Source organism: Zosterops lateralis (genome assembly GCF_965231275.1).
Source record: "Zosterops lateralis genome assembly, chromosome: 14".
Taxonomy (NCBI): domain Eukaryota; kingdom Metazoa; phylum Chordata; class Aves; order Passeriformes; family Zosteropidae; genus Zosterops; species Zosterops lateralis.
In genome coordinates, this window is record NC_139774.1 from 8,595,157 (window position 1) to 8,667,245 (window position 72,089).

At 42.8% G+C, this 72,089-nt stretch overlaps 2 protein-coding genes across 3 annotated transcripts; both read right to left on the bottom strand.

Moving 5' to 3' along the window:
- Positions 1-26,155: 26,155 nt before the first annotated feature.
- On the bottom strand, positions 26,156-32,313 carry LOC310914912 (keratinocyte-associated transmembrane protein 2; the record flags this gene model as incomplete). The annotated part of the gene is made up of 3 exons (XM_083871423.1): positions 26,156-27,760; positions 28,814-29,400; positions 32,211-32,313. 3 exons carry the CDS (start codon positions 32,311-32,313, stop codon positions 27,629-27,631), a joined length of 822 nt encoding a protein of 273 aa, XP_083727549.1. The 3' UTR covers positions 26,156-27,628.
- A 1,354-nt stretch (positions 32,314-33,667) lies between these two features.
- On the bottom strand, positions 33,668-50,229 carry VDAC1 (voltage dependent anion channel 1). 2 transcript variants are annotated; one of them, XM_083871608.1, is made up of 9 exons: positions 50,083-50,229; positions 42,555-42,624; positions 41,948-41,997; positions 41,590-41,742; positions 41,447-41,499; positions 39,046-39,273; positions 35,938-36,088; positions 35,437-35,494; positions 33,668-34,607 (listed from the first exon to the last, which is right to left on the bottom strand). In XM_083871608.1, exons 1-9 carry the CDS (start codon positions 50,089-50,091, stop codon positions 34,516-34,518), a joined length of 864 nt encoding a protein of 287 aa, XP_083727734.1. In that variant the 5' UTR covers positions 50,092-50,229; the 3' UTR covers positions 33,668-34,515. The 2 variants fall into 2 exon arrangements, with proteins under 2 accessions (XP_083727734.1, XP_083727735.1); XM_083871609.1 differs by lacking the exon at positions 50,083-50,229 and adding an exon at positions 48,970-49,054.
- Positions 50,230-72,089: the final 21,860 nt, after the last annotated feature.

Sequence of the window (72,089 nt, forward strand, 5' to 3'; positions counted from 1 at the left end):
GACCACAACAGGAGCTTGGCTCCTGGTTCTGTCCATTTCTAAGAACAGGGGCTCCTGCCTTTGACTTCTCCAGCCTTTGCTTCCCACCTCTTCCTTGGCCTCAGATATTTATTTTTTGGTAGGAATCTCTTTTTGCTTTCAGTGACGTTCTTATGCTCGGGACTTCTCTGATTTTAACAATCTTCAAATTATGTCCTTAAAATAAACCTGACAATCAGCAATATATAAATTATCATTTCCTTCTCCACATGCTTCAACTATTATCTTAATCAAGCAATCATGTCACTTCACTTATAGCCCCCAATTACCCAAGTTTGTATTATATCATCCATATCTGATGGCACACCAAGCCATCTGCAAATCCTCAGGGCTAATGCAGTCCTGAGCCCTTAAAGATTTTCCCATTTTTTTAATGCTGCAAGAACTGAATTCTATGTAGAGCAATGACTATTAGATGACACCCAGGTGATGAGAGGACTTTCTTTACACATCCACCACTTTATCTGACCTGTTAAACAAGACCTAACAGAAGGAAGGCATCACTGCTAAATACAAGTGGTTCAGGGTACCCTTGGTGCTCACTCCTCACACGGGGCACCAATTGACAATGAACTCAAATGACTGACACCAAAGACAGTGTCAAACATCAGCCCTTTGTTATTCTACAGTAAAACATTCATATCTTCTCTTCGTGAATTCTCATAGGCAGCACCACATAACACTGGCGATGACGATGACAATGACTCCTCCTCCTCCTCCTCCTCCTCCATAGCTCATCAGGGGCAAGGTTGCCTGCAGCACCATGTCTATTCTCCTACAATCCATTCTCCCACAGGGTACCACCTAATCTTGAAAAGGAAACTCTAGATTCAAATGTCCTTGCTGGGATTACTTGCACAAGTGAAGGTGGCAACAATCACGTGTGTTTGGAGACATTTTAAAAGGTAAATTTCTCTATGGAGTGGCCATACACTTGCCTGGGACACGATCCTCCAGCTCCTCAGTCCCCCTGCTCTCCATGGTCCTCATCTTATCAAATTGCCCATGGAATGGGAATGCATTTTCCTGGGACATGGTGCTCAGCTCCTCCACCTGAGCTCTCCAGTTCTCTGAGCACCAGGAACAGAACACTTGATCAATGAAACAGATTCCTGATTCTGCAATCACAGCTGACCACTCAGACCTGTAGCTTTCCCACAATCTCTGCACAGGGAGAGAATTTCTAGCATGGAAGCACATCCTATTTGTATGCTTGGAGCCAGCCCACCTTCTCACCCAGCACCAGCCTCCCTCCATGCATTATTAATGAGCAATATCAGTCTCCAGTTTTCTGTCAGCTAATTTGTTCTCACAGCCATGATTCCAAATATCATACAAGTAATTCATCAAGTTATTTTAACTGTAGTTAGATAAGCCTGTTAGCCATCATAAATTTAAATAAATTATCCTTTTCTCACACGTGGAGGTGCAAGAGGCAGAGCACCCTGGCAGGTGAGATATACCCCTCTGCATTTTTGGTGACATGTAACCAAAAATGACTGGGTAACTCAAATCTGTGTGGAAATGTGCCTCTAAAGAGTCCCTCTCTGCTCTGCAGCAGGAACAGAGGAGCCAGCCCTAGCCACTAGCCCTGGGTCACCATGAGCACTTCAGATGGGAGGTCTCAACCATGAGATCTCAGTGTCACAAATTTCCAAAGTTAAATGATAAACACCCCCCAAAATGGAGATTCTTTGCTTTGTCCTACCCGTCAGGAGTTCTTGGTTTTCACTCAGACACCTTATTTCATTTACTGAAGCCAAACACCCTCTTCCCTCACTTGCTCCACTCCTTTGAAAGAGTGATTTTACAGCAACTCAAGATTTCAGGTATACATCATCCCTTAGGCTTTGCATTGCAGGATCCCACTCAGTGCTTTGAAAATCTTTCTTTCTCCCCTATCTTTGAGAAACAAGGTGTAGCAATGTCAGAACCCTGGGGCTATAAAAGAAGAGGTACAGGCAGTATCTGTCACCATCACCACCTGCTTTGATCATGGGGACTCACTTTGCTCTAGGGAAGAGGAACAGCTCCATGTGACCCCAAATTCCTCTGAGGCTTAGCTTCCCCCAGAAACCAACAGAAGAGGATGTGACACTGCAAAAAACCCAGTGTGAGTAGCTGTTATAAGCACTGATTTTCATACACATAACCTTGGTGGGGACTGACATTTCACAGATGTCAGTTATAACTCCTGATTTTGAACACACTACTGAGAAGCACCCTGTGCTGCCACATGGTCGTGTGAGGGGTTGTCACAACAAGTTAGCAACTGATTTTTGCAGAAAAGCCACAAAGGTGTTGTATTTATAGCAGGATGATGGTAAACAACTACACATAATATAAAGGGAATCTAATTTTAGTAGGTGGAGAAATGAAATTACACCAGTCTTAGTTTAAATTGCTGGGATGAGGGTTTTTTCAAAGGATTTTAGATTAAGGTGCAGAAAATCAACAGAATTGGCTGAGGTTTATAATTAAAATCAGGATTTTATATTGTATAACATTACAAAGAATATCAGACTTTGCGGTTTCTGGGATTAAGACATCCACTGTCTGTTAGGAGTGAGGATCAGGTGTTGAGAGGTAGAGGCAGATTATCTAACACCTGCTTATGATGAGACTCTTCCAGCATTTGATATCCACCACCATGAAGGAGAGTCAACATGGCCTGGAGTCACTCAGGCAATTTTTAACATCCTTGCTTCTGCAAGGATGCTGCTACCTATGTGGGAAAGGTGTTTCATTTCTTAATATCACAGATCTAAACAAACAGTTTTAAATTAAATTCATACAAGTACAGAATGAGCTTACTTCCAAATATTGCTTAGGAAGCATAGGGAATAAAAAGGTCCTTTTCAATATAATTGTCCAATCTATTAAAAAAAAAAAAAATCTCTTTGAAAGGGAATTAGCCTGTGGGTTTGAATTATTCTCATTTCTGAAGCAAACAGAATGTTGGCTTCCTAGTATCTGTGGGCTACACAGACAGATTCAGTAACCTGAAATATTGTGGACCTCTTTCTTCCCATTCATCACATAATAGGCTGCAGATATGCAGCCACATCAATCGTGGCAGTGATGTTCTCTAGCACGTTTTCAGGAGGACAGTGAGGGACCTCCTTCTCAGGGTCATGCTGTTGTCTTGGCTGCAGCTCCAAATGCCAAAGCAGGAGAGAACAGTCCTGGTGTTGGGTGATCTCAGACAGAGCCACCACCACACTTAATCTGGGTTGGAAAAACATCTACATCTCCTTAAAAATGGGAAATGATCAGGGAGGGACTCAGCCACAATCACCCTGCAGACAGAGCAGCACAAGGGATTAGAAAGCACAGGTGCTTTCTAATCCTTTCTGGTAACTCTCATTTTCCCAGACCATTATTTCTGTCAGTCTTCAGTCTTTTTCCTGTGCCTCTTTCTTGTCACCTTCCAGGTCCTGCTTTTGCCATTCCCTTCTCACTCAGGTCTGGCCTTCCCTAAATTTTCCTGCTTAATCTCCTGTCCTTTCTCATCCATAACTTTCTGTCTCTTCTGTTCCATCTGCCCCAGGAGAGCTGAGAAATTTTTGACCTTGTCCTCCATTTTTGCTCCCCTTTTATCCTTCCACCTGTACCAATCTCTAATCACAGCCCTGTTTAATATTGCTTCCCCCTCCTTAGGTACTGGATCCAGAGCTTTCCTTTCATTCCCAAGTGCTGGAGGCATCTGGAGGTGCTAGGAACTCTGTCAGCAAAACCCATAGCACCCTAAGGAGAGAAATGGGGGTGAGAAGTCCAGAACAGGGTGCCTGTGTCCTCACATAGCAATTAGCAGGTGGAAACAGGAACTGAGGTGTTACCCTCACCCTGGCACAGACTCGCTGCACAGCAAGAGCCCCCCAGATGTAAAATTGATCTCAGACCTCACCACACTATCACAAGACTCAGTTAATAAATATTAGTGAAACACAGAGATCCCTGGATGAAAACTGGAGTGGAGTTGTAGACTGCCACGTTTCATTAATTTCTTATTATCTTATAAGGGCTCCACTGGAGCCCAAAGGACTGCATGAATAGTGCATGAATCTGAAAAGTTTTGCTGTCATCCTCACCTTCAGCTCGAAAATATGGGAACCCAGACCTGAAGGATGCCTTGGCTGAGAATAGAAAACATGCTCAGGAGCTGATCCTGGCTGTTGGCAGGGCGCTGGGCTCTCAAATCTTTTGAAGTTCAGCATGATGTAAGTAAAGCACATTAATTAAGTTGGAGTGACCATGCTGGAGTGACACAGGAAAGTGTTGGACTATGCAGATAAATCAGGAATGGTCATGGACAAGACAGAAGGCAGCAGAAGAGGAAGAATGGTGGTTTTGAAGATCACAGGATCACAGAATCATTCAGGTTGGAAAAGACTGTCAAGAGGACATTCCAGTAGTCAGCAGAGCAGCCTCACCCAGCACCTCCAGTCACCCCAGCTCCCATAAAAGTTTCTTCTATCTTCTCACTGAGCAAGACAAGGTCCCAGCTACCATAGGAGAACACTATGGTTGGGATTTGCCTCTTCTAGGAAATCTGCTCTGGCTCCAGATCAGATGAGATCTGGTGGGAAAACAGCACTGCCACAATTGGCAGTGCATCATACTGAGCAAATAAGTCATCTCTTGTTGAGTTACTACAGAGGCTTCCCAACTACTCCTCTAATCAGCACAAGGTAACTCGCATTCATTTATAAGCACTTCACTGTGTTATTTTGAAGGAAAATTATCTGTCTCTCATCTCAGCAGTCTGAAAGTTGATTTGGCTGAAACATAGGAACATCGCTCATCAGGAGAGATAGCAGCAACCAAGTTCTGAAAACAGCATTTTAAATCATCACTGGCATTTATTTTCTACACATAATAGTACTGGTATACGTTAATCTGCTTAAAACCACAGTGCTACTGCAACACATGGAGAGTTTGGAGACAGCCAATAACTCTCACTTTCCCACCAAATCCAGCATAGTTCTGGTACCCCAATCCACACCTACCCATGTTCTGTACTCTGTGTGATTAGAGCTGGAGCTCAGCTACCTGGAGAGTCCTGGGTTCAAGCTGACCCATGCAGGAATGCTGGGCAATGTGAAAAACACCAAGCTACAGATCCTGGCTTTGGCTGTTCTTGGCACTGTGTATTTTCCTGTAGTTTTAAATCTTACTTTATTTCTAAATACAATCTGATTCTTACTCCTCTCTGTCCTCTGTCAGTGATCTCAGAATCATGGGAACATAGAATCATAGAATGATTTAGGTTGGAAGGGACCTCTAAGAGCATCTCATTTCAACCCCCTGCCATGGGCAGGGACAGCTTCCACTAGACCAAGTCACTTCAAGCCCCATCCAGCCTGGGCTTCAACACTTCCAGGGATGGGGCAGCCACAGCTCCTCTGTGCAGCCTGAGTTAGCACCTTCAGGCACAGTGAAGATCTTCCTAAAACACAGTCTAACCCTGCCCTCCATTAGTTCAAAGCCATTCCTTTCCCTTGCAGTTGCTGGGCTGCACAGCCCACAGCTCAGCTCTAGCTGCTTCCTGCTAAAGCACACAATGAGAAATGAAGAAAAATACCAGCAGCACAGACTCAGGGTCTGAGGGTATTTTTGAGGTGCTGATGGCCCTGGGTGGCACATGGTGGCACTGACATCTCAGTTTGGGGCTTGGAGCAGGATCTGGGCACAAGGGTACAGCTGGAGGAGCAGGAGGTGTTGCCTCCTCGACAGACATCAATATAGCCCTCTTTGTGTGCAATGTGCTAATTCCAGGCAGAAATGTGTGTGTATCCTGCTACACAAAGCCCTTTCAGATGTTAATGACTCGAGCATTACAAGGCTGGTCTTGGTTAAAAGTCTTTTGATATTGCCTTCCCTTATTTTACTGCCTGCTACTGCTCAGCACTGGGTTTTGTTTTGGCTCCTTTTCTCAGGACAAAGCTTTTGCACTTTAATAAATACAGAGGCTCCTCAGACTGCTGCAGTCCATGAAACACAGACGTTGATGAACTTCATATTAGTGACAAGGATAAACCTTTCATTTCTGTACAAACCAGGGGATCTTACAACCCTAAAAGATCTGCTGGGTGTCAGCACAGCAGGGCCAACAGCACACAGCAGAGCTACTCTTCTTCCAGCTGGCAGAGAGCACTAAACCCAAAAGAAAGCACCCCCTGATGGCATTCACCATGCCAGGCAGAGCCCTGAGCCCACCCCAGTGACTCTGCAGTGACTTTGGCAGTTGGCACAGTTTGCTTTCCCAGCTGACATTGAAATAACTTTGCAGCAAGCAACCCACAGACGCCCCGTGCTCCATTTACCTCCCCTGAAACAGAAAGACTGTGCAAAGCACTTTTCTCCATCCAAACATATCATGGAGATGCAGTAAGCATCTTTGCTTCCTAATTGAAATCATACATCACTTACTTAAGTGATACTAAATCAGACGCAAACATCACTGGCAATTCAAGCATTAATAACCAGTTCCCTGCTCCAAAGACAACAGGTCCTCTGCCAACACAACCCTCACGGCTTCCCACAGAGCCAGCCCCTACTCTGCTCCTGCCAACCTGTCCCCACACTGCTGCTATGCACATTGATCCCACAGATGAGTCTTTCCCTCAGAGGTCATGCATTTTAATTTTAGGTGCCAGGAAAAGGCAGCAGCTGAGCTGTGCCTCCTGTGGGATCAGGGCAATGGGGCAATGACACATCCCTGATTACTTTTCCCAAGGGCTGGGGGCTGCAAGACATTCTCCTGTCAGTCCCAGGGTGGAGCAGGCTGAGGCCACCCCAACCACTCATTTGGTAGAAGCAAACCACAGCCTGCCCCAAAAACCTCTCACATGAGGGACAGAGGCATCCCAACTCCCTGCCCTGTGCAAATCCCAGTCCCACAAGTCACTGAATCACAGAATGGTTTGGGCTGGCACTTTAAAGCTTATCTAGGTCCAACCACACTGCCACGGGAAGAGACACTTTCCATTAGACCAGGTCGCATCACTGTAGGGCAACTTCGCCTTGTGGGAGGTATCCAAGAGATTTTTATCGAGGCTGTTCTGACCCACAGCTTTTAGAAACTGACATTATTTATTTATTTATTTATTTATTTATTTTAATATAATGAATTTTACTTTTTGTGAGAAGAGGGAATAAGTTCTAATTCACTTTTTAACGTGTGGCGTTTGTGCACCTCATGGATCTCTCCTTAATGATTCTCCCTCAATTCTGCTTTTGACAGATCATATTGTATCATAGAGAACTCATAGAATATAGATCATACAGAATATAAACCATATGAAATCACAGAATGGTTTGGATTGGAAGGGACCTTAGAGATCACCCAGTTCCAACCCGCCTGCCATGGACAGAGGTGCCACCCACTTCATCAAATTTCTCAGGCTCCCATCCAAAGCTCCATAGCTTTAAACATGAAGGAAAGATCATCTCACTCCCACAAGAAGATTTTTCATTGCTTTCTCCTTTAATCTGGCTTTTTGTACACCAGCAAAAAAAGAGACCCCTACACATGGTTATGAACACGGATGAGTTATTGTGCAGCTAGCAATTAATTTAATAAACTTTTCAAAGAGGTGCAGTCCACTGCCCAGTCAGCCTCCTTTGACTGAAGCTGCTGGAAGAGCTGCCAGTGGGAAATGGAGAGCTGACACTGAGCTCTCTCTCCCTCTCTCTCTCTCTGCTAACAGAGATGCCTATTTAGTTTACCTGCCTTGTGTCATTCTCCTCAGCTCAAGCCTCATATCAATAATAATAATAATAGCTATTATGAATAATCTCTGTCAATTATCTAATTTACAAGACTATTCAAATCGTCTTTGAGCTGAAATGTAATTTGCTTGTTACTGAGCTCTCTCGACTGTCTTGCCCCTGTGCCAGAGTAAAACTACTCTCCACTTCATCTGTGCTGCAGAAACAAAGCAGTTTTCCCCTAACTTTGATTTTCATTTCCCATTCAGCTATTAGAAGAAACCCATTCATCACAGCTATAGGTTTTCCCTCTGAAAACCTTCAGCATTTAAAAGCTTTTGACTGAAATATAACATATTAATGGAAGCCATGATTGCACAGCCCTCTGCTGACCTTCCATAGGCTGAAATTGCTTATTTTGCTAAATTTATTTGCTACCCATTTATCAATCTAAATCTAAGGTGGTTTTAAAGGTCATAAACCAAACAGCTACTGAAATATGATTAAGGAATATGGAAATAAATTACAAACTCACAATGTTATCCCTTCCTGTGCCTTAGTGGCAGAGGCTTGGATGAAGCATGGAAACTTTTTTAACATCTTTTGTATTTAGGGATTCATCTGCCTCCAGAGAGTTGCTCGAGCTCTGTTAATTCATAATGTAGTGCTTTGTGCCTACTGAAAGGAGGATTAGAGGGGGCAAGCTCTGGGTCAGAAGCAGACTAAGAAATGGCTTTAACTCTCCTTAGAGGGAAAAGTCTCTCCTTGATGACCAGACACACTGTGCTGAGAACTTCCTTCCTGTTGAAGGAGTAGGGCAGTTGTTACCACGTGCAGCTCCCAGACTGCCTCCAAAATAATTAATGGAGCATTAAACTGCCTTAACACTGCAGAATTAGCATGAAACGTGCTGAAGGTTATAGAAAAAAGAGCAAATGTTTTCTGTCTGGAGGACAGAGTTAAAGGGGAATCTTCATGAAGCTTTGAGGCATGTGGAGCAAAGTTGGTTATGGTAAAATAGCCAAAACAATTCAGTGGTGAGCACCAGGGTGGAGGAGTTGTGCACAACTGAAGCTGGGGAGAAGAAGCGTGATCAAATTGCCCTGCATGAGCTGCCAGAGCAGCACTGGGGAGCATTAAGTGCTGTCTAAGTGCTTAGACACCACTTTTTTGGGAGTAATTAGACATGACCACAACAGCAGTGATCTCACACCCTTGTCCAGCTGCCATCCAGTTGCTGTCCCTTGGGTGTTCCACAGAGCAGTGCCCTGGTCCTGTCCTGCCATCAGGTAGAATTTATTGAGAATCTGTGGATATCCCATCCCTGGAGGTGTTCCAGGCTCTGGATGGGTGTTGGACCAACCTGGTCTATGGAAGGTGTCCCTGCCCATGGAGGAGGTCACAACTGGATGATCCTAAGGTTCCTTCCAACCCACACCATTCTGTGATTCTTCAGGGCGAGTTAGATGAAAAAAGCCTTTGTTCTCCCTCCAAGGTGTATTAAAAGTAACTGGTAAATCATATAGGTTTAAAAGCAAACTGCCTGCTCAGAATTAGGCATTAATTCCTGCATGTCACAGAAACAATTTTAACTTCATTACCAGAAACTTCAGTGAAATGAGAGTTCAGCCACTGGTGAGTCTTAATTCTTGTTGAACCTCTAATTGCTTTGCCCAGCAGACATGGGTAAGCAGACACAAATGTCTACACCCCTACAAAAATCAAACACCACCTCCAGAAACACAACACCATTTTTGCTCAATATCACTTGATTTCCCAGGGAGAATATTTCCATGTAGCAAGAAAGAACTTTTTGGGGTTTTTCAAGAAGATCTACAAAGACAGATCTCCAGTGCTCTCTGGCAGGAGTATTGCAGGTAGCACTAGCAAATTATGCAGCCTGAGGTGCAAAATATGCACAGCATTGTTCCTGAGCCGTGATCACTTTTAGCAGTTGGTTTTGGTGCCTTTTCCCTCTGGTCTAAATTGATTAATGAATTATTAATGAAAGAGACGTGCATAGCAGACAGACAGTGTTTCATAAAGACCTCTTTAGAGAACTGTGGGATGAAGACAAAAATAAGCAAGGCAGTAAAAAGGCAAGATGAAAGCAAGCAGCAGGCTTGTGAGTGTATAAGTAACAATAAACCTAACAGAAAAACAGGAAGGCAAATCACTGCCTGGCACAGCCCCTGCAAGGGGCTGCTTAAATGGATTGCTGAAAAAAATTAGATGTACCAACCCACTACAGCAGCCAGAAATACAGCCTTTCATCAGACCAGTAATATTAAGATGTACACACAGCAAAGCTTTCTGATTGCTTTATTTCTGGATTGACTCCAAGGTAAAGAATTCAAAGATAAAATAGAGGGTATGAAAGATGTCTTAGAGCAGTTAAGAAAAATAACAGGGCTTGTGACTTGGAAAATCCACCTCTTCTCCTATTGATCTTGAAAAGCAGTTCTGCAAGAGCCAGTGCAGGTCTTGCTTGCATGTAAAAGCCTGAGCTTTGGGGAAGATTTCTGCTCACCTGCAGCACCCCTGTGAGAGGATCCCTCTCCTCTACTGATTCCCCACTGCTCAGTAAGGACTTGAGGTAATACTTTCCTTTCTTTTCTTCCTTTCCTGCCTTTCCTTGGTCTGAATCTCTGAAAAGATTCAGCTGGCTGTTTGTTTTCACTAAATTTGCAGGAATATCATCACTTCAAAGCCTCTGCTATCAGGAAATAGGGTTAAAATGTGTTAATAGGTCCAAAAGTGGCAAGAAGAAATTATACACCCCCACACAAGCATGGACACTGTGAGGCTGATACCACAAGCGTTGTTTCCTTAGGAAACCAAGTTAAGAAACTGAATTGGTTCTTTCTGTGGCCTGGATCACTTCTGTCACTTTTAGCCAGTTTTTAATTCTGCACTCTGCAGATCCAAACTATGTAGAGTCTATTCTGGGCATAAGGAACTGGAAAGGGGCCAGATGTCAGAAAATTGATTGCACTGACACAGATCCAGAGGAATGCTTCTGTGGATCGGACCCAACTCTCATAAGATATTTTTGCAATTTCTCCAAGTCCAATTAGCAACTGATGTGTAATGCATTGAGAAAGCTTGTGGTTAAAGAGTGTATTCCTATTAACACACTTATTACCTGCAGAGTTTGACATGCTGTCAGCTTAAAATGAATCATAAAAAACTACATTTTAAACAAGGGTCAAGAAAAGGAACGAATAGGCATAAACAGAATTTTACAGCTATCCATAATAGAGTTGCAGCAATAAAAAATGAGTTAGAAAGAATAGGTAGGCATTCTGAATTATACAACCACAAAATTATGTCTTGATTGACTCTTAGCTTTAATGCTTGCATTGGCTGGCACAGTTGGATCACAGAATTTCATTTGAATATATTAACATTTATTAAAAAAATGATCAATTTTGAAGTTATGAAATGACTTTCTAATTTACTACACTGCCATTTACTGCTAGGGAGCTGACCATTTTTCCAGACAGACACCCTGGGAGTTCATTCTGGACTGTTATTCATATGAAGAAAATTAGTTGTTTAAGTTTTAGACTAATGCTGCTGGAGGGTGGCTGGGGGAGATGGTGCAAGTTGGGCAGCAACATCACACTGGCTGTTAAGGACAGCTTGGTTTCTTAACAGCAGGTCTATAATGAAAAGAGATTACTCCACTGTGAAAGTTGCATATCAGAGAGAAACTATTGCCCAGAGAAGCTGTGGATGTCTCATCCCTAGAAGTGTTCAAGGCCAGGTTGGATAGGGCTTAGAGCAACCTGGTCTAGTGGAAGGTGTCCCTGCCCATGGCAGGGGGTTGGAATGAGATGAGCTTTAAGGTCCCTTCCAACCCAAATCATTCTGTGACTATGAAATCAGAATGGAACAATTTTAAGTTTTGAGACGCGCAGCCAGTGAGTCAGTGAGCTGGACTCACATCCAAGGCACTGTTGGATAAACTGTAAATCTCATAGCCCATAATGGTCCAGGAAAAATGGTCCCCATCCCCTGTGAGGCTGATGGACCTGAATTAATCATCACCACCACAAGCACATGGAGACCCAGCGCTCCCCTCCACCACAAGCACTTTGGGGATAACTTCCCTCCAGCACCAGAAGAACGTCAGGTTTGAAGAAGCTGCACCTAAAGCCCAGCCCAAGCCAGCAGTGCCCAACAGCACTGGCTAACTTGGTCCTTCTCCACCCAAAGCCTGCACACAGGCAGGTAGCTGGTCTGCAGAGAAGCAGCCCTCAAATGTGGGTTTGGGGCTCAGCTCAATGAATGACGGTTGTAAGTCAAGATCCACACAGTCTTTTTTATATTATTATTTTTTAAGACTGGAGTTACAGGAATTCATTAGGCTCCTGATTAAAGTGTGTTTATTTGATAATGCACCTTCTTCCAGGTGAAGTAATAGCCATATCAATTAAACATACAACTTCAGAAAATACATTCCAAGGCAAAAGGTTTTCCAGGCTGCCAGCAATTTGATTGCCAAGATCTCAGTAGGACTTGAAATAATCAATTATTGACATTGCAATCCAGTGCCTACAAGGAAGCTGTTCACTTTGCTGGAGATCTGGCAGCAGGAGAAAGCACTCAACAGCTCTGTAAAACATCTGGGCAGGGAGCTCAGCCCACAGCACCTCGATTCCAACAGCTGCTGTCCTGGGAGGCTCGACCCTGCTGGGTGGGAGGAACAGGGCAGCTATAAGGGAGATCCTCCAAACCATGTGTTTTCAGTTTAATAACAACTAGCAACTTGCAACACATTTGGCTCCCAATCATATGTATCCCAGTTGTCTCGTGGAACATTTTGTGTAAGTTTGGAGACTCAGCTTTAGTGTACGTTACTACTAATTGCCTCACTCCTCAGCTGTGCAACAACAAACCACCCTGAAACACAGTTCTATATTAGCACCAGACGGAGATTAACTAATTAGAAAAAAAATTAATTTTCTTGATATAACATTATATATATATATATATATATATATATTAGCTAATTAAAACACAAAAGCCATGTCCAAGAATGACAACCTTTTTCTTTGTTTTTTTTTTTCCCTGGGTATTCCCCAGTCACACATTTTCTTTTCCTGTCATGTCTCAGGCATAATAAATCACTAAAACTGGATATGTGTCCAATTAAGTAATGAGATATTATTTCGTCTCATCTTCAGAGATCAAAAAGAAAACTTATCTGTTACATTTTCCTGTTAAAAACAGCAGTTCACTGCTCACAAAATGGGACATGAAGCCATTTCTGCACCTGTTGGTTTAACCAACAAACTCAAGCAATGGTCTTGAAAGCTTTTACCTGGGAAGGACCCATGGTTTGCCTAACAATAAATCCACAGCTCAATAACTCAGAGGTAGGAAGTGGGAAGGAAAAGGAGGAAGGGTGATAGTGTGGTCCAGTGAAGGAGGCAGCAATCCTGTCCTGGGGGAGGGCAGGACGGTTCAGTGAGGGATGAAGGCATCCCTCCAAACGTGGGAGCAAAAGGAGCAAGGAAAAGCTAAGGAGTTATGCTCTAACCTAAAGGGGATTACTCCACAGTGAGTGAGAATATGACTGGATAGGACCATTAATAAGCATCAGTGAGTCTGAAACTGTCGGACCGCAAAGGCTGAAATCCGTGAGCGACTGTTCCCGTACTCTGAGAGCATTTGGGATTAGGCATGGCCTCTTCATGCATCCTCTCACATTGTTGAGCTGTGAATCCAATTTCACAGACCACACTGACTCTTTGAAAGGAACTTGTCCATATTTTCTTTACATCAGCCTCTGCACTGATCCATTTGCAACAGCTGTCATTTTGTCTCCCAGATTTATGAGGTTCAGAAATTAGAGCTCAGGAAACAAACTAATCCAAATCAAATGGACCTAAAATATCTTCCCAAATAGAAGATTAGTATCTTTTTCCACCATGGAAATCACTAGCGCACATCCATAAGGCCTGAATATCATTCTTCCTTCACAGGAATATAATCAAAAAGTTCTCCTGGCTGGCAGCAAACTCACCTCTTTGCTGTATTTGATAATACCTGTTCTTTATGCACAGACAGGAGCAGGGTAAAGAATGGTATTATCTCATTACTGACACCGATCACAGTTCAGGCACTAAATCCTGCCTAAGAGAATATGCCTCCAAATATTCATAACTTCTCTTTGCATGAGGAGAAACTATGATTAATCAGCAGCATAGAGAGCCACTGCCCTGTGACACTCCAGAGAAGACCAGAGCATCCCCTTCTGGTTTCATGACTGAGACCAAAATTTTCAAGAATTTCATTATGATCTTGTTAATATTATGAGATCACAGGAAGTATATAGAAACAGGCAGAATATTATTATTGTCATTATTACTATTATTATTACTATTATTGTTGTTGTTGTTGTTACTACTACTTCTATTATTATTATTTATTCAATGTACACACAAAAAATCAGCTCTCTTACACCCCAGGGCCTTCCCTTTGGTTTCCTAATCTCATCATGAGTACACACTTGAGTCCTGTTCTTCCAGGAAGAGCACCAAACCAGTAAAACATACTGCACCTGTGAACTGAACCAGCAGCCAACACAGCAGCCTCTGTGGGACACATATTCCTGAGATCCCTAATGTTTGAAAATCTGCTGGTTGGGGGGTTTATTTCCCCTAAGATTTAATTCTCCATTGCTCTGTAATGCTGCGCATCCATTTACATGCATGTCAAACACATGCAAGACAGAAGTGAGGACTCACTACTGCAGCAGCAAAGCCCCAAGACGAATTCAATCCTTTAAAAGTTCCCTTGAGTGCTCACTAATATTCAAGTATCTGTCTAGCACCTGGGTTTTGTTAAGTTTTCTGGTAGCGTGGCTTTTGAAACTCTATTACTACGTGCTGGGGTATGATTAAAATGCTTGGCTTTCCATGGTAACATTACCCATCTATAATCTTGTTTCTTAGTGAGATCTGAGCCAACCATACCAGTAATTTCCTTTAATAATAACTCTTCAGTAATAACTCTGCCCTTTAAACACAAAATCTGAGGCAACACATGATTGACAGATATCATGGCTTTCAGCTAATTAAGCATTCTGAATACTCAGTCATGGGAGGTTTTTCTAATGGAAATAATTTTAGCTCCCTGTGGCAGCTCTGCCGTTACCAAAACCTCTGGCACAGCCCAGGGGCGATGCTGCTGAGCAGTGGAGCTGCTCTCCCTCTCTACAGGAGGGGCTCACTAGGCTCCCTCCACCTAACTGGAGGTAAATGGAACTCCACCCTCAATTGCACAAAGCACTTAAGCATGCTGGGTTAATTAGTTACAGCAAGGATGATCTTCTAGGCAAGCAATGTGCTATTCCTTGTAAATGATGCTGCCACTGAAGTGTTAATTCCCTTTGAGGATTAAGCTGCCAGGGTATAAATCAGATGCTGCAACCGCCCCAAAGTACCAATTGCTGTGCAAAGATCATAGTCAAAAGCAGACCAAAGTGCTGAATACTTTGCACAGCCTGGAGAGGCTTGAAACACTTGTGAGATGCATCACAGGGATGGGTTAAGAGCAGTCTAGCTTTGGGGTTTTTTACAGTGTAACAGCATGTTCAGTTCATCACAGATCTGAGTGGAGTTTGGGCCTTTGGACAGCACTGTAATAAAATTATTTGTAGTAAATTCTAGAACAGCAAAGGCAAGGCACATGGCCACTTTGCAGGTGTCAGAAAGGATGAGCTCTGCTGGAGTTTGTGACAGCTTCAGCCCCACTGCTGTGACTGCTGCTCTTCCACCACAAATGCCTTTGTGCACCTTCCCACATACCTGGGTATTTGAAAGCCCACCTCCAGCAGAGATGATTTGTTATGATAAATCTCAACCAAATCAAGCATTTTGCAAACAGCAGTTGGAAAGTGTCCATGTTTTTATTGCCTGCACATTCTACATATCCCATTGCTACTGTTCAGTAATAAATGTATTCATAGCTCATACCAGCTTCCTACCTCACATTAAGAGAGTGTTGCAGCTGGAAAAGACACCTGGGTGGACTGGAAAACACATACCTAATTTAACAGCCTCTCTCCCTCTGTAATACAGAACAAGTCAGGTGCTGTTCACAGCTTTGCTGCAAAGCATCTCATCTAGAGCCTCCAGGACAGCTGTAACCTGGAGTAGCCTAGGGCTCTGCAAATCCTTGGGCTGAGCTTTGAACAACAGGCTCCCTGGAAAGAGAAGTGAGCAAAAGGGAAAAACAAAAACAAATAAAAGCAAACAAAAAAAAAGAAAAGGACAAAAGCTACATTTTGGGGGGAAAAAAGGCTTTACAACCTCTGCAAAACTAAAACTGCTCACTTGGCAATCGAGCCTTAGGAAAGTTTTGGCTGCTCTGCACAGAAGGAAGTATTTACATCCTTTAGTCACAGAATGCAGGTGGTGCTATTCTGGAGATTACAAACAGATTGTAGGCATCTTGCAGTTTTATTGCTGTGTTATTGCAAGGAGATGTAGGTACATGACAGCCTACCTGAGCCCAGCTGGGGCACAGCAATCAGAAACAACCCCTGAAGGTGGCAGCAGCAGCAGCAGCACTGCCAGGATGGAGCTGTGGTCCAGCCCCTGACCCTCCCGGGGATCACACCAGGCTATGGCACGTGTAGGGTTCAGATCCTGCTGCTTAATGAGAACGTGTGGATCAGCTGCACAGGCAAGGAAAGGCTCATCTTGCAGCTTGGCATCAAATAAAATACATGTAGCATCACGCTGTTAACGAACACACATCACTGACAGGGCTGCTGCATAATTTATCACCACAAAACCCATCTTTCTCCAGAGTTTTCATAGTTCTCATATCTTTATTTATAAAGTGGTGATCTGTCTAAAAAAAAGGGAAAGGCAAAATTTCAAATGTAAGCCCTAAAATGTGGTGAAATAGTGAGAAGTCTAAGTGGAGAGGAAGGGATTCAGCTGCAAAATTCTGCAACTTTCACATGCCAAGTGTTCCTGAAATTCTGCATTTGGGGCAGTTACGCTCTGCACATGAAGTCTAAACCACGGCCTGAGCTTCAGCAATGCAGAAGAAGATGAGGAGGCTCTGCTAGAAGCAACAGGCTTTTGGTGTTTTCAAAAGCAGAAAGTATTTGAGGGTTTGGGTTTTTCTTTCCTTTTTTTTTAAGAGGATTGATGGTAATAGGAGATGCATTATGTAAATAATTTCTGTAGTAAAGACCTTTATCCAACCAGCAATTTCCAGAACCAATTGCTGGTATAAAAATCTGTAAATGCCCCACTTAGGAAGGAGAAAGAATTGTGACATTCAAATATTCTCACCTGAAGCAAAAAGAAAATCTTTAGCAGACCAGAAATGCAACAAGCAGATTATGTCCCTGGAGATGGAAGAAAATATTTGGAAAAGCTTTTAAGTATCTCAAGAGCAAAGGGCTATTTGAAAACCAACATGTCAGTCAGACATTTTGACATGAACATGCTGGTTCCATCAGCCCCTCTATAGTAAATATTTCAGGATAATCTGCCCTGGAATAGAAAACTGGCTGCTTGGTTTGAATGCCCCGATCTCTGCTGGGTTTCTCACTGCAAGCTAAGGCTCAGCAAGACCAAGCTGGTAGAGCTGTGCATTCCTGGGACTGGGGAGGACATAACCAGGCTGGGGGGGTTGATGGCAGTGTGGGGAGGTTTGCTGATACAGCAGAGAAACCCTCAGACCCAAAAACTTGTTGAGTGTTTTTGCAAGATCTACCTGCCCATCTCCAGCCTTGAACACTGATGTAGCTCCACATTCCCAAGAAGACTTCCCTAATTTGAAGGGAATGCAGGCAATCCCTTCCCTCAAACAGCAGGGCGTTTTGAGACATGCTTTGCAGCAAATGCCATTCATAGAGGAAAAAGAACTGTTTACTTTTAGAGAAGTGGCATCTTTTCCTCCTTTCACAGTTGGGTATTCCATCCATACCCCAACAGGGCATCCTTCCTCAAGCCAAGGCATCAGCAGAGAGAGAGGAAGAAATCACATTCCCCTTGCTCTCAACCCAGGGCCAAGCAGCCACACCTGCCCATGATTTTTTGCATTTGCTTTTCTTTACTTTCCTCACCCAGAATGTTGCCCCTCTGCTCCTCACCCTCTGAGGAGCCTCCTGCAGAAAGTGCTGACATTAATCTCAGAAGCAATTCAGACAGAGGGGGGAAGAGCTCTGTAAACCCAAACAGGGCTGAGACCATCTGGCAAAAAGAAGCAAACCTGTTAAGAGACCACTTTGTCCTTCCTGCAACTTCAGCACAAGCTGTCAGAGGCGTTTCAACAGGAGCAGCTTTCCTTTACAGCGCTGCACACAGTGCTCAGTTCAGTTTAGGCTTTTTTTCCCTTCAATATTGTTTTGCTTATTGTACCAAAGCTGGGGGATCGCTTTTGAAGTAAGTGTAATCCAGCCTGAGTAACAGCATCAGAGCCTGGACCATCATCTCTAAAGCCTCAGCCTGCAATTACCTAAGCATCTGTTTGCAATTCATTGTAGGGAGGGAATTAAACAGCACTCAAAACAACAGGGAACTGGACAGAAATACATAGAAAATTTTTATCATTATCTCAGCTGATGCTGTTTCCACCTCTGGATCATGTTTTATGTTCTAGGACTGGCAAGTTACAGAGGAATAAAGCAGAAAGTTAACCTGAAGGCTTGGTGGATGCTGCCATGATAGTTTTCTTTTTCTTTTGGTGATTCTAATTAACATTTGTTAGGAAATCTATCACCTTAATCTTGGGTAAAGAGGCATGCTAATGGCTGTACCAATTTTAATACTGCTTTGACTTTTATATTTAATTTTATTTTTTTGCATGGAGGAATAGTATGAAGGACTGCCTTCAGAGGCACATCAGAGTCCTCTGAACATCAGCAGAACTCTGCTCTGAGTGCTCCCTGGTGGGAGTGACAGTCAATTTTAACAGAAGTTAATTGCTGCTGTAAACATGAAAATGAATCAGCAGTGCAGGATTGACTTGAGTTGCTCTGGGGCTGGGGTTTCTGAGGACAGGGATGGGAGACCCTCTCCTGCTCTCAGCTGTTGGGCACAGAATAACTCATCTGTGCATCTTCCACAGCCCTCAGAAGGGTTCTCCTCATCCTTGGTGGCTCGAGAGCAATTGGAGGGACCCTTGTGGAGCATGTCAAGACTTCAAGAAGGACGATGACAAACAGATACTGCAGACGATGCACAATTCCCAGAGCTGGAGCCTTTTTCAGCACTGGGCACTTTTCCTTTAGTACTGGAGAAGGAAGGAGACCTCTACTGGAGATCACCCAGATACAGCAGCTGCTGTAGAGCCGAGAATTTTTATGTTTCTCTCAAATGAAGAAATTCCTTCCCTGAGTTTCTAAGACATCTTTGCCCAACATTGCAGCTCCACAAGCATTAGCAATTCCCATATGATGACTACATGTGTGTAATTGGAAGGAGAAATGGCTAAGCAAGTAATTAGGCAGGCAAACTATTTACAGACATAAAATAAGCACTTTTCAGACATTGAGTTCAACAAGAGCTAGGTGTTAGCAGTGTGCATGTATTTAATCTATTAACTGGTGTTTTGGTGATGTATTGCTAAGTCTGCATTTACTCAAGCACATAGCAATCATTTGTATATTGCTCTGGAAAAGGTTAGGTGCTGTCAGGTAAAATTCATCATATTAAAATCCTATAAATAGCACCTTTTTTTTTTTCTTTCTAATAATTTCTGCTCCCGTGCAGTAACATTTAGGGAGATTGGTGTCCTTGTTTTCCAACGTTTTCCTCTTGCACAATAATAGAAATATATGTTAGATTGAGGAAACAGATTTATTTTTCCCTGAGTTAGAGGAGAACTGTGTGATTTCAAAGCTGGAGGATATTTTTCTGAGCCCCCCAGGAGTAGAGACAGTTTTTATTTTTATAAATTTGTTACAGCTAAGATGGATTAATATATAAGAGCTTCTGATGTTAGATATACATTTTTCAGGACAAAACTGAAAAATAAAGGCCTGGGAATGCAGTGTAAGAAGAAGATAGAGTCATTTAGATTGGAAAAGACAGTGTAAGATCATCGAGGTCATTACTCCAAGGTAAAAAACTCTGTTTCTTGAAGATTTTTTTAATTAAATAAACTGAGGGCTTTTAAAAAGTAAGTAAACACCCCAAAAGACCCTTCCACATCTCAGTTGCTCTATGGGCTCATGCTGTCTGTCTCACAAGTGTTAGTTGTGCCCAAAGGAATTTATCCTAACACTCATTCTTGAATTTATTTTGCACTTTTCCAGCCCTTTGCTGCCTGCCAGGTGCCTTCCATGGCGCAGCCACACTCCCCCCTGCTGGCTGCTCCAAGGGCTGGCCAGCATCAGGGAAAGCTGCGAAAAATAAATTATCTTAATATCTAAAGTGATTATTATTTTTCTTCTGGGTATTACTTCAAGAAAAGTTGTCCTCAGCAATGATGGTTTCACGGCCCCAGCAAGGTAAGATTGCTTGCCAGATAAAATACCTTCCTCTGCCTCACCACTGAGTTCTTTTTGCAATACAACTTTTATTTAATAGTTTAAATGCCTGCTTGCCCAGGCCCAGGCAGGAGCAGGCAGCACTCCAGGCAAGTGCCAGAGAGGTCAGAAGGACTCTTTTGTTCTTACAGCCACTACCCACCAGCAGCAAAATACATCTTGTTTGTGCTGTGATACCAAAATATTCATACTGAAATGAGAAAGGATGAGCATAGGGTTTTTCTGGGGTTGGAAGCTAAAGAAACTGCCCAGTTTGCTGTCCTGGTCATCTCTAACAAGCTCTTCCTGCAGATCAGTGCCATGCAAACCAAGGATGATTCTAAAGAACATCCTTCTCACAAACCACTCAGCCACAGCAGAGGACTTCAGATGACACCTCCCTCCCCAGTCCCTGAACTGCTCCCTGTGAGTGCCCCTGGATAAACTGCCCATCTTATGTTAAACTAAAATAAAAATTTCACAAAAGAAAGTTGCCCCTCAAACTGCCCTAACATTACTAAGATATCGTGTGTCACAGAGCCCTTTTGTCAGTTTGTGCTACACCCCAGCCCAAACCCTCTGTACCCAGGATGAAAGACACGTTTCCTTGTCTAGGGATCACCTATTCCAATGCAGAGAATCTTTCCCAGGAATGATACTGAAAATGTGACATTGCAGCTCAGAAGATTTTGGCCTAATTTCTGCATGATGCCATTATGCCCTTTGCTCCAACCTTCTTTTCCTCCCCAAACAATGGGGAATAAAATTCTCCTTTTCTGAACATCTGGCACTCCAGCTGTTAGGATTCACTGTCAGCATGCATTAGAAATTAAAACCTATTCCAGATTAACTGGTAGAATTTGTCAGCTAATACCAAAAGCACAATTTTAGATGTTGAAAAACCTTTGCACCTTTATAAAAGATAATCAGCTGTTCCTTGCCCCAGTGACTGCAATTCAAGAAGGTTCACCCTGTCACGATTTGGCATTTTAACTCTTAACAATAAGCATGAGTTAACCTGAAAAGATACACCTAAAGTGAGTCATTAGGGCTTGTTGCAATGAAAAAACTATGCTAAGTGGGTACTTTTGAAGGTTTAATTCAATGTTCCAAACTCGTAGAGGGGGAACAGTTATATGGAGAGCATAAACATTTTCCCCAAGGACAAAAAGAACTTCCATCAGTCCTCACAAGGCACCGTGTGACACAGCAAGATGGTGCTTGAGGTGCAACAAAAATATACAATGTAATCCTATTGCCTTGCAGAGCCATCTGATAATGAGGGTCAGCTTTATGATCAACAAACACAAGGATCCCCCATTTCATGTAATCTGACTTTTAAATATTTCAGTAGCCTGGGTACACCTGTGAAACTCAACTGCAGTTCTTAATCTCATCTGCTTCCTTAAATACCAACATTTCAACATTGTTTACAGAATAGTACAAAATGAATAAATGTGGTTTCACTTAATCTTTAATAAAACCTCAATGAGTGCATCTAAATAAGGATAATACAACCTACATATTTTATTTTTAATCAAGATAGGAAATTGCACAGATTGGTGATTCTCAGTGTTAATAACAAGGCAATAGACCTTGTAATTAAAAATAACTTTTAGAAGGTTGCTAAATGATTTTGATAATGATTTAAGGATCAATTACAGAAGAGATGCCATTCTTCCATTTCTAGTTAAATGTATTGGAAACAGTGGAGCTGAGAAGTTCTTGTGTTAACCATTTTTTTATTACAGCAAGGACATTCATGTGGTCTGTATTGGAAAAGTTTAACAAAAACCAGTACAGGGATTTCTCTTTAAAGGACACTTGATAGTAAAAAAAAAAAAAAAGGTTCCAAAATGATGTTGTTAGTTCCGCTGCTTTGTGGAGGCTGGGATATATGGCCTTGAAGATTACTGCTCTATCAGCCTTACATGAGGATTTAGCACTCCCATAAAGCTACTCAGCCTTGTAGGAACAGAAAATGCAGCTTCAGTTTGGAATTGGGACAGCACAGGGAAGCTGCATGGCACAGGGAGTGCTGTGGTGTTGTAGACCATGCACACACCAGCGCTGCCATGGGGCAGCACCACCCCTCAGCCTCCCCAGACAGTCTGCTCAGAGATTTCCCCAGAAATAATGCAAACCAGAAAAGACCTCAAATCCTCGGTCTGGCTTGGCCTCTCAGCAGCAGAAATCATGTTACCAAGACTGTAACAACCATAGCTCACCTGGCCTCTACAATGTGAAATGTTCTTGTTTGGGCTTGGCTTCATGAGACAACTTAGAAACAGCTCTAGGATCACAGAATCCCAGCATGGTTTGGGTTGACAGGGACCTTGGAGACCATCTAGTTACCAGAAACTTTGATGATGGTAACGATGATGTAACTGTAATGAGAAACAAAAATGAACACTTTGCTGCTACTGAACAGGGATCAGCCCCACCTCTGCTCTCAATATCCCCATCACTACCCCCATCACTTGACTTGAGCCACCTCTGGCGCTGGTCTGGCTGCACAGTCAACCAGCTCAGCACCCTAAAATGACTGAAACCAGCACAGGAATAAGAGTCAAAAAGAAAGCAGATTTTTTTCCCTGTGTTAGGAACCAGTAGGTTCCTTCCAGAGCACTGGTTACCTTCCAGAGCAGGCAGCATGGCGAGGCAGGGACAGAAAGAGCCTCCCCTGGGGCTGTCAGGCTCTCAGTGACCAGGCCCTGGCCAGTGCTGCCCACAGGACCTCTGACCACACACCTGCAGCTTCACTCCTGACAGCAGCTCAGGTGAGGAGCTCTGCTGGGACACCCTGCTCCTTCCCTTACAGAGCAGGAACAGCTGCCAGATAAGTCCCTTGTACCCCCAACCCCAGGAGGCTTCACTGCCTCCAAATTTAGGCAGAAAATTGAAGCCTGAGCAAGTACCTGCTGCCAGCCAGGTTATTCTTTGCTCAGCATGCCAAGTTTCCACCAACAATAAAAGCAAATAAAATCTCCCCTCTGTGGCTCATCACAGGTTTTCTAAACTAACTATAACTTTGAAAACCCTTGGCCCAATGTTTTTATTAATAGGAGTCCATGTTAGAGACACAGAACTCTCTCTTTTCCCTTCCTATTATTTTTATAGCATTGAAATTCATTTAAGAGATATGACATTTTTCATCTCCACCTTGCAAATTAATTTCCCATAACTCAAAGCACCCTGCTCAGATAAACCCTTCTCTCTTCACCTTGTACACAACTGAGCAGCAGCCAAGGACAGTTGACTTAGAGCTGAATAATATGCACTGCTGCTAAATGAAAATTAAACCATTAATATTTTAAAATACCTGATTTCCTGGATAGTAAAAGTGAAATGTATCATTTGTTTAAACTACCCTATTCATTATTTCTTTCCTCATTTCATAAAACCCAGCCACTAACAAGAACCTACATAAATAGAGCTTGAACTTTCATCTTGGGAAGTTTAATCAGAAAGCTCTTCAGGAATATTTTATTCCTTTTATCAGAATATTGATGGAAGTCATAATTCACCTTAATGTGAGAAAGTTTCCTTTCTTCACTAAAGAAATTCATCAAGACATTTCTTGTTGGTAAGATGTGACATAAATCCACTTGCTTTTTCCTCTGTTTGATCTCAGCACTTTATGAATTTTTGATTGCCTGCTCTTAATTTTCCACAAGCAAATTCAACTAAAGAAATTAAAACCCAGTAGTTCAACCCTGATTGCCTCATCAGCAAATGGCTCTTTTATTGCACAGTGGATGACATATGCTGCACTCTCCTGGTGCTGCTGGAGCCCTTGTAAAACCGGAGCAGGAAAAACCTTTCCCTCTTTATTGGTGCTATTAGGCAACAGCTATTGACCGCCCAAGCCAATTCAGCAAGCACTTCCCTTTGCTCAGGCAACAGTCCAAGGGCTATTGAGAATGAAAAAATATCTTTGCGGGGGAAAAAAAATCAAAGTCATTTGTGTGCATGTCAAACCTTTCACCTGCTCAAGGGCGAGGTCCCTTCCCCCGGGAGAATGAGCCACAAGCGAGCTTGAGAAACAACTCGGCACCGACCCGGGCCAGGGTGAGCCGAGAGCGACATTTGCCAACTTGGCTTCCGGGATCACCTCGCTACAAATGCGGCTACACTGTTCCACCGCCACGCAGCAGGGACGGGAGGGCAGGCTGTGTCATTCACGATACAAATCACCGCCGGTAATTGGCACTGCAGCCTCTGTTACCGAACTCCGGGCATCAACACAGGACAGGTTTCAAGAACTGATGTTATCATGACAGTATCATTTGCTGTGATACATTCGCTAACACCGCTGTGACCAAACCATCTCCTGGGGCAACTTGCTGCAGTCACTGTCAACCTGACAGACTCACCACAAGTCCTTACAATAAATTAGTATCCAAAAAGAGCACCTGTTAGGTAATTCCCCAAACTAAACTCACTGTTTAAAGAGCTTCAAGTATTTCAAATTCATATTAATTCCCTTTTAATTTAAAATTATTCTTACAAGCTGCCCTTATTATCATTAGTGAAGAACATAAATTTTAAAAAATATTTCTATTTTTAAAAAGCTTTTGTTATTTTTTGTGACAGAGGACGTGCACCACAGTAGAGCCAGCAAAGAATAACTGCTCATCAAGTGCAGAGGATTGATTTAACACCTGCAGTCCAGCCCAAGGGAGCTGCAGGTCATTAGGCCTAAACAGCTAATGAACATCCCACATCTGTGGGACAGGTATTGTCATGGCACAGCTAAACCTACAAGCATTTTAAAATGTGCTGACTACAAAACAACCTGATTTACTGATTGAGCTAATCCAGGCCTTTGCCTTCTGTGAGCTTTTTAGGGAAAGCTCTCAATCATGCCATTAGCCGTGTGCATTCCTCCTCCAGAAGTTAGTGGGTTTGTTGTAAGGAACAGCTTAAAAGCTGTAAAGATGAATAAATATCTCTCCTTAGACACAGCCTATCCACAAGGACCATTTGAAGGAAGCAAGGCAAGGAAATGCAAGATTATTCCTCGAACATATAGTTTTAAAGAAGACACTGTTAGTTGTTCAGAAAGCTGAAAGAACATATTTACATTGGTTTTATTCCACCAGTTGAACTGCCCTTCAACAGCTTTGGAAGACAGCCAGCATGAATGAAGTTCTTATCTATGAACTCCAGAAAATAACAGAATATTCCTTATTTCTACTAATTTAGACTGATGTTAGTTTTCTGCATCTTTTAAACATATTGTAGCTATTACAGTGAGATAATTGGCTGAAAATGTAACATGTCTCGATGGTCTAATTCACTGGGTGAGTTGAAGAGAAAATGAGATTTCCCACATGGGTATCACTGTACCTCTGCACAGTCACATTGCTCACTATGGGCTCTGTGTAAGGCCTGTGGTACCAAGCTGAAAGGAACAAAAGCTTCTGCCAAGGGTGAACCTACTATTTTCTACTGTCAAAATCACTACACTTCATAATCAGTCACTTTTTTAAAGGACAAAGTTACTGAACTTCTTGGATGCAAAAACATCAGCCACCTCCTCAAACTCCAATATTTAAACATCCTAAAGGAGCTTCGAGAAGTAACCTTTCCCTTTAGATCGTGACCACAGAAGTGGTACACTTCAAAGTAGGTATGTTCAGGTAAGAATTTCAAGTATCTTCCACAAGAATTACAGACTAAACAACTTAACCTACATAAATCATGTTAAAGAATGTATTAATTTCCATAGCTTTAATTTAAGCCTTCCTATCTACCTTACATACCATTTAACAACAGATATAACAAATCTTCATGCACCCAGTACAGGCAACAGAGATGGTTTTTAAATGGTTTCCATTTCCAGTATAAGCAAGTTCTTTATCTTAAGTTACTGTATAAAAGCAGTGAAATAGTTGAGATAAGAAACACAGGCTTATTATTGTCATTTATTTTAAAAACCTTATTCAAAATATTAAGTGATACAAGTCCAAATACAATAAAAATTACTGCAAGAAAAGAGTTTTGGGATATTTTGTTTGTGCTTTACTTCCTGTGGTTATGAAAAGAATGCATTTAACAGTAGGATACAGAACTTTTAGCATTTCATTCCTAAGACAGTATCATGCCTTCTGACTCCTCATGCCAACAGGCGTGAAGTTGATTTGTTTCCAAATGTTACATAACTACTTGAATACCAAGTCATTAATTATAGGATTCTGATTCACCATTATTTACAAATGTATCAGTCTGAAAACTAAATCACAAACAGAATGTACAGAAAACTAAAATTTTATATTTTACAACTCATGAAAACATAAATAATGGAAGTACAAAAGACAAATTAAAAAAAAAAAAAACTATTGTAGCAGTAACTTGATTTACACTAATGAGTAAATGTTTGTCAAAAATGAGAGTGCACTGTCCACAGACTGGAGGCTCCCACAGCCTTTACTTTCACCTGTCTGTTACCTGGATCAAAAAAACAACCAAATAAATTATTCTTACAGCTTCTCCCATTTATAATATAACAAATCACATAGCCATTTCCCAACTGTCTTAAAATTCAACAGAAAGCTTTGATGTATTGAAAGCTTGTCAGCTATCTATATTTTAGTAAGATTATTCAACAAGGCTTGTTTTCCACTCATTAATTACAAAGACAATGAAGTAGTCATAAATAGCATCAGAGAAAAAAAAAAAGGGACAGTCAAGGAGCTGCATACCTTCACAAACACATTAAACATTTTAGGAAATATATGGTATAAAACTTCTGAAATAAAATGAGTTATACATAATAATTTTTTAAATTATTTACGGCATGAACACATATAGAAATTATTAAATTGCCATTCTAGCTATTTTGCCAAAATAGGATCAAATTATGCAACAAGGAAACAGAATCAGAAAAAAAATGAGATTAAAGACTTGCACCATCAGAATTTCAGCAAAGAAAAAAGTAATTATATTTTAAGTTTGCAATACAGTGGAATTTATAAGCCATGTAAGTGATTACCAAAGAGATCATTAATTTGATTTAGTGGTGCCTAAGTCATCAATTTATTAGACCTAAAATATTTTATGCTTATTTTTTTGTAGTATGTCTATTAAGACTGCTCCAGACAGAAGGGAATGATGCTTAATGAATGGAAAGAGCACTAATTTATTAAACTCGCTATCTTTACAGTTGATATAAAAACCCGACCAAAGTAGCAAACAGATGGATCATGCCCTTGATCTTCCATGAGATTTAATCTCCAAAACATCCAGGTCAAAGAGAGTACATCTCATTTCCGTACAAGCAGCTTATTTAGAGTACCTGAATATCATTCATTACATGACTGGCAGGCAAAGAGTGCTAAGTTCAGCAAACAAATCACAGTGCTTTCAGAACACGTAGTCGTTGGTTATTTTCAGGGAAGGCATCGCCTCGTTAACGTTCTGATCTAAACGGTGATACTCCACTGTCCTGGAGCACAGCCCGTCCCTCCACCTGCGGCTCTGCACCAGCAAGAAGATCTGAAAGAAAAATGGGGCAACTTAGAGATGCTGTGCAGGAACATTCAGGGTTTGATAGAAAGCTGCACAGTGCTACTGACATCATGGGTTTACCCCCCTTGAGGTAAAGGACATTACTGTGGCAAAGACAAGGCCTTTTTTAATCACTAATTTAAACTCTCAGATAAATTTTCAAAATGCAACAGTCTTCAACATCTTCCCCTATAGAGTTGGCAATGCACATTACAAATAGGCCACTGCACAGTAAATAAGGTTTTGGGGTTTTAGCTGCCTTCTTTTCATAGTCCTGCAAATCCTCATCCAAATCAGCGTTCTCCCCCAAAGATAAAGACTGAACTTTACTCATATCTAAAAAGTAATCTATGGTTTAATACAAATTTGTGCATGCACCTCTACTGTGTCTGGTTGGGCTGGAGTTAATTTTTAATGCTAGCAATTTATTTTGAAATAACACCAGTCAGGCTATTTTTGAGACACAGAGAATTAATTTGTACTGAAGAAACATTTACCTAAAAATAATAACTTAGTGGCTTCTCTATGTAAAACTGGAAGCAGCACTAAACATTTTCTAAAAGTTTGTACTTACACCCTCAGAATGTCTATGATATAAAAACCACATTAAAGTGACTGTTAAAAGGACTATCACAATCATAACAAGAAAATTCCCACACAATTTGAAATTAAACTTCCATTAATTTGTTGTTTTCCTGTGCAGAAAAAAAAATAGTTCATCCTTCATCCCCACCTGACTTGGCTCAGGTCTCCTTTACAGAACTCATGTTGTGCACTGCCAGTGTCCATTACTGTCCTGACTGATTACAGATGGTACCAATTAACTCATTTTCTTATTGTAAATGTTTGATTCAAGTTCATTTTCATTGTGCAGATAAAAATTACACTAATGATATGCATATTAGTATCACACAAGACTAAGTGGTCAAAGATTCCATTCTTCAAAAAGCTAAGTTCCTCTTCTTAAAAACGTGTAGAAGGGAAAGCACCTTTATTTTAAACACTACATCTGTTTCTCTCAGCCTTTCAGAGCACACCTACCTTCCTCTTATTGTGATAGGTGACATAAACAACAGCTACTAAGAAGGCAACTACAACCAGATGAAAAAAGAAATGGCTGTCTTCTTCTTCATCCAACCCTGAGACAGAAACAGCTTTTATCTTCTCATCAAGGGTCTTGATCTCCTCATTGTAATTACTGATGGTGTCAGAGTTGTCATCTTCTGACATGTCTAGAAGGTCTGGATTGTATCTGGAATTCGGTGTCATTTCATAAGCATAGTCATCTCCATCTGACTCCATAGTTTCTTTTATGATGGCTGGGGAACTACTTAGTGTGTCTTTCAAATCTGTTAGAAGATCTTCTTCCTCAATTTTAGTATCTTCAGAAGCATCAACATCCACCTGTGACCCCGGACTGGCAGGGACAACATGTGACAAAGAGTCACCGTTGGCTGTAGGTGGCTTTCCTGCAGTCACAGAATTGATTTGGGCTGTTGCTGGCAATGCCTCCTTTCTTGCTGAGGTTAAACCCTGCAAGCTGTCTGTCAAATTTTGGGATCTACTCAGTGTTTCATTCTCACTTGTAGAAGAAATATTTCTTGTAAGTATATCCTCTTTCACAAGACCTGAGAAAAAGATGAGAAACAATCAGCACTAGGCACAAGGCACTGACTTCTCCTCTGACAGAAAACTGTGGCCACGAATTTCCTTCACAGACAAGAAATCATATGAAGAACACAGCATATGCCACACTGCAAACCTTTTGGCGTTCATATGCAGAAATACACACTCCTGCACTTTGGCAACTTCCAAAAAAACGTCTTGAGTAGGACAGGAACTAAAGGTTGGAAGCACATGCCTTCTAGATTAGTGTGGCAAAGTGCCCCTGAAAAACTTTGCATGCCTGTTTTCCAGACATAAGAACTTCAAAGAGATGTCAACCTCCCCTCTGTGGATTCATGATGTCTTGCAGAATCATACATGATTAGCATTTTCTCCATCATCAAATTCTTCCTCCCACAGAAGGAAGGTCTACAAAGGAGGATGTTCTCAGGAAAGCTTTTTCTGCAGTCAAGTTTTTCATCTTTCACCACTGCATGTTTTACCAACAAAAAATGAGAAGAAGCTGAGAAGTGCCCTTCAGTCAGGACACAAAGTCCCAGCACACCTTCCCAGGCAATAATTTCTATTGAATTTGGAGACACTGAAACAGATTTCTCACCTTGTATTAACTCAAATGAAACTACTGAACCACAGCTTAAAAAGAAATGCTGCCCATGCTCCTGGAGGAAGGAAAGCCTTTTGTTGGCAGCAGTTATTGTAATGAACTAAGTCAGAAAGAGCACTGTGACAATGCATCCTCAGGCAAATTCAGCATCTCTCCAGTGCTGGGAGGGCTTTGCAGAGCCACATAAAAAATAAGGTGAGCACTGAATCCAGATGCAGAGTCCACTGTCCCTTTTCTCTATCCAAAGGACAGTAAAAAAAAAAAGATGCAGAGAGAGTTTAACAGCCAATTTTTTTTAACCTAAAAATTAGCAAACTATTCATGTTTGCAGTACATCACTACCAGATTCAAATCCAGAGGCACCTTGAAAATGTGGAACAAATTTTAGACTTTCAGACTGCATTTTCATTTAAACTGGGAAACTACACTTGCCTTGTATTTTGGCATGCCGAACTAATTTTTCATTTTACAAAAGCAGCAATACTTTCATTAAACACTTTCACAGGAAAGTTACAGTCTCTAGAAATGAACCATTCAACCAACTGCTTGTCTCAGGTTACTTGTAAGTAAAATATTATAGAGGGGACACTGAATCATGTTATTCATGGAACTTGGATATTTGCAGAGGTTCAGTTACAACAGAGCTCTTGTTTACATGGCACACTTTTGCAGTATGAATTACTCTTTAACCAGCTGTAAAACACAGAAGACTCATCTCACATCAAGCAGACACCGTGGTGACTCTGCTGAAGTCCAAAGTCAGCCATTACACATCTACACATCTTGCTACTGAAAAAACTGCCTGTCTGAATTTATATCGACATTAACTTGTTCAGTTCTTACCCAGGACAAGTTTAGGGAATTTTGTTCTCTCCTCGGGTTTAAACCAGCTAGTTGCATATGCAGAGATAAATATAAGGAAAGGCAGTTGCAAGGTAATTTCATATTTATAGCTAGCTGGCATATTGAGTGAGGTCAACCTCACTGCTACCCTCCCCAAACAAACACTATTAGAGAGTAATAGCTAAACTGTCTGAAATACAAACAAGCATATTTTGCCTACAAAACTATATTGCATCTGGCCTCACACTTCAAATAATTCTTGAATTTATTTTATCATAGAAGTTCTAGAAGGATGTATGCTTAAATGCAAGGGACTCCCAGCAGCTATTGCTGCACCTCCAGACTGAGAAAGAGCAATTTCCTATTGTTCCTAAAATATGCTTGGGGAGTTTTTTTGTTTTAATAGCAGCTGGAAGTTTAGCAGCTAAACCACAACAGATTTATGAGATTTACCCAAAACTATTTGGCATTATAAACGGTGGTTGCACTGTTTACAAATACACAGCACTGTCAGATGATTTTAGATCTCGAGATGCCTCAGCTTCAGAAAGAGACTAATGTTCAATCATGGTGACAGAATTAGCAACACAAATACCCCACATATAAAACACACCATGGTTAAAACTCACTGCCAGTGAAAGCAAGTTGCTTCATGACTCCTGAAGTTAAAAACTCTCTGTTTCCTACAGGTTTGTCCCAAATTCTTACTGCCTACCCATTAGAGCAGATGAAGGGCAACAAAAATAGAGCTGGTGTGGAGATTCTGACTGACAAGCACAGAAGGAACTGATGGATCAAACAGTTCCCCTTTTTTCCTTCAGTAATTCCCTTCTCTTCATTGCCAGCCAGTACTCCATCCAAAACAAAGAGAGACTCACTGCCCTTGAAACATGCATTTATTACCCTTTGGTTACAACCGCCTGTAGTTTTAAGGGGCAGAAAGAAAACACTTAAATAGGAGTCAACTTGCAAAATAACATAAACTTAATTTCATGGGGAGGGGAGACTAAAACCAAGCACGCAGCCAGAGTATTTAGGAAAAAAATCCCAACTCTGATGAATGAAGTAACCAGCTACAGTGCTCTTCACAGCAACAAAAGCGGGGCACACCTGGCGGGCGGCCTCCCGCCCCCCGCCCGGGCTCTGCCCTTCCCCTGAGCACAGCCCAGGGCAGGCTGACCCCATCCCAGCCCCAAGCAGACCAGAGGCCGAGGCCAGGCCCGGTCACCTCACAACCCGCGCCGGCCGAGGCCGCACAGCGCTCCAGGCCCCACCGAAAAGACCGGTGAGAGAGACCGGCGGGGGGGCCGCGCAGCGCCCACAGCCCGCAGCCAGCCCCTCCCCGCCCGGCCCCTTGGCGCTCACCGAGGGAATCCTGCCCGCGGGCCGCCAGGGCCCAGCCGCAGAGCAGCAGCAAGCACAGAGCGCGGCCCGCCGGGCCCCGCCGCCCGCCGCCGGCCGCCGCCATCTTGGCCCCCTCCGCGGACGTGGCGGCGGCACCGCCCCGCGTGAGGCGGCCGCGCACGCGCACGGGCGGGAAGGCGCCGGGCGCGCGCTCGGCCTGAGGGAGCGGGGCGGGGTCACGGGAGCGGGGAAATGGGGAATGGGCGGCGCGGGGTGCTGGGGTCACTGGCTCCTACAGACGTGGGATCAGCGGGGTTGGGACACCTTTTAGACTGTCCAACACTCCACCAGCACCGCACTGTGACCCCTAAACCCACATCAACCAGCGCCAGGTCCCGGCGCCTTTAAACCCCTCTAGTGATGGTGACTCCACCGCCTCCCTGGGCAACCGAGGCAACGCCCGAACACCCCGACAGTGAAAAGGCTTTTCTAATATCTGATCTGAATCCTCCAGTCTCAGCTTTAGGCTGGTTCTGGTCCTCTCACTGCTTGCATCTGCCTGGGAGCTGACTGCACATGGTTCTTTTGGATCGGTGATGTCTTCAAGGGGTCTGCTTCTCCCGGGAGTTGTTGGGTTAAATGTGTGAGATAGAAATACCCAGAACGGCCCCACTTCTCCCAGGAGTGCTGGGTTAAATGTGTCTGAGGTAGTGAAGCATTGATTTCGAAGAATTAAGGACTTTAGTTAAAATAGATATTGCTGAGGTAAGGTAGCTAAGCTTCCCTTTTTGTTAACAGAAGCCAGATTGAAGGAACTGATAAATCATGGAACCTGTCAGACTAGGCTTTTACATCCTGAATAATCAATAGACTCCATGAATACAATACAATCATAAACCAAACAGTCCTGGAAAAACAGGATTCAGTTGTCATGTAACACTAAAGGTTAAAAAGTCAGAGCTGAGGAAGACAATCTTTCTTCATCATTTTGGGACCCCACCCCATAAAAAAGACTACTGACCCATTTCAAAGAACAAACTATGCATGCTTAATGGCTTTTTTGGCTAATTACCATACAAAGTGGGGAATGGGATGTACCAGAGTTAGGAATATGCATTTATGTTTTGGGTATTCAATACTCCTGTACATAAAAGACCCTGTGATCATCTGTAAATTGCGCGTGTGTTTCTGGGAGCGATCCCCACACGCTGCCCGGTGTCATAATAAACATACACTTTCTTAATTTAAACTGTTAGAGAGTCTTTGTCCGTCATAGTTGGATACTGGTATTAGGTGTAATATGGAGTTGTCAGACCTTAAACAGCACTAAGAACAGTGCCACGTCTGGAATTTAATTCTGCTAAGTATTTTTGGTTTGTGTGGTACAAAATATGCACCGAGATGTTGCCACTCTCCTGCTGGAGCCACAAATGTAGATGAAATTGTTTTCACAATTAATACAAAGACAGAGTAAAAGATGACATTTCAATATTTTATTCAAGTCAGGTTTGGGTTTTTTATCCATTTTTAGTAGTGTCAAGTACAGCATTTTGGGGTCTAGTTCCACACAAAATGGAAGACTCTCTAAAAATGTACCCATTTAGTTGCTAAAAAAAAGTGGTAATAAAAGAAAACTCCGTTTTAGAATTAGTGATGCAACTATATGATTGCAGTTGCAAAGACTCTTCCCTGGTTATGTCCATTTTACAAGCTTTTCATCAGTGCAAGGGGAAGGAACCACAACATGGGACAGGCAGTATTGGCTGAGTCACATCAAACCTCCTCCACAAGGACTTGGACAAGGTAGACAAACCTAAAGCATTCTGGAGACAGCAGTAGGTGAGGGATAGCCAAGTAAGACAAACCATTGATGAAACACGTATCTAAAAAAATAAATTTTAAAATCCCTTTTTCAGACGAGTTTGCACATTCCCTCACTGACTGGAACCTTAGGCGTCAGAACGTTTTGCTTACACAGTGAACAGTACAATATAGTGGTCTGCAATTCCCAGGTTTTATAACACATTAACACATTCCTTGTGCCATCAATATATTAGCAGAGGTAATCAACACCCTCCTTCATCTTACTACATGGCAGTTGACAGATGCGATGAGCAATTACATAAAGAAAAAAGGCTAGGATTTTTTTTGTGATTTTGTCTCCACTTCTTTAACAACATCATTTTTAAAGCTTAGCTGTCTTTAACCAGGACTAGCAGGACAGATACGTAGCAACACTTGCACCCCAGACAAAACACTGAAAGGTACACTATTTTCTGAAGGTAGCTATGCTGTATTTTCAGATTAGCAATTGTGAAATCACTCCTTATGCTTCAAATTCCAATCCTAGACCAAGTTTGTGACCCCCTGCATTGACATTCTTGCCATCCAACAAAGCTGACAATGTCAGTTTGACACCTGCAAAATAGAGAAAAGGAAAAAAAAAAGTCATTTTAAAACTTGGAATGAGCTTTATGTTCAGGAACTGCCATGTCTGTTACTGCTTTAATTTATTGGGTAGCCAAGTTAATGGGATTTGGCAGCTGGCCTTGGATGGACTGGGCATTTTAAAACAAACTGCAGATAAGAAATCTTTCTGAATTATGAAATTTATAATAAACCATGATGATAGATTCTGCTTTTTATCACTCCAACTAATTAAAGCTCTGAGCCAATTCACTGCTGCTGGTCTACTGATTAATCTAATTTTAGAGTCCAGAATTACAAAAACCTGGGACCTTGATACATACTCACCTTTCTAAATCACTTTAAAATCTGGGTATGAAAAAGCCCAAGCCCCATATGCTGCAATATTTCATGTCAATCTGCTCAGTATTCTGGCAGCAGATTTATTACACTACATTAAACCAATTTTGCAGCAGTAAGATTGTCCTCTTCCTGGGCCAGGGGACCTTGAGAAAGTCACATTTTTAAGAAGAATAAACTCAGTAATAGGAGGCCTCTGAAATACTAAAAATTTAGTTACTTATCTGTGACACAAATAATTATAGGCATATTTTATATCCACATGAAAGACTATTTGACTTTGTCAGTGGGCAATGGTCTCTAATAATTCTGCTTCCAATAGATATCCAAAATTAACAGAACAGTCCCAAGAAAAGTTCATCACTGGCTTGCCAAGCAAGAGCAATCTTAAAAAACCCATCATACTTTATCACCAAGAAGTTCTGATATTTCAAGATTAAAGTATCTTTATTGATTCTGACTTTTTTCTGCATAGACTTACCTGGCTTTAAAGTCTGAGTGTATCCTAACCCAATCAGACTGGAGTTGTTCACTTTAGCCTTAAAGGGAAACAACAAAGCATTATTTAGTAATAAATAGTAAATTTAGTATATAATTTAGTATCTTTCTTCAATGTCCTCTGTGCCTGAGAATTATGCAACAGCTTTTAAACATATTATAAAATAATTTAAATCCCCAATCTCAAAGAATCTACAATCACTGTAGAAAAGAATGGGTTAACATAATTTTTAATTTTGTCCAGACTGACACAAAAACAATCTCAAAATAGTGCCCAGTAATACAATGAAACATTCTGTGTCTCTTTTAAGGAAAATCCAATAGCTGTCTCAAGCTGCCAAAACCAAAACAAACAGATCCATGTGCCAACTACACAGCAGAGAACTGCATCAAGACCATGCTCTGCTGAGGGAAAGGCTGCTTTCCAGTTCCATTACAAGCACTTATTTTCAAATGCATATAAATGTACATGCACTGGACTCACAGAAAAAGAGGCATCTGTGTCAATCTGATACTTGGCTGCTATTCCAAAGCGAGTGTTGCTATTTCCAGCTGTCCAAGCAAGATTCACAGCAGTTTCCAGTTTATCATTCACCTTCTGGTAAATGGAGCCGCCAAATTCTGTTCCATCGTTCCTGGAAGGAATGCATTAGTGTAAACAGCACCTCAAAACAATCAGCTTTTATTTTTCCTGTAAGAGCTATATTTGCACAACATCCACTTACACCTCATTAAATATCCCTGTAATAATTAAGATACAGACATTAGGCCAGATTGGTTATGAAGTTATTTTTAGGTGCTTCAATTCATTGCAAATTGTTATATTTCAACAAGTTCTGAAACTCAAAAAACCCCATGACACACTATCAAAAATTAGACCAACGATGACAGCTTCCAATTTTCCCTTTCCTGTAGACGGGAGTCTTTGTAGTAGAGAGACTCATTTTTCCCTGCATGTCCCTGAAATAATTATTTTCCCTGGCAAACGTCTCCTTGTGCCCTGAGAGGGCTGTACCCCAGTCACAGAGCCCGAGTCATCCCAAAACTGCCATATCAGCATGCTTTTACCAGACACAGAGGAACTCTATCACAAGTGAAGTTGCCAACTTACTCTCCAAGTCTATATAGGCTATTGCAAATGGATTCTATTTGCAACAGTCCTTATGGTACATCTGTGCTAAGGTCTATGGAGTAGAAACAAAAATGGAACTAATTTTGCTTTGCAAAGAGCACTGGCCCACAGCTGAATGATGAGCAGCTTAACTTTCAATTACTGCTGCCCCAATGTCACACAGGAATAAAGTGTGGTAAATAAAAGGCAAAAACGTTAGAGCATGCAGATCATAAAAACAATGTCAAAAGACTCCTAAAGGCCTTGCACTCCTCCTATACCAGAGAGCATCTGAATTTCCATTGTTGCTTATTTTCTTAAAGATATATTGTATAAAATATATTGTAAAAAACAGGTGTTAAACCCCAGGAAGATGTGCAGTTATTTCTACCTGAAATAATCTGGTTCCAATTATTAGAGTACACCAGACCCTTAGTAATTACAAAAAGGGGGAGATTTAGGATCTTTTCCCTTTTACCCTTTTGGTCTGATATTCTTCAGTTCATAACAGTTGCACAAACAGCAGTGATATGCCTATTTAAAAGTTCAAGCAATAGCAACAGCCTTTTAAATTGTTAGAGCAATTCTTCCAAAAAAACACTACAATACTTACTTCAGATAAGACTGAAGCTCACATTAACTGCATGTGCTTGGCTCTCAAGAAAAGGAGGAATTAAAAAGGACTGAGGAGAGCTGGTTATACAGGCAGATTTTGTGCAAGGTTCCCACACAGCTCTGTCTTGACCTGCAACATTAGGGGGGCGGTCTGAGCTATGCTTAAAAAATGAGGAAAGTCATATTTAAAACTAGAAATTATCCAGCCCTACCTCCTGGTTTTATTATTAAAGAATAATAATAATAAAGTCAACCTCTTTTTATCTCTAATAGTAATAATAGCACTTTTTAATGCAGTTAACAGCACCTCTTATGTAATTAAAAAAAAAAAAAAAAACTAGCCCCTTATGAAAATTAATATATTAAGGCACCCTTAAGGCAAGTAACTTCATGGAATCCCCAGCTGGTTTGTGTCATACCAGGAACAAAAAAAAAAAACAAAACCCATGCTTCAAGCCCCACCTAGTCACATTATCTGCTCTACCACAGTATCCCAGTGAAACACTGACCTATGTAGATGTAAAAACCAAGCAGCCTAGCAAGGGGAGTTCCCCACACGACTCTTTCTGGGATTATATAAAAGCTCTGACACATTTTCAAAGCTGAAATACATCAATCACCTAACTAATCTATTATTAACAATAAATAAGATTTCTATTTGAATCATGCATTATGGTTTTGTACAATAACACCTGAGAAACAGACCCTCTGGAATACCAGAAACAGATCTGAGCCCCTGCTGCTGTTACGAGTTTCTGCTGTTGCTTTAATTAAGAGTAATAATAACCACAGCATTTTATACCAAAAGCCAATAATACAGTGTTTTGAACTGCTACAGCACAACTAAGTTGAAAGTCATTGCGCTTGAAGGAGCAACTTCTAACTCCTGAGTGGAAGGGGACCCCACATATTGTTTTGTGGAAGTTTTCTGCCCACATTTTTGTGCTTTGGCAATCCTTCAAACTCACTGTCTGGGCTGTGGGGGTTCAATTGTTCTGTAAGGCAGCGGGAGCTTCCTAAACCACATCGCTGCAAAGCAGCATGAAACAGAACAGAAGGCCTTTGAAGAAGTAGCTCTAGGAAGGCAAAATTGTTCAGCCCCTAGATGGAAACAGCCTGGAATAGCTCTGCTACATGCAAAATATCCAATTACCCAAGGGCACAGAAAGGGGGGGCCAGGAGAATGGATTAGGGATTGCCTAATCTTAAAAAACTGTCTTTCCCAAAGAAATAAATTGCCTTTTTAGGAGGAAGAGGAGACAGAGAAATCAAGGTTTTCATGAAGTTTGATCCTGGTTTCCTATTGTTGATACATTCAGAAAGGACAAATACTTATGTAAATAAATTATTAGCAGTTGCAATACCAAATAAACTTTTACACAATATCCCTTCCAGTACTAAAACAAACCCAGTCCCTGTCTCTTCCAGTCACTCCCTGCTGCCCGTTCTTGTTCATCCTCTGATTAACTCTTTCACCTACACATCAAACCACCATTTTCTTTGATGTTGACAGGTGTTAAAGGAAAGCACTGCTTTTATTTCAGCTTTCACAAACAGTATTTTTATAACTTTTATAATATTTTTTATATCACTAATGGATTTTAATAGTCCTTTATCTGCTAGACAGACACTGGACCCTTGGTGCTCAGTGATTTCCAGTTCCTTCCCTCATTCACTCCCTCACCCACATAATTCAAAGAAAAGGTAATGCAGCTGAAAAAATACAGCTTGACACCTTTAATGAAGAATTAATTTCAAATTCACCATTCCCTCGTTCACCACTGCTGAACCTCTGACCCTTTCACTGTTTAGTAAGCAGCAAAATCACTCCAAATTCCTTTTTAGTGCCTGTCTGCCAGTACTTACACATTAGTATGAAGCTGGAATTCATCAGTCTTATAGCCAACAGCGAAGTTGCTCTGGGTTACTCTAGACTTTGCTGTCTCAAAAGTCATTTGGTAGCCTGCCAGCCACCCCTCGTAGCCAAGCACGAGAGCTCCACGTATTGAGGGACCGGCAATATCAAAATCCATGTCGCAGCCAATGTTGATGTGTTCCCTTTTGTACCCCGACTTAATTTTAGCACTCTTTTTCCTAAAGAGAAAAGAAAGATATCATATCTTTGCAAAGGTACACCTGTAGGCAGCAATTCCATCCTATTACTTACTTTAACTCAGTGTAACAGTTCCTGAAGACAATGTGTACATCCCTCGAGAGCCACATGGCATGTCAACCTTGTTAGGGTTCACCTTTACAAAATCCTAAGTCAGCTACAGTGAATTCTTTGCAAATGAGCAGTAAAATGTGGTGTGGTGCCCCACGAAGCATTTCTGGACTGTTTTCTGAAAAGCAGCTGCACAGAGATGGGAAGTGACAAAACCATATCCTCATCTCCAACTGATACGATGGTTTTGGAAGTTTGGTATGTACAAGGAAGGAATGGAAACTGTACAAGTTTACAGGTCTGCCACCAGAAGCCCATAATAGTAGACTTGCTTGCCTGTCCCAAGCAAACAACATTTGCCTGTCCCAGGCAAACAATTTTTAGACAATCCTAGTGAACTGGGTAACTTTATTTACTGTGACAGATATTAGGAAATCACTACTTTGCAATTTCCTGAGGGAAAGTCTGCTGTGAAGCAAGCAGGCTGCTTCAGTGGCTCTGACATCCCCATTTCTCTTTATGGTCCTTTGTGGACTTTAATGGTCACAGCCATTTACAGCCACCAGAAAGCTGCCAGGTTAAGGCAGAAATAAACTCTCCTGAGTCACCTGTTTATTTTTATACTATTGCTCAGACCAGTATTTTCTCATGTGCCCTTAGGTTGATTTACATCAAGGGTGCAGACCCTCACAAGTTATGTCTAATATATTCAGCTACTCTTATTTAAGATTTTTTTTCTTCTCTTTTTACAAGTGTCTTCTGTCTTTGACCAAATCTTTACAGAAATCTCTCTGGGAAACTCAGGGTAATTTGAAATTTCAAATCAACCTTTCACTTCAGCTAACAAAAACAACATCCAAGAACAGTATCAGTGCCATGTCAGACCCACACAGAGACTGATCTCTTTTTTATTATTAGCTCAGACCCAGAAATCTGTTGTGTTTTGCAGAATCAAAAATAAAGTGCAGTAGTGCCAAAAACACTCATCTGCAACTGCTGTAAAAGTCAGTGGTACCTCTACCACCAATGTCACAGGGACAAAGATAAGAACACAGAGTGCTCCAAAAAAATTACTTTACCTGCTGAAAGATTCATCAGAGTCAGTAAGTAATAAAGAGGGGGAGAAGAAGTCTCATATTCAGACATGGTGCATCATTATCAAACTAAGCCAGGTCACACCAGGATTGAATATCACTCCATTTTCCCACATTTAACAGTCCTCTTGAGGCAATCATAACTACAGTGTCTGTGAAGTACCCAAGAAATAGTTCTAGACCTGTAAAATCATTCTTAAACAAGGTTTTTCCTTTTAATTTCTCTAAGAATCCTACCAATTAAGAAATAATTATAAAAGTCTGCATGAAATCATTCTGATTAACAAAAATATCTCATTAATCTAGAATTAGGAGTGGACTGAAAGCAGTTGACAATGCAAAACACTAAATCTTAAAGACAGGGTGAAAGCTCCCCTGGGACTATTACCCTGAGAGCCTGCAGTGCAGTTTGCTGCTCTGGGAAGCTGATGTGCAGAATATTTTGACTCCCTGGCAGCACTGCTTGCACGAAGATAATCAGGGGAAAAAAATAAACCAACATCTAGACCTACAGCTGCTGCTTAATCCCTCTGGCCCACATAAAACATGCATCCAATCACCATGTCAGAAATACCCATCCACCACCAAGGCACACTGTGGCCTGCAAGAATTCAGATGATAAATTCAGCTTGGGACAAGAGCCCAGTTCTGTGTCAACCTATCAGAGCTGTGGCCAACTGGCCCCTGGAGCTTGTTAAGCTTTGCATTACAGCTGACTTGTTTAGTGCTTTTATTAAGGCAGCAGCTCTTCCTCTGACATGGCCAGAAATACACAATGGAGCAAAACCAAAACTTTTTCTTCACTGTTTAATTCTAACTATAATTTTCAAACTATTGTGTTTAAGTTTGCTTGCTATAGTTAAGGATTAAAAAGGGATTATTAACACTAAGATTTAAGTGGGATGTACATGATTTTACCATACACAGGCTGATTATTATTGGTCTCGATATCTCAGGACAAAGAAATTTAAAATGCCCTTTTTGTCACTTTAGCTTACTCACTTCTTACCCAGTGTTAGGAGAGAAGGTGGAGTCAAACGTCAACTTCAGGCCCCGTGCAAGCTGAACAGAAAAGAAATTCACTGGTTGGATTTCTAATTAGAGATCGGTATAAGTGACTTTGCAAATCGTTTTTTTGGACCCAAAAATTACCTGATCTTCAAGAGTAATCTCAGTGCCGAGCGTGTTGTCGGTGTTCCACTTCTCTGTGAACATCAATCCATATTCCACCCATTTGTATTTTGTTTCCAAACTACCACTGACTTTGCTCGTTTCTGTGTTTGCTGAACCTGAGCTTGTAAATTCCTAAAAGAAGAAAATTAATTTATACATATATGTATTTCTCAATATACTTATATACAATCAGGCAAATACTAGTAGAACATATCAGTCATTATAATTTGTTAAATATTAGTTCATATAAATACAAATATATTTATTTTAAAAAGAAATATACAATAATCACAAAACCACCACAATGTTTTGGATTTCAGTGTACTTCCAAACTCACCAGTCCATTTTCAGATCTTGTTTTCAAATCAAGCTTTATTAACCCAAAACCTAGAGAGTGAGAAAAAAACCATGAATCATATATATGCTTATTTGAAAAGCATTTCAGATTTTTTTCTTAAAACTCTCTTCTAAATCAATGTGAACTACTAAATAGTTTAAAAAGGGCACAGTTATCAAACCATGTGTTTCCAAGAAGCAGCTTGTACTCACTTCACATAGCACTTGACTGATGAATCCTATTGACCTCAGCAATATAACTGGGACCAAATTAGGTAATAATACTTTTATTCACAGTGAGACGCATTCTGTTCATAAGCAAACTACTGCCATCAGTGATCCTGCTTATCAATACAAGGGCGCAGCCAAAATACAGCACACAATTTTCTTTCAAAACCAACAACAGTTCTATGGGGAACAGGAAGAATTTTATCAAAAGAAAAGTAAGTTACACTCCCTTTCCAAACAGCAAGTGCAATGTAAAGCTGTGATTCTGTCGATTCTAATGGAAATAATTGGAGTATTTCTCATGGGAAAGTAATAAAATCCTAACAGTTTCAGGAATCAGATAGACAGTAAAAGACCAAACTTATTTTGGCTTTATTTACCATATCCCCTGGTGAAAATATCTCTGGCAGATTTGCCCAGGTCAGCATAAGCAGGTGGAACAGCCATTTTCTGGAAAGGAAAATTTAAGAAATAGTAAAAAGGAGACAACAGTGTTCAGAAACTTACTTAATTCATTTAAGCAACAAGAAACTAAAGCTCATTTCAGCCCCTTTTTGTATCCCCTACCCACCACTTAAATACAGCCTGAAGAAAGCAGCTATTGCAAACAGTGTGATTTCATTTTGCTGGGGAGCCAGCAGCAGCAATGACCATGTAGTTGCCACTGAGGATGTGAAACAGACTGCAAAGCAAATATATATTAAAAGAAAAGGAACTTTCTACACCTTTCTGAAGAGTTAACTGTTGTTTCCTTATCAGTGTAACTGCATGAACGAACTTACAGTTTTTTCAAACCATTTCTTGGAAATGTTTCTCCTGTCTCTCACAATGGATCTCTGCATTCTGATGTAAAGCATTAGGACTCCAACTCATTCACTAAGGAAATGTAACCAGAACAAGCATCTACTGTCAGGAACTTCCCTCTTACCCTAATTCAGAACAGCAAATGGATAACTTTTATGTCAGCAAAATCAATTAATGGTCATTCTTATGCTGCAGTTTTCTTTGACTTTGTTATTGCTGTTAATGGGTTAAGATGTCTCCTTAGACATTGACCTTTAAGTGTTTTTCTGTGCACCTGAGGAAAAAATTATCTTGCTGAGAAAAATTCAGACTGCAGGGAGGCCATCTGTGAAGTCAGACCATTGGGAGGGCAGCCACAACCCCACTTCAGCAGCAAAATGAGACTGGAGTTCCCTGCAAAGGCACAGCCCAGTGGTGGGGACACTGCAGGGACAGCTTTCTCCACTGTATTTTGTTCCTTAGGGACGCCCACACTGCCATGGAGGTCCTCACTTTCCCATCCTCAGCAGGCCCTGACATTCTTAGTTCAGTAGCCTGCTGCAAAAGCAATAAATGCATCCCATTTTCTCAGACATTGGGAAAACTGTCTCACCATATACAGAGGAGAAAACAGGATCCTGAGAGGAACAAACCAAGTGAATCTCATTTTTTATCCAAGTACAATAATTTCTACTCCCTTATTCAAATAAAGTCATTTCTTTAGGGGAAACAAAGTCAGGTTATCTGAAATGGTGCACATCTTCTGTCTTTGTAGACAAGATTTCCAAATTCTACACAGCAAAGGAGCTAAATCGTATTTATAAAGCTAATCCTCCCAATACCAGATGTTGCACTAAAATTCTACATTCACAAACTCTTTGGCTATTCAAAAGTAATAAGCAGTTTAATACATATGCATGCAAATGCTTAAAAAAATGCCTGACATTCTTACTCCAGAGTATTCAATGTTAGCAGAAAACCACTCCTTTAAAGCCCACACAAACCCACTAACTCTGAACACGAGGGTGCTTTAATATCTCTCTGGCTGCAGGCTGGGATGCAGTCCCCAGGCAAGCTCACCACCCCAAGATAATCAGATAGGGACTTTCAGCAGTCACTCAGTGCCTCAAGCACTTTAGACAACAAGCAGGATATTGCCACTGCATAAATGAAGAATCCCTTTCCTAGAGGGAACGAAACAGATCCGGTGGCGAAATAAAAGCCAACAGTCTTTTCAGAACGTAAAGTAGGATACAAGGGCATATACTATGATGTAGCTTCAGTTGCAGACTACTTGGGTGCATGTCGTTTCTTTCCAGTCATAGACAAGTATTGAAATGTATCCCCAAATACACAACCATCTAAGGAGTTAGAATATTTTTTTTAATTCATATTCCAAAACAATTTTAGCTGCTTGTATTGGACCTAAATTTCCATGCTTGGTTTTGTTTTGTGAAAACATAAAAGCAGAGGTTTAATGTTTATACACAAAATAAGCCTTAAAAAAGGGGGAGAAAAGGGGGCAAAACCCCAAAAACAAGCAGAAAAAAAAACCCTAAGAAAGGATTACCACATTTGTGTGAGTAATCCTCTGTTCCTCATTGAAGTCACTAGAAGCAGATACAATGCCTTGCTTGGAAATCACCCCCCAAAGTCAGGCAGCACTCAGGAGAGGAATGGCAGGAGTCACTAAGAGCTGTCTGTGTACAGCAAATGCTTCTGCCTTGCCAGAGCAGCCCAGCCCCATGAGAACTCTCTGATGGATATTACCATTTAGCATCATCAAAAATTAAAAATATTACAAATCTCTACACTTGAAAAATCAAATAAGCATCGCTTTGAAAGATAATGCACTGCTTTGCCAGCTGCACCTCAGAATCTATCAGATGTATTTTATCAAAACTCCCTTTGAGTCACTTCATAAAATCAAAATATTTTCTTCACAAATGAACGCTGTACACTTTTGGGTTGGATTTTTGCAGTCATTTTTTTGCTTCTCCAAACCCACGAAGCCAAGTTTTTTTCCTTGACGCCCGTGTATCCCCTCTGGCTGTGGCCAGGCTCATCAGGTGCATGAGCTGTGCCAGGCTGCTCCACTGCTGGAGTCTGGGCCCAGAACAGTGGGAGACATGAGAGCTCCACTTAGACAATTACTATAATTAGGGGACAATACTGAAAGCCAAATCCCTGCTGATTGTAAGGCAAACCATGTAACACACACAGAGCAAGGTGTTTAAAATTGCTGAGTGTGAAAAAACGCTAGGAGCTGTGTACTTGGTGGTTACCCTTGCTGTTGTCAGCAAGAACAAAACAAAAAATTTCTGTTTGCACTGGCTAATAAGAAGCCTCTTGTTTAACAGATGGAAAACAAAACTGATTACATCCTGTGCGAGTACAGGTTGTAAGACAAGCATGCTTAGCAGGGATTCAAACTCTTAAAGGATCAAGGAATGACTGTGGCCAAGTGCCCTTGCTTTTCACCAGTGGGATCCCTGCACATTAACTCAGATTAGGTTTGGACTGAAATGAATTCACTGCTTTTATCCTTGTCCAACTGTGCAAATAGCTCAGTGTGACTATGGACCTCAATGCCCACACAGAGCAGGCCAAGTAGAATATCTGTAATGTGTTCCAAGTGGGAAAATATTTCCGTTTTCTTGAGTAAGAAACACCATTGCACAAGGGATGACTGAAGAAACCCTGAACTGAGGAGAAGTAAACTCGGAGTGCTGCTGTGAGCATACCTCCAAGAATGCCTGATTTATAACTGCCACAGGGAGAAAATCACGAGCTCCCTTTGGAGCTGCAGGACCCAAGAAGCAGTCCCAGTGAAGACTTCATTACCACAGGCCAAATTTGAATATTTTCCAGTGCCACAGATGGCAAGGTTTTCACTCTATGATGCAGTTCTGGGCAATTAAATCAAATTCAGTGCAAAAAGTGACAAACCCACAGGGTGCTCTGGCAAATACAAGGATTGGCTGCAACCAAAGGAAAACTCATCTCTGCTTGATAACTGTCATACATGCCTAGGTTCAAGCTTCCCTGCACATAATTATCAGGTTTATGATAGTAACACAGAGAAAAGGAGCAATCTAAAAATTTAAGGTAAGAATAAAATCCATTATAGGAATAAAATTCCCATTAAGACAATGGCAGTCTATCAGATTCAAGGCTAAGAAAGTAAAAAGGTTGGATTTATCGTTATCTAGCCACATATTTTCCCAACGAATCTGAACTCATGTACCATTTTTGGATGGTACCAGTAGCACTGAACATTCCAGCTCCCTGTCTCCACCAGCATGAAAAGGTGCTACTTGCAGGGTGGACACGTTACAGCTGCTGGGAATGGGACAGACAGCATTGGGTTATGTGACCAGGTACAGTCTGTCTGCATGGGGAAAAACCCACACGAGAGTCTTTTGCCTCAAGGTTAAAAAGAACACTAATTTATTTGTCATTTATCTCCTTCATTAAAGGAAAAATTATTCCTTGGAATGAAGCGGCTTTTAAGTGCTTTTCTGGACCTCCAGCCTGGGCAGTGTCATTTCCCAGGCAGTGTCTGTTGTGTCAATACACCACTAAGGACGGGCTTTGCTCTCAGAGCAGGGCCCAGCTCCCGCCACATCCCATGGCTGGCTGGAGGCACCAGCTCCACTTGGCATCTGTACAGCACCCCTGTACAACATCCCAGGCTCCCAAGGGAGCTCCATGCTGGCTCCACACTTTGGGTTTTATGGTCCAGAACCCAAATCTCTTCAAGTCATGCCCACAGCCTGCTTCTGATCAGGTTCAGCAGCCTCTTTGTGCAGAGATTTAAGAATACATTTATCCTTAAATAAATGCACAGTCACACAGAGGTCAAACATCAAGTTGAGAACATTCACGAGGCTTTTGAGAAGCCAGTAAAAGCACGTGGTTTGTAAATTCTCGGCATTATTAGACACAACACTTAACAACACTTTTTGTCCCAACTTGTTACTGAGCCATCATATAATCCATGTACCATATGACTCAAAATTTAAGATTGGGAGTGCACAATTTCTTTTGTTGCAGGCATTACAAAGCCATGCAGCGTCCCTGTGACACTTGCAGGATCCCAGCCTTCCTGCTGAAGCTTTGCTCTGGAACTGCATGCATGATGGAGCAGATTTAAAGAAGGGTTTATGCAGTACTTCTGTAGCCCAATAAACAGAGGAGCATAAAGGAAATAAACCCCTTAAATGCAAATATAAATATTATTATTTAGGCTATACTTATTATGGAATTAAAGAAAGAGACAGCTTGCTCTTAATTGTATTGTACATTAAGAACCACAGCGTTGTATGGAAAGCACGTATTAAACTATCACATATAAGTATCAATTAAATGGACTTGGGTGATGTTGCAGCTTGTTGTAGCTACTGTAGTTACTAAACTGCAAGTGAAGACCACAGAACCACAGTCCCTACATGTTAAATTAAACTGTTTCTGTTAAATACCTGCAGAGGAGGAGAAGAGCAGTGCTGCTGTCCCACCCCGTGCCACCAGCATGGCAGGGCCCAGGCCAGTGCACGCCCTGGCAGCACACTCAGGAAGGGACATGTCCCTCACTCCCAGCCCCACTGCAGGAACACCTAGCACCAGATCTATGGGGATGAGTAATTAAAATGGAATTTTGTCTTCCAGCACCATGTGACAGCTCACACAGAAGAGGAGTATCTGTTACACCAGTGGATGATTTTTCCCTACCTGCAGCAGATGCCAAGCCCACGAGGGCCTGAGCTGTGTGTCCTGCCTCCATCCCAACAGTGCCAGGGCTGGGGACATCCTCCTGCTGCTACAGCAGCCAGCAGCAATGTCCCCCACACCTTCACACTCCTGTACACACATTCCAAAATGTGGGCAGGAAGAAAAGGGGGATCAGTGCAAACCTTTGATGGAGAGTACTGGGGGGAGGCATTATTCTGGAATGTCATTGCCATAGTGCAAAAGCCCATTTCTGACAAAAAATCATAGGTGCAGTGCCATAAGAAAGGTGATCATTCAACCATCCACTGCACCCAACAAAACAAACTGCAACACACCTCTATTCTCACTAAGCCATCTGAGAAACAAGCTGGGATCTGTTTCTGCTGGAGTCACTATAAATACTCCCCAGAGACACAACCCTGCATTGGTCACTGATGATGAGTCAGCTCCACTCCATTTTCTGAAAATTCTGTTACCCTTTTTTTTTTTTTTTGCAAATACCCAAAGACTGAATGACTCAAAGACTTTTCCTCCCTCCAGCAAGAGTTGTTCCCAGGAAGGGCTGTGACAAGGCAGAATCGAGGCAGACTCTGCTGTGACCCCACAGTGCAAGGTACAGGAAGGGAAACCAGAGACAGGGGGAATTTTTAAACTGACATTACTACCCACAAGTAAAAAGCAACATTCTGAGAATAAACATAAAATGGAAGAAGAAATCAGTTTGGCTGCTTGGCTTGAGGCTTGGGTACATATCAGAATGAATTTGCCAACCCGCAAGAAGGATCCCGGGGGTGCAGAGGACCAAGGTGAAAGGGATGTCAGAGCCAAGACGGTGCCAAACCCGGGCAGGTACAGCCACCTTCGACCTTTGCCTCCCGGCGAGGAGCAGGACGGTTCCGCTTGCCGAAGCGCTGCTCACGCCCGCCCGCCGTGGCCCAGTGACCTTTCCGCTCCCGTCACGGGGCCAGGCCGGTTCCCTGAGCTCGGCCTGGGCGCTGCGGCCGCGGCATCCCGGGATGCGGCACCGGGACCCCGCCGCGCCCGCCGCCCGCGATGTGCCGGCCCCCCGCGCCTCCCCGGCAGGCCCCCGCGTCGCAGCGCCCGGCATTACGTAAGGACACGGTTTTATCCCCGTTCCGACGGGCCGCGGGTGAGCGATCCCGCCCGGGGCGCCGGGGGCTCCCCCCGCTCCCGCCCGTGACCGTGCCCGGGGTCCCGCCCCCGCATCTCCCCGCGGCTCGGCGGGGCCGGCCCGGGACCCCCCGCCCGGGACAGCCCTACCTGCCCCCGCCGCGGCAGCTGCGCGCTCCGCTCCGCCTCGGCCTCCTCCGGCGGCGGCTGCCCCTGCCCGCTGCCTCCCCGGGCTCGGCGGCGGCGGCGGCTGCGTGACGGCGGGCGGGACCGGCGGGGCGGGGCGGGGCGGGGCGGGGCCGCTCCCCGGGCACGGCACTGGGGGCTCGGCCGGGCGGCCCCCGGGATCTGGCGGTGTCTGCACAAGGGGCCGCAGCGGATGCGACATCCGCGGGATGCGGCGGTGCCAGCCCCGGTACCACCCCGGGCACCTGCGGCCGCCTGGGTACCACAGTCCCCGGCTCTGCGGGGAGCCAGGCGAGGGGACTTTTAAAGGGCCCTTCCGACCCCAACTATACTGATTCTGTGAAAGTCGCCATTTAGTCTGAATTAGTTAAATTAGAACTGCCTAGAATTCAATTTAGAATTTAGTTCTAACTCCCCGTCTTGTTAAAATTTCAATTTCCCATCTCCTGGTTGAGGCAAGAGTGGTGGGAAAGGAGGAAGGGAGAATTTGAAAGATGATCCGTGACAGGTGAGGCTGTGTGTGATAACTGGTGAGTGCCCAGAGGAGCTGTCAGAGGGCCGAGGGTCAGCAGGGCAGCGAGCCTTCCCCCGTGGGGACTGACCGCGGGCATGGAGACGCTCTCAGGGATTAGGGAGCTGTCGTCTTTCCTAACTCTCCCTCAGAAACACGAATCAGCCCTCGCAGCTTATTCTCCCGGTGACAAAAGGTCAGGCAGGGAGTGCTCTGCTCTCCTCTCGGAGGGAACAGAGGTGGAGCTGGGCCACTTTCACGATGAGATATAAACCCAGTCCTGCACTGTTGGAGGTCCCTGGGACACTCAATGCATCACCCACAAGAAAAACAGGGGAATCATCTCAGCCAGGAAACTGCTGATGGTCTGGCTGGTCTCTCTTCTGCCCCCACCATGCAAGGGATATCTGTGTTAAAGAAAGAATCATTGCTGTGAGTTTACATCCCACCCACGGGAACATTGGTTTGTTTTGTTTATTTTTTAAAATTAGTTCTTTCCCACTCTTTGTCCCTTGCACAGTGGGAATGGATAGCGAGAGGAGGCAGTTCCCTGCTGGTGCTCTTACCTGGCTCATGCCTTTGCTTTCCCAAGAGGATTTCTCTGAAGGACACTGCTCCCACAGCCGTGGCAGGGCTGTACCCCCAGCAGGTGAGTGGTGCCTGTCCCAGCACAGCCGGGAGCAAGGTTGGAGTCATCCAGCTGAGCACACACACAGCACTTGGGAACTTTGCTCAGGGTTCAAACTAAATAAACCCTGCAAGAAACTTAATGCTGCTGAGCTGAAGTGTATAAATGAAGTGTCTTGTGGAATTCAGTGGGATCTCAGGAATTTCTTGACGTGACAGGGTGGTGGAGGAGAAAGGATTGTGTGTAGCCACATATTGACTGTAGAAAGGCAGCTGAGGCAGCAAAAGCTGAAGGAATTGTGCTGGATACCAAATCCACATTAAAATAAAATGTGCAGCCTGCCACCACAGTAGCAACCCATGGAAAAAAAAGAGGTCTCTCTCGAATTTGGGAAGTTCTTCTAACCACACTCATTTTGTTGATCCCTGCACCACTACGAGTGTGGGTGTTGTAACCAGAGCACAGAGTTGCAGTCAGGATGAAGTGTCAGCTCTCAACACCCTCTCGGTTCACCCTCTGGCAGTAGCTGATGCCTTCCCTCTTTTCCTGCATCCTGGGGCTTGTCAAAGCCTGCCCTGGATTTCACTCACTGTCTCATGAAAAAACGTAACCCAAGCAAAAACAGTGGGCAGCTTTCTGCTGGAATGCATTGAACCTCCTCCTGCAGGAGTCAGAGGAGCAAGGGAAGTGAGGGGGCTGCAGTGCAGAGGAAGGGCCCCAGAGGGGAGCAGGAGCACAGGGCATTCCCCACCATCCCTTTGGCTCAGTCACAAAGGTGTACTTTCACCCTGAGCAGCAGCTCCTCAACCTGCCCCTGCCGAAGTGCAGCCTCAGCTCTTTGACCTTTGCAAAGGTAAATCTTGCAGTAATGAGTGTGATTTGTGGAGCACTGTGTCCCAGAGTGTGATTTGTGGAGCACTGTGTCCCAGCCTTGGCCCCTCCCCTTGCATCGTCCTGCTGCTGCCCGAGCTTATCAAATATATTCTTTTATTACCTCAGGGCATAAGGAAGTATTTTATTACTTGCAGAAATGCAGAGATTGCAGCCTGTTCCCTACAGCTTTTCTCTGAGCAGCCAGACCATGTAGAATCTGGCCCAGCCCCTGTCCTACATTAAGCCCCTTCAGCCCCACAGGCACCCCCAGGGTTATTGGGAGCTCCTTGGAATGTCATTGGCTGAGGTTAATTTTCACAGGCTGCCCTTGCAGTAGAGGCTGAGTGCACAGGATCACAGAATCATGGAATTGTTTAGATTGGAAAAGACCTTGAAAATCATCAAGTCCAACTGTTAACCCAGCACTGCCAAGTCCACCACTAAACCATGTCCCCAAATGCCACATCTACACAATTTTAAATCCCTCCAGGAGCTGGTGCTGCAGGTGGACTAAGAATGAGCAGAGGGAGAAAATGTTTAGTATCTGTGAGAGATAATTTTCATTAATTTCTGGAACATGCATCTACCAAAAGATGGCAGCAAATCTCCTCATATGGAGTTGGGCATCAGTGTCGTCTGCTCTCTTGGGCTCTATTTTTCCTACAGGTTATGAACTGTAGATTATCCTGGGGGGTGCCAGAAGACCAGGAGGATTACACTAGATGTTCTCAACAGAGAAAATCTGTCCTTATGACTTCAGTTTAAATTTTACAAATTCCTTCTACAGTATAGGAAATCTCCAAAATGCTCTTAATTCAGTTCCCTCTTTTATTTTGGCAGTTCTCAGTTTTTAGTGATGCTGCAGTTTAATTTATTTTAACAGGTGAAAATGGAACATAAGGGAATGCATCATAATAGATTTGACTACCAATAATTCCACAAATAGTTCACATACAGACCCTGTCTAAATGTTCCTTTTCCATCACAGGCTTTAGGTCTCTAGCACTCATAGCAGTTTGTTTAACACCAGTTTGCTGATGAAATCTGGAATTGCCCCATCTTTCATTACATAAATCTGCATGTCAGTCACAGAGGATTATTTTTAACCTCTGTTCTGCATCACTAATGGATATAGCCATGACCCTGATTCTGATACTATTCATACCAAATTAGCTGGGAACAAACCAAGGTCAGTAGAGTCACTGCAGGTACCAAAATGTGAGCTCTGCTCAGCTCAGGTGACAGTCCTGGGGCTGGGCTTGCAGCAGCTGTGCCCTGTGCTCCCCTGCCAGGACACGGCTTTGCAAAACAAACCACAAAACAAGTGTTTTATTGACAAGTTAGTGGTGGGAGACATGGAAGGATCAGCCCTTCTGCATTTCAAAGTATGCCTCTGATTCAATTTCTTCATAAAATGGGACTAGTAAATACCATTTTCATTAATCACTTTTACATAGCCAAATTGTGCACAACTGTCATTGCCTCCCAAAATAACTTACCTGCCTAAAATAAAGCTGCGGGGAAAAAAATTGCAGCTTGTGAATTCTACATGAACAGCTAAGTCTAATTCTACTGCAGTTTCATTCCTATCACATAACATGTTTGAACAGCAGAAAAACTCATTAGCCAGAGATCCAAGATGTATTTGTTCAATAAAGTTTGATTTGGCTCTCTTTAATAACAAAAATGTTTTCAGCTTGTTAACCTAAAAGGAATCCATTCATAATCAGTCAAGAACATGCTGATGGAATCATAAAATAAGCAAGGATGCCTCGCTGCAGGGTATCACACTATGTAAATTTATCTTCATGCCTCTGACACTTATAAACTCAACCCAGGCTGTGCTGCTCAGAGCCAAGCCCTTGCTGCCTGCTGTGCCCATGTCAGAGACAGGTTGTTTCCACTGCAGAAAACCCTGCACTGGGGATGCTCACACAGCTCTGATGCTCCATGGAACATATCTGTGTCAGAATAAACAATTCTTACCTGGGCCAGTGTAAGTGGGCTGCTGCTGGCCTCTACAAATGAGCTTTAGCCGCTATTTATTAGCCCTCTCACACTCACTCCTGTCACTGCTATCTCCTTCCCCATTCTCTCAATGTGACACAAATATCTTTAAAACACTTTAGAACAGTCGTGTAGTATTAATTGGTTATTTTCACAAAACACAGTATGGACCAACTAATCATGTAAGTTATCCTTGAGAGTCCATAATCTCTGGGCCAAGAGGGTGGCTGTGCCAGCCAGTCGGGCTGCAGCGAGGACAGGCTGAAGCTACTGCAGCTTCACACAGGGGGAGGGACCAGCTGTGGGCTCTGCTCAGAAAGGTCCTTGGTTGTTCCTATTCCCATTTGTCCATTCTACCACCTGCCTGGAGTTTCCAGGCTACTTCAGCTACTTAATCAAGAAGGTTGTGTTCTGCCCTAGCCAGATAAATCAGCCCAGAGCCTGGTTTTCCTCAGCACAGCAGGCTCAGTCCTTCATGATGCTGAAAAAAGCACTAGAGATAGTGCTGGAGGGAAAAGAGGTTATTAATGGAATTCTGTGAATGGATGCTGATCAGCACATTTCTGGGGTGAGAGAGCCTTGTTCAAGCTTCTCTTCTGGCTGCACCCAAACATCCTTCATCAACACGGTGGGGTGAGCTCTGGCAGGAGAGTAAAGCCTGGTTCAAAACACTGAAGGAAGGATTATTTACCATATATCTTGTGAAGTAGCACCCAGCAGGCTGGGCAGTGATGGGCACCCCTGACCAGTGTGCTACCCCAGTACTGGGCCACACAGCCTCAGTGGGCTTGGGACTGGCAGGAGTGGGGGGCACGGGTGTGAGAAGCCCAGAGAGGGCTGTATTGATTATTGAGGAAGAAAGACGAAAAGCAGAAAACAAAAGGGGAAGGCAATAGAAGCTAAACTCCCACAGCTCCTTTTGATCTTGAAAAATAACAAAGAGATTGACCTGACACTATTACACCCCTCGCTCTCTCCCTCTGGGTTACGTTTTTATTTCCCCGAACCAGTAATGATCAAAGCCAAGAGCCCCTCCATTGCTGTATATTTTCCTTTTCACTCCAAACAAAAGTTGCAAAGGCTGCAACACTTTCTCCCAGGCCTGTCCCGGACCAGTGGTCTGCTTCAAACAGAGCTGTTTGCAGAAGCAGCAGCTCCCATGGTCTCAGTAACCTCATCTGCACACTGTGGGGGCAAAAAAGCCCCACCCAGGCAGGGGAGAAAGAAAGTGATACACACCCGCCTGGTGGGGTGCAGCCTGTCAAAACAGATATCATGGCTTTTACAACTTGAGTTGTTTGGGACATGTAGAAATTTGCCATGTCAGGTAAGGCTGCACCGCCCCCTCCTTGAGGCCAGAACATGAACAATATACACAGGCAGATAGTGAAGGGGCAAGGGAGAATGGGTTAGAACTAAAAGAAGAGAGCATTAGATTAGATGTTAGGAAGTAATTCTTCCCTGTGAGGGTGGCAAAGCACTGGCACAGGCTGCTTAGAGAAGCTGTGGCTGCCCCATCCCTGGAATTGTCCAAGACCAGGTTGGATGGAGTTTGGAGCAACCTGGGATAGTGGAAGGTATTTTTGCCCATGGCAAAAATAATGTGAAGCCTTTAAGAACCCTTCCAATCCAAACCATTCTATGATTTTATGACATCTGTAACCACAGGGAAGTGGTGAGTGATGCAGAGGCATCAACTGTGCCATCATTGCAAGGAGCTGTGCCTGCAGGTACCGAAGAGACTTTAGAATCATAGAACCATTTTGGTTGGAAAAGACCCTTAAGATCATCAAGTCCAACTGCACTTAACCCAGCACTTCCATGAATTCTTCAGAGAAAAAAGAAGAAAGAGAAGAAAGAAGCTGAAGTCATAACCTCCTAGCATACATTTTTCTGCCTGTATTGAAGAATGTTTCAGCCCTCTTCACTTCTCAGACAAAAATCAAACCCAAAATTATCACAGGCCACAGCATTTTCTAAATATCACTATTATCTTGTCTTGCAAATAGCACTAGTGAAGCAGTGAAGATATGGTATGGCAGATAAATAGGTGATAAATGCATGCCAAGAAAAACATTATTTGTAGTCTATTTAAATTCAGGAAGCATTGGTATTAATCCGGCAGATAAGTTTCTACATTGTGGTTACAGAACTGCAGACACAATTATTAGCTGTTACATAGTATATGATATAGATACATCAATATATAGATACACAACTTTTACTTGTCCAGGACCCGACTGCTGAATAGAATTGGAAAAAAGTCATTGAGTCACTGGGAAAAAATTTAATTGAGTAAGGGTCAAGCAGTGGAAGCTGCAGTGATAGGCAAGAGAACTCAGAGAAGGAAGAAGCTCATTGCTGACTGTCAGCATAATCATGGCAGGAAGATTTGTGGCCATGTAAAATGGTCAAGGAAAATTCACCTTGGCAAATAGGAGCTGCTGGAGCTGAGGGCTTGCTTGTTTCTGCCATCTTCACAGATGGAGTTTAAGTACTGGAACACTTCTAGAAACAAACAGAGACTTGGCAGCAAAATATTCACATTGGATTGACAATCACAAAAAAAAAAAAAAAAAAAAAAAAAAAAAAAAAAAAAAAAAGGGAGGGGGGAATGGTTCAGCTCTATTTAAATAATTATCTTATCAGGTCATATTCAGGTTGCCTGATCAAATAATCCTGCAAATACAGATGTGTAACACTGTTAAAAAAAAAAAAAAAAAAAAAAAAAAAAAAAAAAAACACTAAGAACATTTGTTCTTCAGCTGCAGTGTTTATTCTGCACAGTTAAACCGAAGGCATGAGATCAAATCTAAATGTGGTTGGGTTATGTGTGAGCATCCCAGCCTGAAATGCAGCTGTAGCTGCAGTATCCAATGAAACAGAATGTGTGGGTTTAGACTACAGTTCTTTAAATTCCTCCAGGTAAAACTGACTGTACAGAGAACTTCTCACTAAGCACTGTGACAGCTTGTTTCTGCTGTTGCTGAGTGGATACAACTGAGATTAGCACTGAAGGAGATAGTGCAAATCACAATTGGACTTGGAAAAATAGAGTAATTTTACCTATTTATGTAGTGTAATAAATAGGGTCCATTAACCATTGGATATCCTCAATAGGAGAGACACAGCCCTACAGCTCTTCCCTTTGAGTTTCTTCCCATAAGAGCAAGGGGAATCTCTGGTTCAGGGAAGAAGAGCCCTTGCCAATGAGCTGCATTCCCTCAGTACTGCAGAGAAGCAAAGCCCCCATGGAGATGGTCAAAGGGGGCCAGTGGGTCCTTCCCACCTCACTGAGGTTTTAGACTCATCCTTAGCATTATACAAGAACAGCCAGAGTTCTCATCTCCATTTCAAAATACATGTGTTTTCCTCTTCAAAAAAGAAATCAGAATATCAGAACTGGCCAACAACTGACTGACAAGAACAGTAGGGTCGTGATAGCAGAAATTTGAGAGGAAGGACAACACGGTCAGGACCCTGCAATAGAGAAGGTCTTTCACAGCTCCTCAAGCAAGTCTTGGCATCAGATTAAAGCTGGGTATCGAGTGCACTTGTAATCCCATCCCTGGCAGGAATGGCAGGGATGCATTAGCACAAGAAAAATTGCTGGTTGTGATAGAAGATGGGGGCTGCTCTGGGAAAGAGAGGTTGTTTTTTCTGGAAGACACAAGAAGATGGCTCAGCTGTGAAGGAGTATTCCTCAGAGGGCACAGGTCCTGCTGGGGGGAGCAGGCTGGGCTGTGCTGCTGAGAACATCTCTCACCAGACCCCTTGGAGAGGAGCTCTTTATGATCCTTACAATTCACATTTTCCAGCCAAGGATGTCATGGAAAAGTGCTGCCTGGGAGCTCTCCTTCAACCCTCTTTATGCTTATAGAAATGCCTAAAAAGAGATTTATTCCTAGAGAAATATTTTATAGAGCTGGTGATGAGCATTGCTTGTTGACTTGAGGTCATCCCACTGAGCCTTGCAGGGAGAGCAAGTGGGTGACTTGTGCCAAGAATCCTTAAAATTTCTGGTTTGGTGTTTATATTTAAAAAAAAAAATGCAGGTGCAGGGTGAAATTGGTGCAAAAGATCTTACAAATTAAGTCCAAGTGGGAGAGGTGAGGAGGAGACTTCTCTTCCAATTCAGAGGCAAAATCAGGGCAAAATCTCCCCCTACTTGCTCAATCACAGGTGAGCAAAAGTTTAGATGCCTCACTGCACTCAGCTGAGCTCAGTGCAGCCTTCCCATGGACCCCAACAGAGTTTGGAGCAGAAGGGATTGTTTCCTAAGCACAAGCCAAACCATTACCCAATGTCTGGCACTTCTGCTGAGGCTGGGTACAGCCCATGTCCTGGGAATGCAAACCTTGAGAGTTCAGCTTTCCTTGCTGTATTCAGCATGGATAAAGTCCAGAGAGCAGGACAGTAACAGCAGCTTGCAGAGTGTCCTGTAAGGGTGTGAATTTCCTCTTTTGGAAGAAGCTCTGTCCTTTGATCTATTCCACCTTAGAGAAGGAAAAGGTGATTTTCCTCTTAGTCCTGAGATACATCAGTCACCATGTGGAAATACCCTTAATCATGAAAGAACAAGGCTGAAGTTGACAATAAACCCCAGCTCTCTACACATACCTGCACATACATCAGCCTCTATTCCACTGACTGAAATGTGTGGTACTATTTTCTGTTCTCTTTTGATCAAAGTGTTTTATTTCTGTCTGTCCAAAAGGCTCTTTTTGATCTTTGGCCCTGTACTTTGATTGAAAGCTTTAGTGAAGGAAATTCCTCCACAACTCCAATATTTGGCACGCCAAGCCCTGAACAAGGCACCCAACAAACAGAATAATTCCTCATGACACAGGTCCCATTTGGCAGCAGATGTTAACAGAAGCCCAGGGTACTTCAGGAGCTTGTTTGACATTTGGTTTTAGCCACTTCAGGCCATAATTTAGATGCATGTCACCCCTGTAGTGACAGCAGGGGGACAGATATCTCAGGGGAAGGGCCACTGAGTGGGACAGCCACCACCCTGTTCCCTGCCAGCAAAGACCATTAGACCACAATTATTCTGCTGTTCTAGGCTTTGACTGCCAATATTTTTCCAAGCAGTTATGTATACAAAGACAGAATTCATAAAATATTATTTAAAGCAATCCTTTCTAGAAAAACAGAGCTCATTAAATACGCTAAGATCTCTTTATAATTTTTTTTTTTTCATTTATTATATGATACTTCTTGGGTTTATATTTCATTCTCATGAAGGATGGCAAAGTAAAATCTCTATCCTAGTCCATCCCTGGGATGGAAAGGGCAGGAACAACGAGGTGGCAGAACCACATTGTGTGGTATTTAATGGGGCTATAGGGCAGGTTTGGATGCATTAGATGTATCCTGCTGCTTAAGCAGCCACAGAAGTATAAAAAAATAAAAGATTGAGGGAAGAAACCTCACTGCTAGGTTTATCTTCTGTTAGTCAGACAAGAACAGCTCACCTGTGCCATCTAGTGATGCTGCTGTTCCATATATTGGGAGTTCTCCAGGCAGGACCAAAAACAATCAGCAAGGCTGGAGGGCCCATAGTCACGAGGATGGGCAGCAGCAGAGCTGTACAGGCAGCCCTGTCTGACAGCCCCTGGCTGCTGCTGCAGCCCTCTCCATGCACAGGCTTAGGATTTTTATGAACCCAGAGCCAAGAAAAACCTCAAATTTCCCAAATATAGTAGCAAGGCTTGTGTTCAAATCCATATATTCTTTTGTGCACATGTACAAAAAATACACTTGGTAAATGGACTGTAACTAAATAGCCAAGGACTAAATAATAACTACTATATAACTAGGTTGACTAATAACTTGGAACTAAATAGCACCAGTAGAAGGCACCAGTAGAAGGCACCAATGCTTAAATCTGAAGAAAAACCAAGATTTTAAAAACCATGCTAATTGAAGATGTCCTGGGATCATGATCAGAGCAGATGGGCAGATCAAAGCCCTGGCATTGCGTAGGATTTACAAGGACAAAGTACCACAGGCAGCAAATGAAGGGCAGACATTTACCATTTTAATTACTGGAAGTGGGTTTGAAGGGCACTAACTGAAGGAGGATGTGGGAATAACCATTCAATTAAAAATGGAAATGCTTTTTGCCTATGTGCTTACTGCTGCATTTGTCACTGGGATGGAGAACAAGTTGTGTGCAGTTTCCCATCTGAGGTGGGGAGGAAATGGGCCAGAGCCCCAGAGCCAAGAGCCTCTCCTGTGCCAGTGGGCTTGAGGGCATTTTGTGTGAAATTGGTGAGGGCTGGAGAGCCTTGGCACTCACCGCTGAGTGCTGGTGAAGAAGCCTTTCCTCAAGAGCTCAGTGGGGTGAGCAGCTCCAGAGCAGCTCCAGCAAAGAAAATGAGGTGAGAAGGGCAGGATGGAGAGTGACCAAAGGCTGCAGATCCAGGTGCCTCCTAGGGAGGTTTGCTCAGACTTCACTCCATGGCTGGGCTGGTGCTGTCACTCAGAGCAGTAACACACTGAGGGCACAGGGACTGACAGCCCAGGCTCTGCTGATCCCAAACACTCATTAAAGCTGTGACACAAGTGTTTGGTGTCCAACTTGTCCAAAGAAGTTTCCATATTTACCAGTAACCTCTCTGTCTTTCATACTTCCATTTACCCTCCTTGATTGCAGAATATTTTCAACCTTTTTCAAGGCAATTAAATCTCACACAGGATGGTTGTAGCCACCTCCTACTCCAAGAAATACCTTTCAAAGCATGAGATTCAGGGAGAGGAAGGGATCAGTATTTGCCTTCAGTGTTTTCAGGCAGTCCCCTGTTGGAAATCTGCTCTCTCACAGCTGTTTTCAGCCTCTCCAAGAGGTTGGCTTTCAGGGATATTGAATCTCAGGGATGTTACCTGACTTTTCCCTTTGCTGTTTCAAGTCCTGCATTATGCAGGTCTGCAATATGAAAGACACCCCAAGATCCTTCCCAAACTGTTTGATCCCCTGCTTCTTCGTTAGTAAGATGAATGGTTCAGCTCACTTTCAACCCCCAAGTGATTGCCCTTTTCCCTGAAATAACTACTGATTTTATCTCTCATTTCCCTATACACCTACTCCCATATTTCTTTAAGTTTATCCCTGAAAGCCCCGAGTTTTTCTTGCTCACTTTTCATGGCCTGCAGCTTTTCTTTTAACATTAAGAGCATTGTTTCTGGCAAGACATTAAGGTGCTCATCAGATGCCAACATAAAAGCCATAAATAATACCCCATTTGCATTCATATTTTGATAGTCCCTCCATCTCTTCTGTGATGGTGTCTCTCCCTGTCTGCATCCTCTTGGCTCAGGCTGTGTTTCTTCACCCAAGCTGGGATCACACCTTTCCTTTTTCCATCATGGATTATTCCACCTGTGACAGTTGTCCATTCAGTGCAGCAACAAGGGATATTCCTTCACTTGGACTTCAGCCTGTCTTCTTCACTTTTAAAAATCTCATCTCCTGGAGAAGGTCATGGAGGTTTTGGTTACCTGCAAGCTCAGAGATCATTCCTCTTTTATTTTGCATACTCCCATGAAAGGGTGCTGCTGCTCTCCAGCAGTGGCTTGTGTTCCTCCAGCAGCCATGCTGCAGGGACATTCAGCACCATTCTGAGTTAACTGCAAGGTTTTAAATGCACCAAGTGCATGACAGCCTGGCTCCATGTCCACAAACACCCACCAAGAGGAGCATTGCTTGAACATCTTCAGCTCTGTACAGATCTGGCTTCAGCAGAGCCAGGTCCTTTTGTCCCCCTCCCCTTGATTTCAGATCTGTCCTCTCCCAGGTTTCAGCACCTGCCATGTTCCAGCCTAGGATATATCACAAGAGACAAGATCTTAGTCTGCTTTTATTGCTGAGTTATAGGAAATGCTTTAGAGCAGGCAAAATAAGATCTCTGCTGGAGAGTGAAAAGGGATTAATGGAATGGCTTCAAAAAATCTGTGATTACCAGCTGATTTCATTAGGGCTTGTCTCCCTTTTCAAATAAATTTCAGGAGTTCAGCCACAAGACTTGAAGTTTGAAGTGCAGGAATGGGATCAAGAGCAGCCATAAAAATAAGCAAAGCCCTCAAATGTTATGGCCAGCACCATGTATCTTGCCAATTATCAGCTTTTTCTGCTCTAGGGAGAAAATATCACTCAGCTTTACCTTTTCTGCCTTCCTTGGGGAGATTGGTTGCATAACTCTCCTTCTTCTTAGTAGTTCTTAGTAGAGGGAGACATGAATTAAAGAAATTAAATCATTCCCATGTTAGGATCAGTAAGATTTGCACCACCAGCAGCATACATTTGATGGATATCCCTGTAGCTGCTCTAAATTTAATCTTACAATTCAGAGATTACAAGCTAGAAATTCCTCAAAGAGTAAAACTCCCATTCATCAGTTCCAAAACCATGGCTGGTGTTTTCCAGGTTGCAAACTCTTCCTTCTTTGAGTCTGCAGTGTGCAGGGGAAGAAGGAAGAAGGAAAGAAAAAACTTAATTCACAGTGCACCTACATTGTTCTTTGAACCCCAAAATGGAAAAGGTTGTGAACCCAGCACAGATAACACACGTGGTGTGTGATCATTAACACTTGAATCCAAGTTTAACCTAACTTAGGTCTGTTTTGCTCTTTCTTTTAGTTCCTTTGGCATAAACAAGCTCATCTGGAGCAGCACAGCAACTCTGAGGTTGCCCTATTCCTCCCACCCAACTACCCTTTCTGTCCAGCTCAGACTCAAGGTACAGTGGAAGCTTTTGAGCTCTGCCACATCCCCACTCTTCACTCCTCTGCCCACACTCAGCCAGCACACAGCAGTGTTTAACCAGAGACGATGCCATGAGCACAGCCCAGGCTGAGACTGAGCAGCTGAAGGGCTGACAAGAACCACACAAAAATTCCCCAAAACCTCTACAAGCCATACAACCAGCAGAGCATAAAAGCCAAGGTGCAGAGCACTGCTCTGCTTGCACCCAAGTAAGTCACAGGAGACATAACACAAGGTTTTCCCCTTTATGAAAGAAGAATCACTTGCTCTTTATGTGACAAGGAACATGCAGTGGGGGCAGCTCTTGCAGCCTGCTGTGCAAAGTCACACTCGCAACCTTTTTCAGAAATGGAGTCATATGAAAACAAAGGGGCTAAAACCTTTAAGCTTTATGGAAAGGAGTTGGGGTGTTTGGGAGATTGTTTTTTGTTTGTTTATTTAAGTCAGAAAAAATATTTTGTTTTAATGATGGCTGTTTAATGGGTTTCCTGATCAAAGGCAGCAGTATCTGGGCAGAGATCACTTATGAACATCAGGTCTCTCCAGCCCCCAGATAATGTTATTGCATTGGTGAAGTTTTCCTCAGGCTGAGCCTGCCAGCCCTAACCACATGAACTGTCTGGCAGAGGCATGATGTGACTAACCTGGATCCAAACCCCTGGTCTGGGACAAAGGAAAAGGATTGGTGCCAGCAGGGCCAGAGGAGGTCAAACATTAGAGCTGGAACCCTGCTGGCCAGTACCCTTGCTGTTAGAGTTGGGATTTTTTTCTGGGTTAGTCTGATGGTCCTACAAGATTTAAAGGCTCTTTAGTTCAGCCTCCCATCAAAAAATGACTTGGTGGCAGATTTTGCCCAGTCTTTCAAATTTCCCCAGTCTCCTAAGGACTCCCAAACATCCTCTAATACCTCTAAAATCAGGGGAATCAGTCATAAAATCTTACTCCTTCACAGTATTAAAAGGAAGGGACAAAAATTTCTGCCTCCAGCTCTTTGCTGGCCTCAGCAATTAATGCTCCTACGAGCAGGAACAATGGCTGGTTGAGCTGGGCAGAGATGGAGAGAGCTCTGGAGGACAACACTGACAGCAGCACATTCCAGGCTGTGAGTACAGCACCATAAGGAGGCTTTCCAAAACAGGGATACCAACAAGCTGCACCAAAGTGCCCCCACATTGCCCAGCAGCACCACATAGTGTTACTTTTTTAATTTTAATTTTAGTTTTCTTCTAATAGGAGCAAAATTAATTCTGTTACCAACAGCCAAACTACATGCAGCTACCTCTGACACTGGCAAAAACCAACCTTGCAGTTCTTTGAACATTTGCTTGGCAGCTTCCTGAAGCATTTGACCTACATCTTCCTCCTATTCTTCCTTTTGCTTCTGTATATTCAAAGTAACTGCTTAAAGTAGTTGTTTTTCTGTGCTTAGCAGTAATACAAACCCTAATGATATGGAGAAAAGCCTCACAGATCAGTCGTGTTCAGCCCATGACATCTGCCACACACCTTATTTATAAAGCAAATCCTCCTTTCCCTTTAGAGTAGCTCATGGGTTGCTGAGGCCCTTTTAAACTGCACTAGTCAGACTGGAGACCTCAACTGAAATTTAAATGGTCTCTGCAGGCTGTAGGAGCTAATGAGCAGTTTCCACTTGATTTGATCAAGAAATATTTAGGCAGAGCTGGACACATGTTTCATCAGGTCTCTCCCCTGGACAAGGATGGTACCAGGTACCCACTTACCACCAGCTCCTGGGCTGTTCCTTCTCCCCTCTATCCCAAAAAGACCCAACAAGCTGGGAAGGAACAAGGTTTTGCATCAAGTACTGCTGCAGTATTGGATACCCTTCCAGCAGCAGCAGGGTGGAATGCTGTCTGTGATGATCACACAACACTGCTGCTTGTGTCAACCACTGCACATCAGCAAAACACACAACTGCACCATGGCAAAACCTGCTTCCCACATGCTGCACAAGGAGCAGCCTTTGACAGACTCCCAGCCAGGAGCCTGCTGGTGCTCCCAGTGTGGGCTCCCAGAGCTGTTTACCCGTTACAAGTAAGCAGTTTGCACTAATGGCATGCATGGCCTTAAAGAGCCATTAAGTGTTAGAGAAGCATTTGAGCTAATTAGCAAAATCCACATCAGAAAGTACAAGTTCCTGGTATCCTTCCTGTTTCATTATGAATACAAGATCAAGAGTTTAAAGTCCAGCCTTTAAAAAGTGACCAACACCTAAACACCTTGGCAGTCTGGCCTCAGGCAGTTTGTGTGGGGCTGTGCAGTCCCAGGGTCAGAGCCAGGATCCTTTCAGAAAGACATTTGCTGCAAATTCTGGGTTTGTTCTTACAGACACAAACCTCCTGTGACCTCAGTAGCAGCCCCATTTGCTGATACACAGAGAAGTGACCTTAGCAGGTGGCAGAGCAGGGTCACAGAGTCTAAGAAAATGAGATTTGATCTTCTGAGCACACCTGAGAAGTCCAACCCACTTCCACTGCTCAAACAGCATGACTCAAAACTCATCCAGGGACAGAGGAGGGATTTAGAACAAGAAGGGCATGATCTTTTTACGTATTTCTCTCAAGCTACTTCCACAAGATTGAAACACCCGATACCACAAAAGCCATGAAGAGCCTTTACATATGATGGGAGAATGATTCCCATGAGAAGATCGTAGGTGTGGATACTGCCCAGCCCAGACACGTCTTCTAGGTCAAGCAGTGGGTGTCATTGCCTGTCCAGTAAAGGTATCCCATATTCATACCAGCCTTCAGCTGTGCATGGCAAAATTCTGCCTATCCCATCAACTGACCACCTACGGAGAAAAGGTAAAGTTTCATCACCAGCACAGAGCGACACTTTTGGACCCTCCTCTCATACACAGAAGTGGCAGGAGGGATTTGTGCAGCTGTTTCTGCAGACAGAAGCAGGAGGTTGGCTTTAGCCAAGCAAGCACTTTGCTATGCCAAGAACCTTTTCATGTGAAATTGATCATATCAGTTTGAACTCAAAGCATGGTGCAAGAAATGTTGGTTTGGCGATGAACTCTTTGTCAAGTTACTTAGTATTCAGAATCTTGGACAGGACAGACAAGCTAGAAACTGCTTCTAAAGAAAAATATAAAGTGTCACTTTATTTTGATGTTTCAGAAGCTTTTTTTCAAGAGAGATTATTGAAAATACACTCTTCAGAAATACACTGGAAATACACTTGGAAATACAAACTCTTCGGAATTCTTTTTATACTTCACAATTTCCTGTTTTGTGAGAGAATTTTGGTTCTGTTACCCAGCAAAACAGATAAACATCCTTGTGCATCTTGATCACCTTGCCAGAGCATAGGAGTTTCCATGGCTGTAAGCATAAAATCAGCATCCCTTGGGAAGTTCTTCCAGAGATTCTGACATTGTGGTAATTACATATTCAGTAGCCACACAGCCAATTTGATCCTCATCCATGTACTCATTAAAGCTTCTAGTATGAACACTGGATAAAGCAGAGGAGTAGGATTGCTGCAGTTTTAAGTAGTTTTCTTATGAAGGATTATTTCACAGGTATCCTTAAAACTGGAATTTAGGTAGTTCTCAGTAAGACCTCTACAAATCCCCTGATTACTTGCTCTTTGCTGACTTTCTCACTGCCAATAATTATTGTGGTTTTACCCGTCTCCCAGCAGAACCTTCCTTACTTTCCTAATTAAAATTCCATTGTGGGCATCATCTAAGAACTCGCAATCCAAAAACTCAGGCCATTGCACAAAACAGATCCAACTCATCCCTAATGTAAGCCCATTGCAATGAAGTCAACAGCTACACCCAAAACCAAAGAACCAAAGCCTGTGAATAGCTCCTGGGCTCCTCCGACCTGCCTTTCTCCTACTGGGCTTGCTCCCTACCAAAACTCCCTGGGACTTACAGCAATGTAGTTTTCAACAAACTTACCTGGGCTTTAAAGATCTTGTTTTAAGGACACATCCTGATGTTTCATCTGCATTTTGCTTCTCCCTGCCCTTAACTGCCACTCAACACACTGCACTAATAAATGGTGGCATCCCTAGTGCTGAGTCCCACCAGCATCACAAGCCACGACCACCTTAATCATCTCTTGGCTAAGTTTGCCATATTTTGCTGGTTTAACCTTTCTTCTCCAACACCCCAAATATTTCTGCCCTTCTCATAAGGTTTAATTAGCTAAGGAAAAGCTCCAAACCCCAATGATGCCCAAACCTGAGCACAGCCACTGATGAGGAATATGTAACATCATGTGGTAGTGGGTAATACCATGAAAATGCCCATTTGTCTGGATAACTGAGATTCATTCCAAATTCATGCCTAACATGGAAACTAACACACCACCCTAATGCCAATTATTAGCTTCAAAGGCAGCAGCACAGACTAATGCTGTAGACAGATAATATCAGACATCCCTATATTAAACAAACTCAAATTATTTAATTTCATTTCAGATTCACCTAGAAAATTCTGTGTCTCCCATATTATTGTGCTGGTCCCCCCTGGGAATGGGATCATCTGTGTTCACCCATCCTTGTTCCATCCCAGATGTCATTGCTGTCCATTTCCAAATGTGGGCTGCTGGTACCACACCTTGACCAACAGTCAAGGCTGTCAATGCAACATATGCTAATAGCAGCTCCTGACTGTATTAAGGTGAAAATTAATCTCTTGGGGAAAAGTTAATAATTAATTTCAGAGATTTAAACCCCCAAACTGTCTCTCACCCAAGTTACAGTGGGTACTCCTCTGATTTTGTATTAATAAAATGAGCATTAAATAAGTTTAAAGTGATGTGGGCAGTAAAGTTGCAAGATATCTTCTGGTTCAATCCAATTTTAACAAGAGATTTTATTTTATTGTTTTGTTTAGGAGCATTTCAGTAGCTCTCAGGGAGTTTTAACCGGCTTGCTTCATGGAATAACTGATTGCAACATGTGCTGGGTACTTTGTGGATGACAGGCAGTCTGTACTGACTAATTTTTGTAGGTTCTGTTGGAGAAACCACTCAGGTCAGTGGGAATTATCCAAACAAACTGAAACCAGCTGTTTGTGCAAGACTTTCTATGGGCCTAGCTCTTTTCAAGATTTAAGTCGAATTTGCTCAACTTCCTGTCAGAGGACCAGATCTTCTCAACTACTTGTGTTTCTGGATCTGTCTGTTCTGTGAACAAAATATCCAGGGACCTCACTCCATGATGAGCTACATGGGATGATGAGGAACCATGCTGGAGTCCTACATGAAGTCCTACTCCAGATGGGTTATGTGGAAATGCAAGGAAGGAGTATAGTGCAGTTAAAAGAGAATATCTGCATAATGCATATTTACTTTTCATTGCCAAGAATAAATTCCATGAATATTTTTAGGTGCCTTTTCCAAAGTCTCTGGGTTATGTTCTTTACAAAGTGACTTTCAACACAATCTTGTGCATCTGTTTTCATTCATTAAAGAGTTTGTTTCCTCATATGATAAAAACAAATCTGGCAGATGAAATATCTGTGCAGAGCAATAGTAGTGCCAAGACATCATCAAGGCTTTTGCAGTTTGAGGCTGGATCTAGACCTCACAAAATATTCCACAATCTTTTCTCCTCTTTCTCAGCTAAAATTTCATTGCAGCAGCTGCAGCAGTGCCTTCAGCATCCAAATTCTGAGAAGAGAGTGCAAATTCATGGGCATCTCCAACAGGATGGAGGCAGAGGGGTAATACCTCCATAAATTTTTGAATCAGCTATTCAGCTCCCCCATGCCAAAGCACTGGTTGTAGGAAACTCTCCTGCCATGGGGATGAAAGCAATGCAGCCCTATAAAAACATTACAAGGTTATATATAAAGTGCTGCAAAACTATGGAGTTTTGTTTATATTCTCTCCTGATGCATCCTGTAGAATTCTGTATGAGTCTTATTCATGCAATGGTTGTAAAGCCAGCAGAATCTTTATAGTCATATTCACTTTCTACAATTCCCTCCGGTACTTGGATGTCAGAGAGATTCTCAGGGGTTGCAGTGTATATAGGAGTGGCTGAAATCTCTGGATGCCTCTTCTCATGTTATATAAATCTTTACCTTTAAGGGCTAACTTGGAGTGAAACTCACCATTGGACAGTCAACACAAGGGCTGCATTTCAATTAAATTCCCCTTAAACTGTGAAAAGGATATTTATTGTGACTTTGGAAAAGCAGCAAATTTCACTCAGACAAAAGTGAAACCACCAGGTAAGGTATGTGCAATATATCACCTAGACCAGCCCCTGGAATAACTGGGGAATGTTTCCCTTCTTCTCCCAAATTGTGAATTGGTATTTCCATTGTTAATCTAATGTCTTTCCATCAGTTACACAGCCACTTATGTTGGGTTTGTCCATATATTTTTGCTGGAGTTTCTAGAGGACTCTCAAGGAACTACTCAGCTTTGTCCCTTGGACTCATTCTAGAAGGGATGTGTAAGAGGAATATTTTCATTATGGGGAGTTCCCTCTATTAAAACCCCATGAAGTGTGAAGCCTAAATGGATAAAGCCACCACTTGGAATAGTCACCAAGAGAACAAATTGTAATTTGTTATTTGAAGATCAAAGCAAAATGCACATTTTCTGGTTGATAAAGTTGAACTTTATACCAGACACTGAAACCAAGAAATACCTGCTCCTAAACAGGGAGCAGAAGCATGTTGTGCAACACATACATCCAGTGGGAAACAACATGAATTCACAGTCCAGAGACACCCACAAAGTGCTCAGAAATAAATCATTCACAGAATTGATTCTGGGGACAGTGTGGAATAAGGAATACCCTGCAAATAAATGAAAGGACCTTAGTTAGGCACAGGCAGGAGCCTTCTCCTGGAGATGGAGAGGAGAGCACACCATGGATCTGCCAGCCAGGGCATGCATTTCCTGGCCATGGCACCTCACCACAGGGCATGCTGGACCATGCTGGACCACACAGAGCTGTGGCACAGGCTGCTCCTTCCTTGGAGCAAGAGCAGGAGAGGAGGCAACTGCCCATTTTCAGCCAGGTTTCAGTGTCAGCACAGACACACCCAAGCCCTGCCTCAGCACAGGGTCAAGCACTGCAGGTCTGTGCCCAGTCTTGCAGACACCTGGGTTGTGATCCTGTCCAGGACTGCTGCTGTCCAATCAGCCCACTACCTTTGCTCCCTCCTCCTTTTTAATTTCCCAGTGAATTGCTGGGAAGTCTTTAAAATACATCAGCTCCATGCAGGTTATTTTTAAGCAAACAATTGGCAAAAAAGCTGGAGTGCAGTTTAATTGGTAAGCCAGGATTTGGTCAGTATGAAATCCTATCTCCAAGTGTTGGGACATTATGGGGTTTTTTCTCCTTCATTTCACAAGTACTGTGGCAAGAAATCTTTCTAAAATCATAGAATAGTTTGTTTTGGAAGGTACTTTTAAAGATTACCTTCTTCAGTCTCCTACCATAGGCATGGACACCTTCCCGGCTGCTCCAAGACCCATCCAGTCTCATCTTGTGGATCCACAGCTTCCCTGGACAACCTGTGCCAGGGCCTCACCACCCTCAAGAGGAAGAATTTCTTCCTGATCTAACTCTGCCCTCTGTCAGTTTGAAGCCATTCCACTTTGTCCTGTCTCTCCATGCCCTTGTCCAAAGTCCCTCTCCAGGTCTCTGGAGCCCCTTTAGGCACTGGATGGGGCTTTAAGTTCTTCCTGGAGCCTTCTCCAGACTGAACAGTCCCAGTTTTTCCAGCCTATCTCCAGAGCAGAGCTGCTCAAGCTCTTGGAGCATCTTTGTGTCCTCCCTGGTCTCACTCCTGTAGGTCCACACATCCTTCTGATGCTGGGGGTCCCAAAGGTGGAAGCAGCACTGCAGGTGGGGTCTCAGGGGGACAGAGTGGAGAGGTAGAATCACCTCCCTTAACCTGCTGATCAAATTTATGATGCCACCCAGGGTACTGTTGACTTTCCAGGCTGAAAAGGCACATTCCCAGATCATGTCCAGCATTTCATCCTCCAGAATATGACAAGAAAAAAAGTTTTGTCTGTTATTCCTTATTTTTTGGTATTCAGAGATCAGTGGAGAGAATGAATTGTGGTTTTCCTCCTTGGGTTTGGGGTTTTTTAGTTGTTTTGGGTTTTTTTCCTCAGTCCTAACTGATCTGCAGAGCACCACTACACACACTGTTTTCCATGATCCAAACTTGAAAGTCCTATTTCTGCCAGTCCCAAAAAACATCCCCTTATAACACCCAGCTGAAGGCATGTCACAGCAAAACGCATCTCTTAACACATCTTTTGACAGAAAGGTTTGTTATGTGAACTCCAAAGCACTTGAAAACATTTTGCCTTCACAGATCTCAGCAGGAGACACCTTATTTTTGTTTTCACATCATAAAATCCTGCCAATTATTTTTAAACAGAAAATAGCCCAATTAAGAGAATGAGAAAGGAGGAACCCAAAGACTGACACATACGAGTTTGACCCACACTGTCAGAACTTGCATTTAATGGTTGAGGTCCATTACCCATTTGTGCAAGTCCTGACCGAGCCCTTTGTGCTCCAGCTCTCCCAGAGATGTACCCTGGCTCTGTGGTAATAACAGCTCAGCTGAAACTGAGCCAAAGCCCCAAACTTCCTTTCACAAAAGATGCAAAAACAGATTCTACAGAACACCTGTGTAAAGCATTATACCCCTTTTGCTTTGCTTTTCTCATGGGGTGTGAAGGCAAAGTTTGAGTCTTTGTTTCTCTATAGATGAATTCAAAATGCACCAACTGGAGGACTCACAAATTCAGAAGCAAGTATCAGAGCAGGCTTCTAATTGCTCTTTTGGACAAAGTCAGCAGAAGGAGTTAGTGGATCTTTCCCTGTAATAAACATGGTTTATTACACTGAGCAGAAAGGATGGCTACAGAGAGAGATCAAAGCCCAAGCATTATACACAGACATTAGCTGAAGGTTTATCATACCTGTCATGGGATGCAAAATCATGTTCCTGTGGTCAGTGGAGACCTCATGACCTCTCACAAGAGTTGACCACAGAATCCTGGTCAAAAGCCAATAGCTAATTGCATTTTGGCTTTAAGCACCCACTGCTGTTGAACCAACCAAGGGAATCTCTGATTTTGGGTCTACCCAACCTCACTGCAGTTGGCTTTCAGTAGGGAATGGTGCAAAGGGCCAGGATCAGAATTTATTAGATGATTATCAGCAATTTAGGTATTCAAGGCAACCTGTAGGTAGATTTGGCCCTTCCAGAAACAAAGCTGCAATGGAGGGTGAACATGCCTCAATTGCTGGGTGAGCATAAGCTCCCATTCTGCACAACACCCACAACACTTGGGATTGCTCCTGTAGATAAACTGGCCTCCATTTGCTGCCTTTTAATCAGGACTGGGCTCACCAAATATTTTAACTGGCAATACCCCAGAAGTAGGTTTCCTGAATACAATCACTTTCTTTTTTTAAAGTGTGTCAATAAAGGGAAAATGAACAGTGAGTTGTTCTTTGAAGCTGAGATTTCGAGGTGAATAAATATGAATGTGCTATCAATGCTGTTAAGACACATTCCTCCCAAATACCGTGGCAACATAATAAAAAAAAAGTCCATTTTCAGGGTCCCCACACCTTCCCCATGAACAGGACTCATCCCCTCCCTACACAGATGCCCAGTGTCTTTCCCAGGGCAGGACAGGAGAGAGGAGGTGCCCCAGGGAAGCTTTACCATGGACTTCTACCAGGTTGTAGTTCCACCTAACATGCTGCAAAACCTCAGCATTAATAGCGCAATATAAAGTTAGTTAGCACCAAAACTCTTCCTATATTTGCACACATTCCACTGCAGCTGAAGAGAAAATAATGTATATTCTGGAAAGAAGAACTGGCATTTACTGGTTTGGGCCATTCTTAGAATAAACTTCCAACAACATATCCGACCCCGGCAGTAACACTGTGAAAGATCTGGCCTTATAAGTCATATATATGATATAGCCATAAATTCATAATAGCTCAACTCTTATACCTTAATTCAAATTTTGACCAGAACTCACACAATTCTTACAGCAGTTTGTATCATACAACTGTAGAAGGAGCAGTAGGTATCTACAAAGAAGCTATATGCTGTTTCACTGTGCTTCATTAGCTCCAAGCTCCAGCCAAGAGCAAAACAACAAAAAAACCCAACAGTTAGCTTAATTGGTTGAAAAGCAGTCATTTTCATTTTCTGTTCTTTGTGAGGGTTATGCTCCTGTGTTCTCAGTTGTGGTTACCTTCATTTTTCTTAGACCAGCTCCTCATTTGCTCTCTCCC

Bases quoted from the DNA above. Each gene is read 5' to 3' on its own strand.
- VDAC1 (XM_083871608.1), bottom strand. The intron at 35,495-35,937 runs GTGAGTCCAGTG...TTTCCCTTTAAG, and splicing joins ACACAGATGCCTCTTTTTCT to GCTAAAGTGAACAACTCCAG. The intron at 34,608-35,436 runs GTAAGTCTATGC...TCTATTTTGCAG, and splicing joins CACTCAGACTTTAAAGCCAG to GTGTCAAACTGACATTGTCA.